The following is a 70,567-nucleotide window of genomic DNA, read 5'->3' on the forward strand; positions in this document are numbered from 1 at the left end:
TTTATTAACCATGAATAGCGAGGTGATTTCGAGGTAAGAAGTGCTTCCGTTACCCAATAGGCTGCTGGAATAGGCTACTGAGGATGGGTCGTAATTTCAATCACTGAATCAAATATTAATAACATGGATACAGTGGTGTACTTAAGTAAAAATACTTTAAAGTACTACTTAAGTCGTTTTTGGGGAGGATCTGTACTTTACTATTTATATTTTTGACAACTTTTACTTTGCTACATTCCTGAAGAAAATAATGTACTTTTTACTCCATAAATTTTCCCTGACACCCTAAAGTACTCGTTACATTTTGAATGCTTAGCAGAACAGGAACATGGTCCAATTCACGCACTAAGCACTAATCAAGAGAACATCCCTGGTCATCCCTATTGCCTCTGAGCTGGCGGACTCACTAAACACAAATGCTTTGTTTATAAGTGATGTGTCAGTGATGGAGTGTGCCCCTGGCTATCCATAAATACATTTTTAAAAAGTAAGTAGTGCTGTGTGATTTCCTTAATATCAGGAATTTGAAATTATTTATGCTTTTACGTTTGATACTAAGTATAAGGGCACCAAGCGAGACCCAAATACAGACACAGGAGGCAGATGGTTGAGCGCCGATATTTATTATGACAAAAGGGGTAGACAAAAGGCAGGTCGGGTACAGGCGAGAGTTCATAAACCAGGTCCGAGTCCAAACAGTACCAGGCGATAGGCAGGCTCGAAGTCAGGACAGGCAGGGGTTCAGAAAACCAGGTCAGAGTCCAAACGGTACAAGACGATAGGCAGATTTGAGGTCAGGGGCAGGCAGAGTGGTCAGGCAGGCGGGCTCAGAGTCAGAACAGGCAAGGGTCAAAACCAGGAAGGCGAGAAAAGAGAGACTGGGAAAGCAGGAGCTGAGAAACAAAATGCTGGTTGACTTGAACAAACAAGACAAACTGGCACAGAGAGACACAGTGATAAATAAACAAGGGAAAATAAGCGACACCTGGAGAGGGTGGAGACAAGCACAAGGACAGGTGAGACAGATCAGGGCGTGACACTTAAGTATATTTTAGCAATTACATTTACTTTTGACACTTAAGTATATTTATGATTTATGATTTAGGGCTCCCGAGTAGCGCAGTGGTTTAAGGCACTGCAAGAGGTGTCACTACAGTCCCTGGTTCGAATCCAGGCTGTATCACATCAGGTTGTGATTGGGAGTCCCATAGGGCGGTGTACAATTGGCCCAGCGTCGTCCGAGCTTTTCCGGGGTATGCCGTCATTGTAAAAGATAATTTGTTCTTATTAACTGACTTGCCTAGTTAAATAAAGAAAACTTTTAAATCAAATACTTTCAGACTTTTACTGAAGTAGTATTTTATTGGATGACTTTTACTTGAGTCGTTTTCTATTGCATCTTTACTTTTACTCTATTATGACAATTGGGGGACCTACTTTTTCCACCAAATGTCAGCTCCAGGTAGGCTTCACAAGTGGCACAAATTGATTTGCAGTGACTCCAGTGATATCGTCATTTCAACATATTTATTTTATAACATGGTAGGCTCCAGTAGCCTCCAGATGCAAATGTATCATTCTCTACATTTAATGTCAGTTTCATTGTGGACTTTTTCCTATAATGGATGCATGCTAGGGAGTTCCATAACTTAGTTTTCACTCGTGCTGTGCTCGAGACCCAAGACCTGAGCACAAGTAAGACCCTTTTTTCTATAAGTAGTCCACATTAGAATGCAGTTTAAACCACCTCCGCGCTAATTTATCTAATGCACTCTAGAGCGCCTAAAGTAGTTTTCCTGTTGTCTCCGGTTATTTCTCGATGCTCATCAGTTCTAGCGTGTTAGCCTATGTTTTATGGAAAAAGAGTTGGAAATATGTGTCTCCATAATGACAATTTAAATAGCCTACCAACAACTGGTAAAACGTGGTCACAACGTGCAAGCATGCTGTTCTGTCTCCTCTCACTCAAGTGACTCCGCTGCCTGCTTCAGTGCTCAGTCGCAACACCCCCCCCCCAATAAAAAAGTGATCTTATTTCGATAAAACTATACTAAATATATTCACGTCACCAAATAATTGATTAAAACACATTGTTTTGCAATGAAGGTCTACAGTAGCCTCAACAGCACTCTGTGCGGTAGCACCATGGTGTAGCCAGAGGAAATCTAGCTTCCGTCCTCCTCTGGGTACACTGACTTCAATACAAAACCTGGCAGGCTCATGGTTCTCACCACTTCCATAGAATTACACAGTAATTATGACAACTTCCGAAAGACGTCCTCTAACTGCCACCACAACATCTATATTCTGTGATTGATAGCCATGGCAATAAATGCTAAGAAGCCAATCTTACTGAAGCACAAATTCATTGGCCTAGGCCTACTACTCACCCTTGACCAATCATCCTGTCCTCTCTTTACTGCCTCAGCATAAGACATCTTCTATTCTACTCAATCCCTGGCAATCTCAACCTGTCTCTCTCACACTGGACACTTCACCGGACACAATTGACACACAGTTTAACTCCACCGATACTACACATTCCTTTGTCCCATGCCCTCCTGCACACTTCTCACATCTTGTAATCTCCCTCCTACACACTGCTGCAACATGACCATAACTTGGTATCTGAAACACTGTAACAGGTTTGGCACAAAAGCTCTCACTGGATAACTGACATATCCCAACATGACTTCATCAGGTAAAGACTCTGCTTTAAAACTCAAAAGGACAGACAATGTCTTCTCGGTTTCACCATGCTCGCCACCGGGTCTGTGTCGCACCAAACGTCGGGCATAACAGACACATGGAATTTACAATTTCAGTTGCTCCAAAGCAAGTCACAGATCTTGTCCCTAGTCGCGTGACACGAAGCACCCAATCCCTCTAGACAGAAGAAATACAGAAAATCATCCCAAGTCCACTTCGAGCGACCTTCACCAATATCACAGTACACAACTTCTTTTCTACCCAGCCTGAGACTACTTCTATTGTGTTATTGACTGTACATTTGTTTATCCCATGTGTAACTCTGTGTTGTTGTTTTTGTCACACTGCTTTGCTTTATCTTGGCCAGGCCGCAGTTGTAAATGAGAACTTGTTCTCAACTGGCCTACCTGGTTAAATAAAGGTGAAATAATTTTTTCAAAATAAAAACATATGGATCAGCCAAAAGGCAGGGATCCACTTTCTCCAAAAATGTCACTCCCACTGGGCCAGATTCTTTGCATGACCATCGGTGCGAGGCTCGGACTCGGAGGTCTTCACCACACCTGCCACCACAGGTAATTCATTCTCACTCTTGTCAGGTTCCATTTCTGAGCCAGCAGAGACAGCAGAATATGGTTTATACTTGGCGCAATTCTTCCTCAACACACATCTTTCCACTACACTCAGCTCTTCTCCTTCTTCCTTGCTGTCCATAACCACATCTATCCATTCACCACACTCTTGCTGCGCCTTCATCTGCTGTATTACTTTGATTTGATTAGATGTATTGCAGAGCACGCACCGATGGCATTTCTCCAAAACCCATCTTCTGTTCCTTAGCCCAATTTACAAGTCTGGCTGTCTCTGTCCTCTCCATGCTTCACCTCACACACCTCCCTGCCATCAATACTTTCGAGTCTGTCACACCCTGATCTGTTTCACCTGTCTTGTGCTTGTCGCCACCCCCCACCAGGTGTCTCCCATTTGTTCCCATTATCCCCTGTTTATTTATACCAATGTCTTCTGTCTGCCTGTTGCCAGTTTGTCTTGTCTTGTCAAGCCGACCAGCGTGTTATTCCATACTCCTGTTTTTTCTAGTCCCTGTTTTCTAGTCCTCCCGGTTCCAACCTTTTCTGCCTGCCCTGACACTAAGCCCGCCTGCCATCCCATTCAGCCTGCCCTGACCTCGAGCCTGCCTGCCGCCCTGTACCTTTCAGACTCTGACCTGGTTTACGGACTTCTCCCTGTCCTCCACCTGCCTCTTGCCTGCCCCTTGTATTTTAATAAACATCAGATACTCAAACCATCTGCCTCCCGTGTTTGCATCTGGGTCTCATCCTGTGTCGTTATAGTACGAACTCCCATGACTGACTCAGCGGACATGGACCAGCTCCACAACACTGTCTCCATGCATGGAGCCACCATTGGAAAACAAGAAGAGCTACTCTAGAACCTTATGGAAGGACTCCATATGCTGGTGGGACGCCATGACCAGGGTTTCAAAACCTTACTGGAGCAATCCCGTGGACTATCTATCAGGCAGCATGCCCCAACGGAGACCTCACGGATGCTCAGTGGTGATTGTGTACAGCCTAGGGAGCAACAATCCACCATTTGCCTACGTCTGGAGGACGTAGGCTACTTAGGCTATCAAAGGCTATCAAAGCTACTTTGATTGCGTCAAGACCCCAGTGGTGTGGCAGACTACGCGGTAGACTTTCTCACGTTGGCCGCCGAGAGTGTCTGGAACCCGGAGTCCCTGTTCGATACCTTTCTTCGTGGATTATCGGAGGAGATTAAAGATGAGCTCGCAGCTCGGGAGTTTCCCCTGGACCTCGAGTCGCTCATAGCCTTAACCATGAGGATCGATGGACGCCTACGGGAATGCAGGAGGGAGAGGAGGTCTGTTCTTGGCCCCACTCGTTCATCCACGGCTGCTTGCTCACCCTCGAAGAACCCCGGAAGTCCCGACTCCTAAATTTCCGAGTGGATCCGAAGTCACACAAGTCCCCTCGGGAATCATCGGGAACGGGCGACTCGCTTACTCCAGAGCCTATGCAACTGGGCAGAGCTCGATTGTCGCCTCAGGAACGATTATGCAGGCTTAACTCCAACAGTTGCCTGTATTGTGGTGCTACAGGACATTACAAATCCACCTGTCCAGTTAAAGACCAGACTCATCAGTTAGGTACTCTAAAGTTTCTAAAACTGTTTGAATTAAGACTGTGAGATTAACTCATATGGCAGGCAAAAACCTGAGAAGTTCCACTTCCTGTTTGTATTTTTTCTGGGGGTGCCATATTTTCAACCAAGCTCTTATTCAAAATACAGAGACATATGGATGAGTTTTCACTTCCTACAGCTTCCACTAGTTGTCAGCAGTCAATAGAACTAAGTCTGATGACTCTAATGTGAAGGGGGGTCGAAGGAGACAGAATTTAGTATGAGGTGCCATGAGGTGACCATGCATTCAACAGGCGCGTTCACGTGAGAGGCAGCTCTGTTCCATCTCTCAATTGAAGTCGATGTAGTTCTCCGGTTGGAACGTTATTCAAGATGTATGTTAAAAACATCCTAATGATTGATTATGTACTTAGTTTGAAATGTTTCTTCGACCGGTAATATCACTTTTTGAAGTTTGAAAGCGTTTGGATATGTAAACCAGACGCGCTAACAAAAGAAGGTATTTGGACATAAATAACGGATTTTTTCGAACAAAACAAACATTTATTGTGGACCTGGGATTCCTAGTGTGCTTTCTGATGTAGATCATCAAAGGTAAGGGAATATTTATCATATATTTTCTTGTTTATGTTGACGCCATCTTTGCGGCGGTGGTGTTTTACTTTTGAGCGCCGTCTCAGATTATAGCATGGGTTTCTTTTTCCGTAAAGTTTTTTTGAAATATGACACAGCGGTTGCATTAAGGAGAGGTATATCTATAATTCCATGTGTATAACTTGTATTATCATCTATATTTATGATGAGTGTTTCTGTTGAAACGATGTGGCTATGCAAAGTCTTGATGTTTTTGCAACTAGTGAATCTAGTCGCCTCAATGTAAACTCAGATTTTTTAATATAAATATGAATTTAATCAAACAAAACATGCATGTATTGTGTAACATGAAGTCCTATGAGTGTCATCTGATGAAAATAATCGAAGGTTAGTGATTAATTTTATTTCTATTCTGGTTTTTGTGAAGCTATCTTTAGCTGGAATTATTGTGGTGACCTAACATAATCGTTTGTAGTGCTTTCGCTGAAAAGCCTATTTGAAATCGGACACTTTGGTGGGATTAACAACAAGATTACCTTTAAAATGATATAAGACACATGAATGTCTGAGGAATTTTAATTATGAGATTTCTGTTTTTTGAATTTGGCGCCCTGCACTTCGACTGGCTGTTGTCATATTGATCCCGTTAACGGGACTTCAGCCATAAGAAGTTTTAAGGCGGCACAGCCTGCCATGGGACATCCTCCTGCGGGCTCTGGTAGAGCCTCGGATTTCTCTGCCGTTCCCACGGAGTACCAGGACTTCCTGGACGTTTTCATCAAGGCTCGCGCCACCTCCCTTCCTCCGCATCGTCTCTACGATTGCACTATTGACCTCCTCCCGGGCACCAAGACCCTGTGTCCATGTATCATCTACCGGGGGCCTCAATGACATCACGGTTAAGAATCATTACCCTCTACCACTCCTCTCCTCGGCTTTCAGACTTCTCCAGGGGGCAACCATCTTTTCCAAGCTCAACCTTCGGAACGCCTACCACCTAGTTCGGATACACGAAGGAGACGAGTGGAAGACAGCCTTCAACACAGCTAACGGAGGCCCTGGTCAACAATGTGCTCTGTGACATGTTGAATCGGTTTGTGTTTGTCTACCTCGACGACGTCCTTGTTTTCTCCCATTCTGCTCAAGAACATGTCCTCCATGTTCGACAAGTCCTCCAGCGCCTCCTGGAGAACCAGTTGTTTGTGAAAGCAGAGATATGTGAATTCCATCACTCCACTATCTCTTTTCTGGGATACGTCATTGCCGAAGGGAATGTTCAGATGGATCCTGAAAAGGTGCGAGAGCAGTAGTGGATTGGTCACAACCCACATCCAGAGTGCAGCTGCAACGTTTCCTGGGATTTGCTAATTTCTACCGCCGCTTCATTTGGGGCTACATCACCCTGGCTTCTCCCCTCTCTGCACTCACTTCTCCCAAGGTGCCGTTCACATGGTCCTCAGCTGTTTACAGGGTGTTTTTGGACCTTAAGCATCGGTTTACTACAGCCCCCATCCTCATCCATCCGGACCCGTCCCGTCATTTTGTGGTTGAGGCTGACGCTTCTGATGTTGGAATGGGGGCCGTCCTGTCCCAGCTGTCTGCCCAGAATCAAAAGCTGCATCCCTGTGCCTTTCTGTCCCATCCCGCTGAGAGAAACTATGACGTAGGAAATCGGGAACTTCTGGCGGTCAAGATGGCTTTGGAAGAGTGGAGACACTGGTTTCAAGGGGCAGAACATCCATTTTGGTGTGAACGGACCATAAGAATTTAGATTATCTCCACACCGCCAAGCGCCTTAACTCTAGGCAGGCCCATTGGGCTCTGTTATTCACTAGTTTCAACTTTACCATCTCCTACCGCCCAGGGTTCAAGAATGTGAAGCCTGACACTCTCTCTCGTCTGTATAGTTCCGGTTGCCACACCGTCGGACTCTGAGACCATCCCTGAGACCATCCTCCCTTACGTCTCAGCATTCGTCTCTGCATGCACGGTATGTGCTCAGAATAAGACCCTGCGGCAACCTCCGGCTGGCCTCCTTCAACCACTCCCAGTCCAAAGGCCAGTCGGAGCGTGCCAATCATTACCTGGAGACTACTCTTCGGTGCCTCATCTCTTCCAACCCCACCACCTGGAGTCGGCAACTCGTGTGGAGGCAGTATGCCCGGGAACACTCTTCCCTGCTCGGCCACTGGGCTCTCGCCTTTCGACTGCTCTGTGGGTTATCAGCCCCAGCTCTTCCCTGAGCAAGAAGAGGAGGTCAACATACCCTCGGCCCAGATGTTCATCCGCCACTGTCAGTGTACCTGGAAGAGAGCTCTGTCCACTCTTCTCAAGAGCGCTTCCAGTTATCGTCAACAAACAGACCACCACCGGACTCCTATTCCCCACTATCATCCCAGGCAGAGGGTATGGCCGTCTACATGGGACCTGCCCCTCCGGGTGGAGTCTCGTAAGCTTTCCCCCATTTTATTGGTCCTTTCCCCATCTCTAAAGTACATACATACAAGTCTCCTTCCGTGGCCTCCAATTGCTCTTAAATACATGTAAAACTAAATGCATGCTCTTCAACCGATCGCTGCCTGCACCTGCCTGCCTGTCCAACATCACTACTCTGGACGGCTCTGACTTAGAATATGTGGACAACTACAAATACCTAGGTGTCTGGTTAGACTGTAAACTCTCCTACCAGACTCACATCAAACATCTCCAATCGAAAGTTAAATCTGGAATTGGCTTCCTATTCCGCAACAAAGCATCCTTCACTCATGCTGCCAAACATACCCTTGTAAAACTGACCATTCTACCAATCCTTGACTTCGGTGATGTCATTTACAAAATAGCCTCCAATACCCTACTCAATAAATTGGATGCAGTCTATCACAGTGCCATCCGTTTTGTCACCAAAGCCCCATATACTACCCACCACTGCGACCTGTACACTCTCGTTGGCTGGCCCTCGCTTCATACTCGTCGCCAAACCCCCTGGCTCCAGGTCATCTACAAGACCCTGCTAGGTAAAGTCCCCCCTTATCTCAGCTCGCTGGTCACCATAGCAGCACCCACCTGTAGCACGCGCTCCAGCAGGTATATCTCTCTGGTCACCCCCAAAACCAATTCTTCCTTTGGCCGCCTCCTTCCAGTTCTCTGCTGCCAATGACTGGAACGAACTACAAAAATCTCTGAAACTGGAAACACTTATCTCCCTCACTAGCTTTAAGCACCAGCTGTCAGAGCAGCTCATAGATTACTGCACCTGTACATAGCCCATCTATAATTTAGCCCAAACAACTACCTCTTTCCCTACTGTATTTATTTATTTATTTTTCTCCTTTGCACCCCATTATTTCTATCTCTACTTTGCACATTCTTCCACTGCAAATCAACCATTCCAGTGTTTTACTTTGCTATATTGTATTTACTTCGCCACCATGGCCTTTTTTTTGCCTTCACCTCCCTTATCTCACCTCACTTGCTCACATTGTATATATACTTATTTTTCTACTGTATTATTGACTGTATGTTTGTTTTACTCCATGTGTAACTCTGTGTTGTTGTATGTGTCGAACTGCTTTGCTTTATCTTGGCCAGGTCGCAATTGTAAATGAGAACGTGTTCTCAACTTGCCTACCTGGTTAAATAAAGGTTAAATAAATAAATAAATAAAATGTCCGTAGCCCCTCTGCTGTTCATCTTCTGTTGACCCATACCCTCCACATGTGTCTAGGATATTTTTTATTTAACCTTTATTTAACTAGGCAAGTCAGTTAAGAACTAATTCTTATTTATCTTATCTCCAAAACTCTTGAACGTGCCGTCCTTGGCCAGCTCTCCTGCTATCTCTCTCAGAATGACCTTCTTGATCCAAATCAGTCAGGTTTCAAGACTAGTCATTCAACTGAGACTGCTCTTCTCTGTGTCACGGAGGCGCTCCGCACTGCTAAAGCTAACTCTCTCTCCTCTGCTCTCATCCTTCTAGACCTATCGGCTGCCTTTGATACTGTGAACCATCAGATCCTCCTCTCCACCCTCTCCGAGCTGGGCATCTCCGGCACGGCCCACGCTTGGATTGCGTCCTACCTGACAGGTCGCTCCTACCAGGTGGCGTGGCGAGAATCTGTCTCCGCACCACGTGCTCTCACCACTGGTGTCCCCCAGGGCTCTGTTCTAGGCCCTCTCCTATTCTCGCTATACACCAAGTCACTTGGCTCTGTCATATCCTCACATGGTCTCTCCTATCATTGCTATGCAGACGACACACAATTAATCTTCTCCTTTCCCCCCTCTGATAACCAGGTGGTGAATCGCATCTCTGCATGTCTGGCAGACATATCAGTGTGGATGACGGATCACCACCTCAAGCTGAACCTCGGCAAGACGGAGCTGCTCTTCCTCCCGGGGAAGGACTGCCCGTTCCATGATCTCGCCATCACGGTTGACAACTCCATTGTGTCCTCCTCCCAGAGTGCTAAGAACCTTGGCGTGATCCTGGACAACACCCTGTCGTTCTCAACTAACATCAAGGCGGTGACCCGTTCCTGTAGGTTCATGCTCTACAACATTCGCAGAGTACGACCCTGCCTCACGCAGGAAGCGGCGCAGGTCCTAATCCAGGCACTTGTCATCTCCCGTCTGGATTACTGCAACTCGCTGTTGGCTGGGCTCCCTGCCTGTGCCATTAAACCCCTACAACTCATCCAGAACGCCGCAGCCCGTCTGGTGTTCAACTTTCCCAAGTTCTCTCACGTCACCCCGCTCCTCCGCTCTCTCCACTGGCTTCCAGTTGAAGCTCGCATCCGCTACAAGACCATGGTGCTTGCCTACGGAGCTGTGAGGGGAACGGCACCTCCGTACCTTCAGGCTCTGATCAGGCCCTACACCCAAACAAGGGCACTGCGTTCATCCACCTCTGGCCTGCTCGCCTCCCTACCTCTGAGGAAGTACAGTTCCCGCTCAGCCCAGTCAAAACTGTTCGCTGCTCTGGCACCCCAATGGTGGAACAAACTCCCTCACGACGCCAGGTCAGCGGAGTCAATCACCACCTTCCGGAGACACCTGAAACCCCACCTCTTTAAGGAATACCTAGGATAGGATAAAGTAATCCTTCTAACCCCCCCCCCCCTTAAAAGAGTTAGATGCACTATTGTAAAGTGGTTGTTCCACTGGATATCATAAGGTGAATGCACCAATTTGTAAGTCGCTCTGGATAAGAGCGTCTGCTAAATGACTTAAATGTAAATGTAAATGTAAATTTACAATGACGGCCTAGGAACAAGCCATCTTGCCTTGTTCAGGGGCATAATGACAGATTTTTACCTTGTCAGCTCAGGGACTTGATCTAGCAACCTCTGGCCCAACGCTCTAACCACTAGGCTACCTGCCGCCCCTTTGTTTACCTGCCGCCCCTTAAGCCTTTGTCTCACAGCCCTTTGTCTCCTGTTTCCAATAAATTACATTATATTAAAGTTCAAAGTGACATTCTATTATGTATCATTAACGTGTTGTGGAAAAGGCTGAATCATAGGTCAGATAGCATTGGTAAATTATTTTTATGAAACAATAAGAAAGCATTAAATTATTCAATTATCTGATTAACACCACAACACCAAACACCATTTTATTCAGTAGATAGGCTGTGTGCTAATGGCTATTTGCTCCATGTGTCACACTTTATGTGTCATATCATAAATGTCATGTTAACACCAGGGGTGAAAGTAAGTTGGTACGGTCTGGTACGGTGTCCCCACAAAATAAATAGTGAGGGTTTTCTGTACCGGTAAAATAGATTATATCACAATAATTGAAATTAAAATGTAAAAAAAACTGTAGGCTATTACACCACTTTTTATTATTACCGCTTGTCAGAGGCATGAACATTTTGCAAATGGACATGAAAACAGGTGGTAAGCTCCAAAATGTAATGTAAAAACACTGAAATTATGCCACGGCAGAGATGAGTGGCAGACAGCAGTGGACGCATATATTCTGGCCTAAATACAAACGCCAAATGTCCTGACACTTTTTGGTGTTTTGTGTAACAGCTGCCTCTTTCCATTCACCATTGTTTGGGGGCTGGAAATATGTTGTGAGTGGATAAATGTGCTCGGGTAGCCTAGTAAAGGAGCCCTTGTTCGACAAGCTGATGATAACATCATGACTGGTTTTGGTTATGCCATAATAAAAGGTCATACATTTTAAAAGTTACATGTCAAATCTTTACCACTAGGCCCAGAGAAATGCTATTGAATTGATAGGGATTTTATATGCAATTCTATATTTAGGCCCATACATTTATTTTCGGTATAAGAGGTCTGTACCAGGAAGAAATTAATTATACTTTCCCCCCTGTTTTATACTCAGGACTTGGTCTGCAAACACTATTAAAAGGTATGCTGGAAGTCCCACAGTATCAGTTGAAGTTTGTCTCCATCATCTTTTGACTGGAAGAGTCTTTCACAGAGGAGTGCTCTGGGCGGCCCTTACGTGAAAGGGCAAGAAACCACAGGAACAAGAAGACACCTGTAGTAGGAATAATTTTGGAGGGATTGAAAAGCAACAAATCACTCAGATTTAAATCAATCAATCATATATCTTTCCTTAGAGAGGTTGTGTGTGATAGGATACTGACCCTGGAAGCAGTTGAATATACTGAAGAGGTACAGTCCAGGGAGAGAAAGGGGGCCGTAGGTGCAGAATGCCAACCCCCATGGTACTCCTAGCACACAGCTTAGCCCCAGGACCGTGGCCCAGTCCTTCCACATCCTACCCTTCCCTCTCTGCCCCCACAGCTTCACCACCACCACACCTAGAATGGCTGTGTTGAAGAGGAAGACCAGGCCCAGGTATCCACTCACTGTGATGTAGCTGACCACCACTCCAGAGCTGTCTGTAGCACTGCTTATCCAACATCTGCAGTTAGACAAGAGTCCATTTGAACCTTTGCTTGTTTTCATGGCTACATATATATTTAAATATTAGCTTCCTATGACAAAATACTGTGAATTGAACCTCACATGTCTGTTGATGAGCCATTATTGGCCCCCGTCATGTAGAAGCTATGTATGCCGTAGACTCCTGAGAAACAACAGGCCATCACAGTTGCAGTGGGTATGCCTGGAATCAAGGACTGCATTTAGACTATACATTGTATGGTGTAGAATATCGCTCAACTGTCAAAGAAAACAAAAAAGACTTATGAGTGGAACTTGTGATCTCACCCCATCCAACCAGGCTCAGTTTGAGCAGGTATTTCCTGACATAGATGTTGAAGACGCGGACTAACAGCATGTAGAGATGGAAGCCTTCAATGGCCAACCAGGTGAAGGTGGACAGGAGAGCCCAGTGCAGTATCAACCCAAAGGCCAGACAGACATGTCCCTCAGCCCCATCAGCCTTATGCCACACCCACCACTCGCTCAAGAGGTAGGAGAGGTGCAGAAACAGGAGCGCTCCTGTCAGCTGCACATGAATAGATATTGACTGTTCAAAATGCCCCTTCCTATGGGGACAGAAAACAAGAGGCTCAGGCCCACAGAGATGTTTATATATGTATACCATTTATGCTCTATTTCTGTGATCAGGCCTTTGTCTGTGTACAGATTAAAAGGGCTGAAGTGAGGTCTCTTGCTTACCTCTACTTTGAATTTTAGCGCTCAATATTTTTGACACATACATTTGTGAATGTGTACTATTGTGTAGCTGCATTGTGAATGGTTTACCTACTCTGTTTATTTTCAATGAAGAGAGAATACTTACCTAAGACAAGTGTACATGACAAGGGTTACTGTGGTGAAAACCACAGAGAATGATGAACCAATGTAGGAGATGTAGCCGAGGTTGGCGGCATTCACAGGGTCTAACGACAACTGTGAGTTCTGTCAGTGAGAAAATAGGATAAGGAATCAAGAGTATGTTACCAGCTAGGACCTACCATACACAACAAAATTATGTAATTATTAAAGTGATAGTTAACGTTTTAGCATTGGTGGTACACATCCAATGCAAGTTAATGGTACCTATTAGCATTTTTTTGCACTTCATGTCCAAATTATCCTAAAGTATCTACAATTGATTGTGTAGCGCAATTAAGTTACTTGTAGATGATTTGGACATGAAGCGCAAAATATGCTAATATCTGTATCGTTGCCTTGCATTAGATTTGTGCCAAAACATTAGCATTTGGTAACAATGGCCAGGTAAACAAACCAAAGCATGGATTTCTGTCATACCTTGTCGATTGACTGCTTATAGAGTAAGGAAACCAACATGACATTTTGTCATTTCAGTGAACTATCCCTTTAAAGTGAGTGTTTTGAAGACTTCTATATCAGTCTTTGCATGTATTACACAGTTATGATTTGTATAGAGTTATTCAAATAACTGAAGTAAGGACATATATAACAACTGTAGCACGTATTTACCACGAGCACTGCAAAGAAGCTGAGATGGTTACAGCTGCACACAAACTCTCCGTGAATGAGAGCGGTAATACAACCCTCTGAGCTCCAGTCCCCTGCAGACAGAAAAGCCACAAAGGTCACAGACACACGTTTAGCGAAGGTAGAGTAGTTCAACACCCAGCCACACACACATACAAGCACCCACAAATGCCCACACACACAGGAAAATAACATAGTAATCCACAGCAGCGGTTCAACCACTAAAAGACGAGTCAAGACATAGCCCCCACCTTCGCCATTCTTATTTTCCGAGTCCTTCCAGAAAACACAAGTCCCTCTCTCAGTCTGAAACAAAGGCAATGTAAAACACACACACTGTTCATTGAAGTATAGACTAGACTAACATTTGTCTCAGAGATACAGTAGGTGCACAGTCACTGTCTTATTCCGCCAGTGAGTGTCGAAAGTTCAAGTGGACTCCATTCACCCACCACATTTGTGTTTCTGAAGGCGATTCTGACAGGCTGGTCAAGGTCCCTCACATCGTGGTCCCCCACCCTCACAGCCAGCACAGACTGCCCCAGGACTTCCCCTGATCTAGAGCCTCGAACTGGACCAAGCTGTTGGTAACATTGGAGGGAAGTGCAACAGAAAGCAGCAGCAGAGGAGCAAACGTCATTCAGAGAGGTCTTATGTGCCTTTCACTTTCATAAAATCCTTCCTCAATAAATGACTTCATGATACTAAATAATATATTCATTGTTTTACTGTAGTGCTAAATTGTATACCGGATATGGCAGCAGTGACACTATTTTGTCCATTTCCATTGGTTGGTTTCAGCTATAACTAAGAAAAGCCTACTGTTTGAGTCAGTTACCAACCTTGAATAGAGAGCTGTTGAGTACAGCCATTGTAATGTGCACATAGCCAGTGCTATTAGAGTCGTTCCTCTTGCTTCTCTGGAGGGCATGTGCAGGAATGTGCACTCTGTGTCCAGAATTCGTGCTTTCTTCTGCCTATGGTGGAATTAATGGACATAACAGTTTTAAGTGCAACACATCCATCGGAAATATCAAAAATTGCAATATGCAACAGTAAATTTAAAAAACAAGAGATTAGGCTGTGTCTGAAGTCTTTGTTGCTGCACGCCGGTATATATGGCTGAACCAGAAGGTTGTGAGATCAACAGCAATGAATTCATGATCTCACCTGATTGGATGAGTTGACAGACCATCTGTAGAAGTTTGGGATGGGCATTCTGGCCCTTGGAATGCATATTGTAATTCTATCCTCATAACACCTACCAAAAAAACAAAGCATCTTACATGATTTGAACCCTTGACTTATATTCAACTTAATCAATGTAATGAATGGATATCAAATGGTTATCAAATCCCATATAGCCCAGTTGGTAGCGCATGGTGCTTGCAACGTCAGGATTGTGGGTTTGTTTCCCACAGGGAACAAGTATGTAAAAGTACAAATATGTATACACTCACTACTATAAGGTGCTCTGGATGAGAGTGCTAAATGACTAAAATGTCAACTTAATGGACATTCCCATATGGACTAGCTAGATGTTTAACTGTGTAGTTACAAGGATAAACAGGTACTGGCTTTTTTGTAATATCCGTGGCACGTTAAAATCCCATTACAATAGGGGATAAGGACTTTTATTGGAGTACCTGGTCCATACCACTTGGTTAACACAATCTCGGAGAGCATCTTTACAGTTTGGAAGATTGTCTGGAAACGTTATTGACAAGGTTAGCCATGATATCACTCTGAAAACGACAAAAATCCATACAAGGTACCAATGCTTCATCTCAAGACAAACACATTCAAAACAACCAGATGAAAAATTACTGTAGGCACTAAAGCCAATGATGGTGACAAAAACTCAGTGGGGACCACGTCAATCCGGGTTGGCAAACCCTGGTCCTCGAGAGCTGCAGTGAGTGCAAGCTTTTTTTCAGCCCTGTTGAGACACACCTGGTTGAACTAATCATGTATATTTTTTTACTGACCTTGATTAATTATCTTATTTGAAAATGACAGCTCTCCAGGCCAGGGTTGGCCACCCCAGATATACAATTAACTGGTCCACCCCTTTTCACTGATGTCCATGTTTGTTCAAAAATGTTTACATAACCTCGACCTAGGCTCATCCACACGTGCCATCCATTTTAACACTTGCTCAACACAGAAACAAACAGGAGCTTACCATTGGTTCTTAGGGTTGCAGGGATGCATATAAATATGAGAATTAAATAACTGGTCTTCATCACTCCTTCCCTCTTTCAGTCTGTGACCGCTGATGGGTTAATGGTCTGTCTTGTTAGTTGATCTTTGCTCGTGTGTTGTTTCCTGGTTTCATATCATTACTATAGTTAGAGAGGGGGTTGGACATATTTGTATGTGTACTGTAGGTTATGGCATTACAAAACTGGGCGAATACAAGTAGGCTATTGTGAACACAGCATGTAATGAATACAACACTTATATTAGTGATTGATTCAATTTATTAGACAATAGAAATAAAAAAACATACTGTTCATAAGACGCCTCCACATACAATTTAAGAAAAATCATCAAGAATAACACAATAAAGCTTGAAAGCTTATGTCCTTTGTAGTCCTTTGGGTGGTGGTGGTGGTGGTGGTGGGGGGTGGGGGGGGGGGGGGGGGGTAATGTCAGGTAGATCAATATAATCAAAGCATTTCAGTGAGAATCATTTCTCAGCATCTCTAAGACTCATTCTGCCACTCACCAGAAAATTCCTAGAAAAGGGGATGTCTCTGTTTCACAATCATAAGGAAATGGTCAATCGTGCGCGCATTTGAGAGACCTACTGCTCCCAGTGAGACACTTTCTGCAGAAGTGATATTAGTTAGAAAACATTAGCAGATTGCAACACACTTTCCATAGTTGAGTTAGAAAATCAAGTGATAGATTGCGAAACCAATAATGATGAGGCCATGTGAAAATGTTTATCACATCAGAGTGGTTTGTCTCAATGTGTTGAGAATATGTGGGCTTTATCCCCAAAATTGTGAAAAACCTAGGTCACAGTTTACGTCTTGTTGCACTATGCCAACAAGATCTCACAAACTCACTTTGATGGTACATGGACTTTCTTCGTATAACACAGTATAGTAACTCATTTGAAACAGAATATTGACAGTATATATATATTTTTTTAAATATGTGTGCCCTATCAGTACACTTGAAAATCTCATTTCATTCTGCTTTACCACAGCAACCATAGAGAAACATCATAGTATGCAGGAAACTAAATCCTTTGGTGTGTATCTGACTAATTACGCAACAGTCAGTTCAGCAACTTGAGATCGGATATTTAATGAAGGTTGATAATCATAAACAACGTACACTTCAAGTAAAATTATTCCCTCAAAGCACTTTCCCAATAAATACATTGGAATGATACAGAAGAAAATGCATGTCACGATGGTATAAATGGATTCGGGTGACAGGCGCAGGAATGCGTAATCGTTTTTTTTATTCAGCCCCAAATTACCAAACAAACACGTAACAAAGACACAGGGTTGAAACCCAAACAAAAGAGCGAGGAGTACCTCGAATAAATAACACACGAGCACAATGATTAACACACGGGACGAGACCCGTAATCATCTGCGCAATCCACAAGGGCGCGAAAGCCCAAAACACACAGCACAGGTACTCACACGGACCAACGGACATTGTAACAATAATCAACCCCACCATGGTGAACAAAGTGCACATATATACAAATACAATCAGTGGGAATAGGGGCCAGGTGTGCGCAATGAAATTCCAGAGGGATCCGTGACAATACATCAACACAACCGGTGTAGAAACCATAACTCAATTTGAAAGAGAAAGAAAGAGACAATGCATATGCCATTAGACACAAAGCCAAAACTCCCCTTGCCATCTAAGAAGATATGGGTGATCTCCATTGTGGACAGACATTGTTTACTGGCAGGGGTTGTTGCTAGGGAACATGTCCTCCTTGGGTTTGGCTGTAGAGGTGTTCAGAGCTGCTGATGTGCTCTTGGTATTCGCCGCCAGCTCCCTGTCTTTCCTGGCAGTGCCACAGATCCATAGGAATATAAAGAATCCTTAGAGAGAGAAACACAGACAGATCATCACTCAGACTCCACCCACATAGGTGCTCAATAATAGGTGCTTTCAAACTATTCAAGATCATAGGGCCACATTTTCTCTACCTGACACTCCTCTCCCTTTGTACTTAATCTTATTTGATCTCCATTCTCTTCCCTTCCACCCCTCTACATCAGCTTTACTATCTCTTTCTGTCCCTGTCTTTCGTGATGTTCCCTGTGTCACCTTGGAGGGAGTTGAAAATGCTGAACAGGTAGAGGATGGGAAGGTTGACATAGCCGTAGCTGAGGAAGGCCAGGCCCCAGGTGATACCCAGCAGGCAGGTCAGACCCAGGACGGTGCCGATGTCCTTCCAGGCCAGGCTTGCCTTCCCAGGCTTGCCCTTACTGCCATAGCGCTGCAGCTGGCAGATCCGGGTGGTCACCGTTAACAGAATGCCAGAGTTAAGGACAAAGATGATGGTGAAGTAGGCCAGGTTCATACTGTAGAAGAAGGGGATGTCCATGATCCAGCAGCTGGGGTGGGGAGAGAGCGTTGGTTAAAATGCAGTGACGCAGTGATTAAACTGTGATTCTATTGGACAAACTGCATCTGGTCTTTACCAAACACATAGTCATATTCACCTTGTCCTCAACATTCACTTATTGATCTCCACATAGAACGTTCATTAGGAACATAAATATGCTGTACATTGGGCCACCCCTGAAATTGTACTGATAAAAAGTGAACATTCAAAAAGAGAAAGATAACATTTACTCACATTGTATTTGTCTGGTTAGTGTCTGCCATAGTCATTTCTGTAGGTCCATATAATGGTTTGATATCCTTGACTGCCAATGAAACTCCCACAATGATACCGGGGAGTCCTGAACAGTGCACACACAGCATGAGTGTTCCATGTCCGCAAACTCTTGTCCCACTGTATCTCTCACCTGAAAGAGCATGTTAATAACTGATTCACTTACCCCAGCCAATGGCAGACAGCTTGGCCATATAGTGTCGGTAGTAAGTGTTGAACACCTTGACCAGGAGGAGATACAGGTGGACAGCTTCAATGGCCATCCAGGTGAAACAGCTGAGGAGGCTGTAGTGAATGGCCGCCGCAATGAAGATACACACGCCCCTGATGCCCAGACTGGCCCCCCACTCGTTGAGCAGGAAAGAGGTGTTGAGCAGGAACAAAGCCCCGCTCAGTGACACGTGGATGCTGTTGGCGTTGTCCACCCTGGAGTTCCTAAAGGAAGGGTACAACCGTATCAGACAACTGATAAAACAGGGTGGATAGATGACTAGTACGGGCGCAGTCATCTATGCAGACGCAGGGAAGACTACACGGGCCATGCTGAAATAGACACGGGGTGAAACATGATCCAATTCAAAATTGAGAACGAAGGGGAAAAGTGGGCAGGCGGCATTTTGGTGAGGTGGGGGTCGCATACATGGTAATGACGTAGGTGAGGAAGGATACGGCGGTGAAGAAGGCAGACAAGCCACAGCCAATGTAGCTGATGTAAGACAAGACCCGCCAGTGCACACCGTCAATAGATAGGTCGGCGATCTGGAGGGGATAAGAATGGATAAGGCATGACGACTATCACCAGATGACATTTATGAGAGGATGATGTAGATGAATGGATGGATATAAATTGCTCACCAGCAGCACGGCAAACGGCGTGGCGTGGTTACAGATGCACTCCACCACGCTGTCGTTGATCTTAGTAGCGCATCCGTCCGTTTTCCAAAAGACAGTGTCTGGGAGGTTTATGTCCCCTGTTTGGAAGAGAGTGCCCTTTTTTAGTCACTCGCAAATGCAGTCAGTACAGCTTATATTGCCATATGAGGCAACAACAAAATGTTATGCAAAGCACTGTGGTATGCAATGGACTGTAGTTTTATGTAAACACAGTTACTGTAGGCCTACATACTGTAACAGAAATCAACCCACCATAGTCATTGAAATATTGACATGACAGGCTGTAATTCACCTGTAGAGAAGAAAAACACTGATACGGTAATGCATGAATTGAATCAACTGTAAACTACAGTGAGCTACAAAATGATTGGGCCAGTAACACATTTGTTGTTGTTTTGGCTCTATACTCCAGCATTTTGGATGTGATGACTATGAGGTTCAAATGCAGACTGTCCGCTTTCATTTGAGGGTATTTTGATCCATATCGGGTGAACCGTTTATAACACTAATAAGGACGAGTGAGAAAGTTACAGATGCACTAGTATCATACCCCCAAGACATGCTAAACTCTCACCATTACAATAACAGGGGAGGTTAGCATATTTGTGGGGGGAATGATACTTGTGCGTCTGTAACTTTCTCACTCAACATTATTCACGATTCATTCAGGACTATCCGTAATCATGGTAGCATCCACATTAATGTGTTAAAGTGTTAAGAAACATATTATATTGTTATTTACAATAAAAGTGACTCCAGAATGAAATAATACATTATTTACCATTAATTTATATTGGGCACAAAGTAATCTGAAACACAACCAAAACAAACAAGAAATGCAACCAACAAGTTTGTAGATTCACAAGCTTGATGTAATAATTGCGTGCTAGGAATATGGGACCAAATACTAAATATTTTTACTACTTTAATACACATATAAATGAATGAGTCCCAATACCTTTGGTACACTAAAATGGAGAGACTATATACAAAAAGGGCTGTAATTTCTAAACAGTTCACCCGATATGGATGAAAATACCTGAAAATGAAGGCTGACAGTATGAACTTTAACCTCATAGTCATTGGCTCTGTACTCATTTTCCTGGAGTACAGATCCAAAACAACCAAGAATGTGTCACTGTCCCAAAACATTTGAATGTCGCAATTACAGGAACATCCTAAATCTTATGACGACAATTTACAATTTACTGGTATTATAGGGTCAAACAATTTGAACTTCATCTTCAGTGGAGTGATCAAGTTCTCAAGTTGTCTGCCGCCATCCACCTCTATCCGTATGACCATGGTTCTCACGAGTTCCTCTTTAAACTGGATAGAAGAGGGTGATAATGACATGGAGGATTATGAGGGTTGCGATTTCATGAAAGCCCAGTCCATCAAATTACAAAATGTTTGATTTATTTTAATTTATTGAATTGGAAGAATGATTGAATTTAATTCTAGAATAGATGCACAATATGAGAAGTCCTACCAAGAACTGATTGGGTGATTTATAGGTGACCACGCCCACTCTCCTCTTTTCCTCTGGGATGTTCTGGAGTGCATCAATAGGGATCCATGTTTCCGGAATGTAAGAGTTGTTCTGAAAGAGGAGCTGAATGATTTCAGTGAGAAAGGAAAATACCTAGCTGACACACTATACTCATTATCATTACTGCTTCTTTAATCTTTAATCAGAACAACAGTTTTCAGCTGTGCTCACATAATTTCAAAAGGGTTTTCTAATGATCAATTAGCCTTTTAAAATAATAAACTTGGATTAGCTAGCACACCGTGCCATTGGAACACAGGAGAGATGGTTGCTGATAATGGTCCTCTGTACGCCTATGTAGATATTCCATTAAAAAGCAGCCGTTTCCACCTACAATAGTCATTTACAACATTAACAATGTCTACACTGTATTTCTGATCAATTTTATGTTATTTTAATGGACAAAAAATGAGCTTTTCTTTAAAAAACAAGGTCATTTCTAAGTGACCCCAAACTTTTGAAAGGTAGTGTATACATTTGGCATTTACACATGTTCTATAGGTTGGGTGCCTCTCTGACCTCAATCTGAGACAAGATGCCCAAACACAAACCCAGATAACAGCAGCCCTACCTCTGGTGCTTTTATTTTCACCATCTTGTCATCAGCACTGGTTAGGTTGGTCAGGTTGAACACAGTCAGAGCCAGATCACTGAGGTCGTAGTACAAAGGCTCTCCAGGGATTGAGATGTTTATCATGTTGTGTACCAGGCCCCGTTCAACGCTGCAAATACAGCACAGAGACAGGGCAGGTTATCAAAGTTACGTCTCTGTCAGAAGTCAATGGGAACAGGTTGGCGGGTTACTGACCCAATATACATCATCCTTATGGTCTGATTATTTTCAAACAGGTCTGCACACATATTTCGCATGTTCAGGACCCTTTTGAGATCCTTTGGACCCTCACTGGGATGGTCTTGTATCTCTCTCATCAGGGCAGTGATTTCTGTCCCAGTACACTTGGTGACCTCACACGTGGATGAAGCTGAGGGACAACAACAACAAAGAGCCGTGGTATTAGCGTTACAGTTCAGTAGGGGTTATTACTGTCATTTTGTTATGAATATATAACACCTCTGACATCACAGAGGAATCACAGCGCCAGTTTCACGTTTCATTCAGAATTTTCGAGATGACGAATAGACAAAAAAAATATAGGTTTATTTGCTCACTTATGTTGAAGATCAACTTGCTGGTTGAGTTCTCGACTACAGAAATCTTCACCGTCTGACACTCAGTGAGGTTAATTGAGGTCATATTCATTGGGGTGCACTCAACATAGCTTTCAATGAACCAAAAGCATTTCAGATTTTCCTCAGCTTTATCTTTGATGGTGATAGTCTCGTTTAGCATGTTTATTGTCATTGAAAACTCCCCAGTTGTGGTGTTTAAATAAAAGGTATCATCTATGAAAATGAAATAGCAATAGATAAACAACACTACCGTGCATAAAGTTATTATTATTTGGTTGATACCCCATAATTCAATTTATGAGTTACAACAACCATGAATGGGGTTATTTACAGCTTTTTGCCTAATAATTACAACAGCATAAAATAATGCGCCAATTGTACCAATATCAACTCAAATCAAGTGTACTTAAGTCCTCCATATCAATTGGGGAGGACGGGCTTGTGGTAATGGCTGGAGCGGAATGAGTGGAATGGTATCAAACACATCAAACACATGGAAACCATGTGTTTCCATGTGTTTGATGCCATTCCATTTGCTCTGTTCCACCCATTATTATGAGCCGTCCTCCCCACAGCAGCCTCCACTGATTTGGTCCCACAGTGCATTAAAATGAAACACAGTTTGAGCTCATTAATCAAATCAAATCAAATCGTATTTGTCACATGCGCCGAATACAACAGGTGTAAGACCTGTAAGACAGTGAAATGCTTACTTACAAGCCCTAACCAACAATGCAGTTTTAAAAAAAACTTTAAAAAAGACCTACAAAAATATAAGAATAAGAAATAAAAGTAACAAATAAGTAAAGGGCAGCAGTAAAATAACAATAGCGAGGCTATATACAGGGGGTACCGGTACAGAGTCAGTGTGCGGGGGGCACCGGTTAGTCGAGGTGTGCTAGTACCTGAATTTGAGCAATTCATAGCCAGTGTTCCAGATATCAGTAGGAGTAGATGCAGAGGAAACATTGTGGCTGTTTTAAGGGTAGAACAGTACAATATACGAATGACAAAAACATACATTACAAAGCAATCCTTATTTTCAACATTCTGTCATAGCCCTTACCACTCATTCAACATTACACTCAGTAAAGTGCACGATACAGCCTGAGAATTTCATTTCAGCTCGACACCTAGGCTAACACTACTTAATACCACAACGTATACCTAACACATTCTGTTTGTTTTCAACAATGTTTCAGCACTAACAAAACCTAGCCATGCGTTCTGGTTATCAACGCAGTGATGTCTGCTTATTCCCAGACATATCATTCTGCCATCACTCAGGTAAGATAATGACACAACATTATCAACACAATAGCTGAACTTTACAATGACAAAATAGGATTGAATCATATTCCTCACACACAAACACATACACTTACTTACATGCTAGGAGTTGATTTCACTCACATTTGATGTCCTTGTGGGGTGAGCAAATGATCTGTGAAACCGCTGTGTGCTTTGTAGACATAATTCGATCATTGAACACAGTAAACTCCCATCCAATTTGTATTTCCAACTGTGCCGTTAACAAACGTCTATTCTAATGTTTGGAGCTGTTTTTTTTCATGACTGTGCATAGTCAAATTTTATAACTGCAACATTTTAATATGTAACCTTTAGAGGAACCTGGTGGCATTGCATTTGTTTTATGCAAATCTAGTCTGAACTTCAGCTTGCTCGAGCGAAGCATCAATGAATAGGCTACAGTTCTGCTTAGGTTAAACTTATTTATCTTCTGTTGCAGGTTAATCAACTAATGAGGGATAGGATCTCACCACATTACATCAGATCCTGTTGGCTCACATGATTTATAATTGAACAAACCACATATGAAAAGAGTTCTGAAAACACCTTCCTTCATTCCATCACTAAACAATCGCAAAAATAAAAAATAACAATATGACATGCTATTGTATTGGTGAAAAACAAGTGGGTGGTTTGTAGACATTTTCGAAGGTCTAGAGTTTAGAGGAACCTGGTGTATTCTCAAAAGAAAAAATCTCAATAAAGTTTGAAATGAACATTGACAACAACAGTGCTGGATTGGTTGACAACAGACTTTTGTCCTCAGGTAGATCTGGTATTGGTAATGTGAGTGTCACTGCCAGGTTGGCTGTCCTCAGTCTTCCATTTGAACACACAAAACCAGAGGAAGATGAAAAAACCTACAAAAGAAGATGAGACATATTACCCTTCGAGACAGAACGTCATTACAGTATTCAGTCAACCTCTCACAACACACACAATATATTCCAAATGTCAATACTTATTCAAAGTTGGCATTTTCTGTAAGAAGCTGTTCAGCACTGGAAACAACTTCCAGAATGTTTAACATGTGTTGCTAGTGTTGGTGAGTTCACAAAAAAAGATACCCTGGAACAGCTGGGTATGAACCCTTTTTGTTGCTGTTTGTATAATGTGGTTGTTTGTATTTTATGCTAGTATTTTATACGATGTGATTTTTATTTTTCACAATTAGGCCTATTCTACTTTTTTATTCCTATTATTTTTTACTTCTTACTCCTATTATTTTAAAGAGCCACTGAACACGCCGATTGGCGCATGTGTTTTTCTGTTGCTCATTAAAAAAACTAGATTTCAGTCTTGGAGGTGTTTCCTGACTGATCCCACATTTGGTTAATGTTTGTCCACCACGAGTCACTGTAGATGCGGAAGCCTATTTCACTTCCTCAAAATCGCCAGAATGAATCTAAGATAAGTCAAGAAATCCGTAACTAATTTTGATGCTTTTGCAGAGGATGTTTTAGTTGTGCAATTTTATATCTAACTAAGGTGTTTGGTGCAGTATTTCTCAAGTAAAAACATGTCAGAGCTGCTGGGCAGGTCTGTCTCACTGTCTATGCTACTGGATCGAGCAATCACCACAGCTGTTCACCCCATGTTAGTGGGCAAATGGACATCATTAAACCAAAACTCAACCTTCATTTATCCGTCGTGACGCACAGATGTTCCAAACTCAGAATAAATGTTTTTGGCTCATATCGATGCCACTGTTTTCAAAGGAATTCATCGCTTTTTAAAGGCAGTCGCTCTTTAAGACACATCTAAGGACTGGATTTGAAATAAATAAGAAATATGTGGAATGTTGTGATGCTAAATGATTTTATCTATCTGCCCAGGGACTACAGATAAAAACTAGCCAGCTAAATTTGGCACATTTCCAAAAATGTTAATCGATGTGTATTGTTTCAGTTTGTTTTCTTGTTTTCAGCAAAAAATGCATAGAGTAAGTGAATGTGAAGATAGGCTCCCGAGTGGCGCAGCGGTCTAAGGCACTGCATCTCAGTGCTAGAGTTGTCACTACAGACACGCTGGTTTGACTCCAGGCTGTATCACAACCGGCTGTGATTGGGAGTACCATAGGGCGGCGCACAATTGGCCCAGCGTAGTCCGGGTTTGGCCGGTGAGGCTGTCATTGTAAATAAGAATTTGTTCTTAACTGACTTGCCTAGTTAAGTAAAGGATAAATAAAATAGAGGAGATTATCCTGTATGTTGACCTACTGGTCATCCTTGCATTACTGCACAGTTGTTATGCCGTTAATGTTCCTAAGACAAGGAAACAACATTATGTTTAACCCTTCACCTACATAGCACACTGGTTGCATACACACGATGGCAGTAAAGTTTGTTTTTTGCATCAAAATGAAGTACCATTAGGTTACTACTAAATAATGAACACAGTCAGTTTGACCTGCGTCCATAAATGAGAGTCATGATAATGACTCTTACCTTGTAGAGAGTTGAGGACACAGAAAAGGTAGAGGCCAGGCGTGGTAAGCTGGCCGAAGGAGAAGAAGATGATGCCCCAGGTGATGCCCAGCAGACAGGTGATGCCCAGCACAGTGCAGGTGTCCCTCCGGGCCCTACCCTTCTCCCTTGACGTCTGCTCAGTGCGCAGAGACCTGAGGCGCCTCATAGTCACAGCCAGCATACCGAGGTTAAACACAAACACCAGGCCAAACAGACCCACCGTGGTCACCAGCTTCATCACATCATTAGAGAGGTAACACCTAGTTAGGCGAGTTAGAGAAGGGGTAGGGAGAGGGAGAGTCAGATAGACAGAGAGAGAGAGAGAGAGAGTGAGTGAGAGAGAGAGGAGAACCTCTTAACCTCAATGGGTGGTCCTCATATTTCAATACAGACTCTAATAATAAAATGTGACAAGAGGTTTTGGGGTTTAAACATAGCAGCCACAAGGGTCAGTCATTTAAGAAGTACAACAGTCTTACATCTCCACAGCTGTGCCATTGGTCTTAGAGGGATGAAGAGTCACACGGCTGTATGTGTCTTTGTCAATGATCACAATCACGATGACAATGACAGCAGGGAATCCTGAAACAAAATGAGACATTAGGCTATCTATTATACTGTATGCCCGCTCGGATCAACAAAACTCACAGAGGACAGACAGAAGGTTGGCCCATCACCCATGCCTCTTTTAAAAGATCCATTTTGTTTTGTTTTTGTTTTGCTTACTGTTTACAGTCATACGACCAGTTTCAGGTTGTAAAGTGCAATCTCACCCCATCCTACCAGGCTCAGTTTGAGCAGGTATCTCCTGACATAGATGTTGAAGACACGGACCAGCAACAGGTAAAGGTGGAAGCCTTCGATTGCTGTCCATGTGAAGGTGGCCAGTAGAGAGTAATGCAGAAGGACAGCAACATAGATACATGGCCCCGAGGAGGATAATGCTGCTACCTGCTGGCTGGGCAGGAAGTGCAGGTTGAGGAGGATCAGGGCCACAGACAGGTTGATATGCACCTTCAAGGAGATGTCTGTGCCTTTACCTCTGAACAATGGAATAGAGAGAAAGCGTGTGGTGAAAACAAGGTCAGTTGCTATAAAATGTTACATCTTGATGTCACTTTCTGATGATGTCAAACTTATGACAAACCAGCGGTTCCTGTGAAGAGCTGACCATGATGCCCAGAGAGTGACATACCTTTGAGTGGCGTACAGAACGATTGTGACCACCAGGAAGAACAGAGACAGACTGCAGCCAATCAGAGTGATGTAGCTTAGGATCTTCTGATCGCTTTCAGAGATGGAGGGAGACACCTAAACGCAGGAAAACACAACTAATGCTAAAGTGTATTTTTGTAGATGGGTATACTTTACTGACTTTGTTTTTATTCTCTTCCATTTGACTTTAAATCGTTTTTAAAAGGTGTGCTTATGCTGTGATAAGGAAACGAAGGAAGCACTGTGGTAGTTGTAAAGTTGCCTACCATCAGCACAGCAAAGTATGTGAGGTGGTCACATGAGCACACCACACGGCCCTCGTCTCTCTTCCACTCTGTGGTGCAGCCACCCCGGTAGAACTCTAAACATTCATTTGTACAGAGAAAACGCAGTAATGCGACATCACATGAATTGATACCTCAAGGGTATTACAAGTTTCATAACAGTATTATAATCCGTATTGTAACATTTCATATTGGCACTTACTATTGGTTGAAAAATTGAAGAATTGACAAGATGGTTGTTTGTCAGCCTATGAAAAACCACACAAATGACGCATCTAAGTTTATATTCTTGCCCACTAGTCATAGAACTGGTGCAGGTAGCAGAGAGTTGATATTGCACTCACCTGACTTTCCAATGTGGGGCGCTGTAGAGGCACGGAGAAGTTGACCTTGTCCCTCAGACCTGACACTCTCTTCTTGCTTACAGCCAGACCTACTATTCGGCCATCAAGAATCCCCAATTGCTAGAGGAACATTTCAAAATATGGCTTAACTGAAATAATTAAGCAAGGTACTAAAAACCCACACAGGAACACACATGCACGCATGCATGCACGCACCACACACACACACACACACCTACCCCATATTTTTCTGGTGAGGTAATCATGCAGAAGACAATGGTATTGTTCTCGTTGGTTTTCAAGAGCTCTTTGGGCAGGTGGACCTTGACCGTAGTGTTGGCCACATGGTCACTGTCTGATGTTACCTAGGTAACAGTACCATCAGGGATAATGACACCAAGGATAATGATCAGGCAGAGTTCACTATTGCTGTAAAATGATGTCCTGATGTCATCCCCATCTCAAATCACCCTCCCACCCCAAATGTCATACCTCGAATATACCATTTGCATTTCCATTCAAATGATCTATTTGCATGTGATGCAGGTTGGATGCAGGTTGGGATGAATCTTGTCCTGGAGGCGGAGCTGAGCAGTTTCCACAAGATAGGCCCGCCGCAAAATCAAAATTGTCTGTATCGTAAAATGTTTCTTGATAACAAACAAAAGAAATTGGGCTTAAATTAAGGTTAGGGTTAGGCATAAGGTTAGCAGTGTGGTTAAGGTTAGGGTTAAGTTTAAAATCAGATGTTTTGACTTTGTGGCCAGTGACTACTCTGCAGAGCTGCCTCCAGGACAAGATTCATCCCATTCCCAATAAATGCCAAACTGTACGTAGTTTACAGAAGACTGTGTGTCAACTTCCTCAAGCATTTCATCGTAGGTCACTGTCATCTTACCCGTTCTTGGCTGGCAGATATATTAAGCCCAGTAAAGTTGCCCTCTGCCCTGAATATATGAGCCACAAGCCTCTCAACAACGATTGAAGTCGTCTTACTCAAAGCTGTATTTTCAAGAAACATTTCTAGTTTCTCCACAGATCTGCGAGGAAAGCACAGACAAACAGAATACATATTCCTTGAGGTTTGGCAAACATACAAATGTCAATACCAGATTTGGAGTGTATGAAATGTATATGATATATAATCTATATTATCTTGCAAAATAATTTGATGCATACTTAAAAATAGTGCTGAGGTTCTCCGTCTTAAACTGCTCATTGACAACTTCCATCCAGCATCTTGCACCATCCACATCGACTACAGGCGGAACGTAAGATAGAACTGTACAAACAAACAATACGATTCATGAAACATCTGAGTCCTTATATTTTGTTTCAAATAAAATGTACATTTGATGCAAACTCAGGAAATCAAAGTGCTAAAAGTAGGCAACAGAATATCAGTAAGATAATAATCAAGTTCATAACAATTTCACTTTTTAAGTCAGAAGGTTAACTCGTATTTTTTTATTTTTTTTATCTACCTTGAGTGTAGTTGGAGCACGAATATTTGTTTCCTTCGTTCATAGAGAGACCTCCTGTGAGCAGAACCATGATGTAAAACAACCTGGACTTCATCCTAATTGGGTAAAAGTCAAACACGAGGTGGAAAGACATCCCTTACTCCATTATTCTGACTGTTTATCTGATATCACATCATCGTTGAATCAATCATTCAGGTGCTGCAATCGCCAAATATTCTAACTCCACTTCACACTGTCTCTGTAGTGCACCAACAGAGTAGCCAATGTTTTAAGCACCTATGATCCAGTGTAAATGCTCAGTCACAAAATGTTTGTTTACCTTTAACATCAGAAACACTCATTTTAATAAAAACAAATTCAATCTCATTGCCTACGCATTTTTGATGTGACCTAGTAAAGAGGAAATGCTGCTATAATTTTGCAAAGAACCCACCCACATGAGCCTGTCACCACTGAATGCTGGTTGGATATGCTGAAATTGATAAAAAATGTATACAATTATGATTATTGTAGAAATACATATTTGGATGTAGTAATAACAATATGTCTCAAAGTCAAAGTAGAACTCACCTATCAACCTGGGAAGTCAAGGTTCAGGGTAAAATGTTTTCAATATTATTAGAACAGAACTTGGGTCCTAACGAAGGCACTCAAAGAAGTGCAGAGGATGTCAGAGCGGTTATATGCATTCTAAGGAAGTACGGTGTGTGCAAATAGAATTTACAGAGGAAGTACATGCAGTATATGACAGATACTGTGTTACACAGTTTGACTCTGTTGTTTCAACTTATACCCTTGCTGTACACTTACCTGTGCGTTGACATTGTGTCATCACTGTCATGTGTTCTACGAGGCACGGGAAACGCCAAACAAACTTAAACAAAGGGAAATTAGTTTGAGTGATTAGAGGACTAAACCACTGGAGAGATATTATGTTTTCTAAGAAAATGACCTGCCCTTTCACTTTATTGAGGCTCAATACAAAATCCTGTAATGCGTTTTGTCTCGCATTGGTCATTGCAAAAGGCTTTGGCTGACTTGTAAGTGTGAATGCTCACTTAGGAGCGGACGAAAAGAAATCCTTCTATGACAGTGAATTTGATCATCGCCATCATCACCATCACAGCCACAGAATCTACATTTTACGCTGCTAACCAACCAGCAAAAACCTCTCCAATGCATAACATGTCTACCTATGACACAAGACAGCCAACGCAGATGATGCCGACCCATCACTCATGGATACTACATTCCAATGGTTACATCTGACAGAAAACATATATTTAAAAAAGGTATATACATAACATCTGACTAAAATCTATGTCAGTAGAGGGCACCCAGAGATAAGAAAATCTCTCTCAACTCTACTGAAGCCGTTTTCAAGGTAGAGTTACATGGCCGCATTTACCAAGTGTCTCAGAGTAGGAGTACTGATCTAGCATCAGGTGGTCTCTGTCCATAATAATCAAATGAATGACGATCTAAAAGGCTAAGCTGAACATCTATCAGCACTCCTACTCTGAGAGGCTTGATTAATACAGGCCCTATCGTATCAGTGACAGAAACACGGTCCTAGTCCTACCCAGTAGCCATACATACCCAGGGCAAAGCTGTGCCCATTCATTCTAAATACATTCCAGCCACATCTTTGTTTTGTCACTTAGTCCACTCTGGACACTGCTTTATCAATCAGCCTGTTTAGCGGCTGGCTGGACACATGGTCGCAGTTGTAAATGAGAACTTGTTCTCAACTGGCCTACCTGGTTAAATAAAGGTGAAATAAAAAAGGAAATACAAAATAAAAAATAGAACAGGAGGCCCACATTCTCAGGTGGTGGTGGTGCATATGCAAACCAAAGACATAGAGGTCCTAGATTGCTTCCTACGATTCTACACATATTGCCATGGGGCAGAGAGTAAAATATGCCGTTTTATAGCTAATCTCGTGCTATTCTACACATTTTGCCATGAGGCTGAGAGAAAATGTTGCCGTTTTACAGCTGATGTCCTGTACTTCTAAGCTGCGGGGATGTGTGGTACGCCAGCGAGCTTCAAATGTGATGACACTTTGCCTGTGTACTCTGTGGTGAGGCTGAGGTAATATCCAATAAAGGTGAACTTCCTGTTATTAGGCAGTTGAGGATATAACCAGCCAGGCGCTGTAGAACAGATGATAGACACATAAGAAGGTCACAAGTCATTGATAGTACAGGGATTCAAAATCCCCCCCCCCTTTGATCTCACTTGATAACCAAATGCAAAAGCTGTTCACCTAATCAGATTGTGCCTCCTTTGTTGGAAAGCACCCTTACTCGTGGAGAGGAGGTATTGGGCTGCGTACTGAGGTATGTCTCCCCTTCCTTTGGAGGGGACTGCTCCATTGACCCTACAGATATGTCTGTCCCCAGGTTAGACATTGGAGTTGGCTGAATGTGACAGAACTAATGAGAGGGCTGATATACACTCACCTGTCTCTTTCCAGCTGTTGGCACACATTTCCTCTCCTACTGGCTTGTTGTTGACAAACATGAGTGCTCTGCCTGGCTGCTGCTAGTCCTTTCCTGAGGCATTCTATTGAGGAATAGACTATCAATAAATAAGATATTTAATGAGAGAGGGACAAAAAAAATAATTAAGTAGGCCTACTAAGGTGTTATCTTGTTCACCAAGATCCTTCTGTCAATGGCAATTAGCCTAGGGAGGTGAATTGAAGTTTTTGAGCTACCAGGCAGTAGACCTACAATATAATCATTTTCAGGGCTAGGCTATTTGTTATTTCCAACTATGAAGTAGAATGAATTCAGCCAATAACAATATTAATAGGATGTTTTGTGAAACCTCTGAAAACGTAAATGACATCTAAATACTCATTCGTAGCCTATACGAGCTCGATAGCATCCAAAGGGGTGGGGGGCTACATCCGCTAATGGGGTGGGGGGGGCTACATCCGCTCTCCTTACTGATTTGATAGCTGGAGGAACGACTTTGACGGCGACGCACAAGGTACAGAGTTACTGATGAAGCAGCCAGTCCAGCTTCGAGTTGCCCCGCTACATAAACCGCACTTAAATCGACCCGGGAGAGGAACAGAACAGAGTGGACAGAGTCCAGGGAAACTGGAAGAAGAATCTGGATTTTAACGGAAAGAGAACCATCATATTAAATAATCACAAGAGGCTCCGCGATTCAAAACAGGCTTCGGGGACACCCGTTCTAGATTTGCGCGAGTGTTGGACAGCTGCAGCCGACTTCAACTTCTTTGTCGGGTTCTGTAAATAATTGTCAACAAACTTGGACCCGTTATTTAACAACCGTTTTCCGTTTCTCTGGGCTTTATTCTGTCAATTTTAAGCCTGTTACACAAAGCAGTTCAGTAAATGACTGACATATTACGGTTAAAGTCACTATGCGTGCTTTGTGAGCTGGCTTTCTGTGCAGTGACACCAACATGCCACTTCCATAAAGCTGGCTGTTAGGAAATTACTTTTTATCGGCTAATCCTGATACGGAATTGTGAGTAAAATTGGGACACGCCCGCAAGTAATAATAGGCAACCTAAGCGTTTTAGAAATCTTGGCAACAGTGCCAGACTTCTCTGATCCCCCTCCTGGGACTGTGGTCAATTCAAACAGAACTGTGGAGAAGACTTGTAGTTTGGCAGTCAAAAGGACAACCTTTCGAACAGCTGCAACACCTCTGGCTACTCGAGTGAACCTTTGTTTCTGGAAGCGATACTGACGGAGTTGATGAATGTCATTGTCTGTATTGATGTCCTCGCCATAGCAAATGTAAAATTAGTTCCTCTTAACATTTATAGTATTTCTGAGGAACTCCTTGGAAGGTGACCAACATAAACTATTCTTAACAACTTGAAGCACGTCTTTGTACCCAGTGGCACAGTGGACAATTGGACAAGGTATCCATTTCCTTGTCCGGGGTTTTGGCAAGCCAAGAGTAGGCTATGGCATCCTCATGGGAAAACTGGATTTGCTTACTCTGGAGACGGACGTTAGTTCCCTCTCTCCTCGTGCTTTGGGTCACCTGTCTCGGGACACACGGAGGAGAAGATGACGCTTTTAATGCAGAGGTAATTGGATCATCGTCACTGAAACTGTCAATGTTCAGAAAGTTCCATGTGGGACAACAATGCTGTAGTGTTTATAGAAGAACACGTTTTAATGTATCATAATATCCTGCAAAACACATACATTTTTTTTTTTAACTCTCACCAAATCTCCAGTTAATTTTTGCTGACATTGCTATTTGACGGCCCATATTTCAATAGAGATGGTCGCGTATAACATTGACAACCTTGCGCTCAAAATAACAATTGCCCAAAATAACAATTATGTGTGCTGGGGACAGGTCTTCCTAATCATTTTGCATACCCTGCAAGAAAACCAAAATATTTGTTAGGTCAAGTCTGTTCCAGTCTTGAAACAAAAAATCTGATCATTATTATACATGTTGCTTATTCATAAGGCAAATGGGGCACTTTTACACACATTTTGAACTTAATGACCCAGCTCATTCGGTCTGAGGAACTCGATCCAGCACACCAAGCTGCATATCCTGCTCATAACTAGCTGTTCCAATATTAACAGGACTATCCCCTGTGTGCCGCCAGCAGGGTCCTCCTGGGCTGGAACTTCTCCCCAAAAAGGCCATGCTGCTAGCCAAACTACACAAATCTTACTCAATTCACTGACACACTGACACACTCTTGCAGGCAGCACCATATGTGGAAAGCTGCTGTTCCTAGAGGAGATCTGGGTCAGGTTAAGTAATCCCACTGTTATAACCACATTCTGTAAGCGCATATCCATAGTATTGGTCCACCACTTTACCTTCCTACAGGTAGGGTTGTTTTGCTTTCTTGAAATACTACAACAGTACCTGAAAAGATATATGCGTCACTGACCGAGTCATGCTCATCTCACTAGTTACCCCTGCATTGGACGTACAGTGTGAATCAACTGAATTATTAAATGTGGGGGGGAATAGGCAAATGCTTTCGCAGTTCATTTCCAGACCATCACGCTTTCTGTCTTCAGCAGCAGGCAGTGCTGATTTCCGACCTGCCCCAGATAGGAGAGAGTGAGCTGAGATGTAGGCTAATGTTTGGGGCGAGATAGGTGAGAGGGAGCGAGATGTAGGCTAATGTTTGTGGCGAGATAGGTGAGAGGGAGCGAGATGTAGGCTAATGTTTGGGGCGAGATAGATGAGAGGGAGCTGAGATGTAGGCTAATGTTTGGGGCGAGATAGATGAGAGGGAGCTGAGATGTAGGCTAATGTTTGGGGCGAGATAGATGAGAGGGAGCTGAGATGTAGGCTAATGTTTGGGGCGAGATAGGTGAGAGGGAGCTGAGATGTAGGCTAATGTTTGGGGCGGCGAGCTTAGCAATAAACATGTGTGCCAGAGGGAATCAAATGTCCCAACAAATGTGTAGAGACGAATATACCCCTCTAGTTTATCTTTACAACACACCAACTGAATGTGGAGGGCCAGTTTCAATCCAGCAGAGCAGTATTGAATGTTTGTAATGCCCTTTCTCCTTTGTTATTGTATCGGCCTGTGTTTTTGTGGACTTTGTCCCAGCTGCACCCACTTTACCATGCTGTGTTGACTCTAGTGCTTAGCCTCTCCCGTCAGGTCAAGGCTTAATGAAGGGGTCAGTTATGCACACGTTGTTTCTTTCTGTCTCACGGGGCCGCTGCATTTGAGGTCGGTTGCTGTGTTGTGACTATCCAAAAATTGTTAAGCCACTTTGAAGTCAGAGGAGTAACACGTAGCCACGCGAGTCAGTCTGAACCACCACAATCTGCCTGGATCCTTTGCCAACCCATGTGTTTACACATTTCTCCCACCTGTGGGGCCTGTGGCAGATTTAACGTCTATACCGTAGCACCTTTGTGCTAGCTGGAAGGTTCCGGTGCCGTGAGAGATCGGGAGTTGTTCTCCTGCATCGTCATGGATGGGAAACACCGTTTTTCTTTTTTTTCAGACGGCCAGATGTGGTCTACTTTTTATCGTCCCAACTTTCACCCTGGATTTACCACTGCCAAATAGATATATATATATATATTAATGTGATTTTATGTGGCACTAGACTCTCAAAGCCCTAGTGACCATGACGATGGTGTTCGGCCTATGGGACTCCCAAGGTATATTACCAATATTATAACTTAATAATATAATTAGAATACTATAATATGGCATATTTAGGAGAGACAATGTAAATGTAAGACAAACCCACAAAGGAGTATAAAACATCCTTGGGTCATAATAAATCATCCACTAATGAATGTAGTACAGACTCTTAGATTGAAACACTGTGCTGAGGAAAATCAATATTGTCATCATTCAGTTAGTCAATACTGATCACATCAGTGATGGGTCGGCCAATGCGTGCCCATGCATTCTTACCGGAGTTGTGTTTATGTTTGTGTTTTGGTTGAGTGCACTCTGACTGAGGCAGATTTGTGACTGGCTAGACTGAAGGATTACGATGAGGACTGAGGCTCACACACAAGTAGTTACTGCTGAACCCGGCAGCCATTGTTTACCAGACAAAAAGACCGGGGGGCCTTTCTTGTCCCGACGTGCCACATCCTGGCAGAGTATTAGCATTGTAGTGTTTAGGTGGTAATGGGGTCTTTAAGTGTGGTCAGGGAGACCTGTTGACCGAGGGAATGTTTAAAAAAAATATGGGGCGGGGTGGAGACTGACGAGAATAGACAGCCTGTTAGTTAACGCCTATCTACCAACATCTGTCCTCAAGGTGCGGGTTGGTGTTTACTTGAGAATTTCACGCTTTGTGTGTGTCTTCACTAAACTGTTACACTTAGCCCATAGCTGATATTCTCTCTCCATTCAATTCAATATAAAGTGATTCATCGGCATGCAGGAGTAATATGCATATGAGCTCAGCTGAGATCTGTCTTGAATGGATTCTCCCTTTTGCGTTTTTACTGAACTTTCTCACCGACGCTATGGACATCAGCTCCCTCCCTGAGCCTACAGCTTAACCTATCACAGGAGACTGGACTCCTACACTGTCCGATGAACAGAGATGGAGTGGGAGTGATAGGGAGCGGTAAATGATAGAGAGAGGGAGAGAAAGAAAGAGTGAACTAGGCGGCTTGCTCAGCTGTGCCGCATGTGATGGGTAAGTGTGACAGCTTTTTCTCTCTCCAAATGGGACACAAACAGTGGGGAGACATTTAGGCCTGCAGGACTCCCAGGCAGCTGAGGAGCAACAATGAGAGCTCTTGTCTGGAGAGGACTGTTTCAGAGTGAAACGAGGGAGCAAGAGAGACCAGCATAGAGAAGAGGTGGAGAAGGGGGAGGGGCTAGGGTTGATTAAGTCTGCAGGGACACAGGAGGCCGACTGTTTGCTTCCTGAAGCCTTATCTTTATCCCCAGTTTAACCCTTAACGTTGGCAGAGCCAGCCTCCCTCTATTTCTGCTTATCCATGGAATCTGCAGCATGCCTACTGCATGTATTCCAACCAGTTCCTTTGTGTTCCCCTGAGGTTGCCCGTCGCCATGGGCACAGCGAGGTTTCATCGCCATGGCGAGAGGTAATGGGTAGTGATGAGAACGGGAAATGCCATTAACCTCTAATGGTGTCTGTCTTCCCTCCGGATCTCTCTCTTTTTCTCATTTTTTTTTATCTCTCTGGATCCATGTTTCTCGCTCTCTCGCTCTTCTCTCTCTCTCTTTCTCTCTGTCTCTAGCGCTCTCTCTGTCTGTGTCCATCTCTCTCTCTCTCTCTCTCTCTCTCTCTCTCTCTCTCTCTCTCTCTCTCTCTCACACAAGACACTCCCTTTACAGAGTAGGACAGTGCTTGTGTGTGTTTTTTTATTTCCTCCCCCTGTCTCTCTCTCCTTCGTTTTTATTCTCTCTCTGCTGGAGGTTAGGACCAAAAGATGGCAGGCTACCAAGTCTAGGGAATAAAAGCATTCTCCATTTGTTAGTGTCTTGGCTGACATTGTGCGGGACGCAGACACACACGCACGCATGCACACACACACAAGCACACACACCGAGTGAGGCTCGTTTTACAATTCTTCGTGAATTGCTGGATCCAGGAGGCCTTCGTTTTGGCAGGTAGGCTCAAGGTCTTATTGAAGGAGCTGCTGACAGGGTGGCTGATTGGACTAAAATACGTCCTGCGCTTCACTCCCCCCTGGAACTATAGCCTTGCTTTGTATTCAGTACAGAGGATTCTGGGAGGCTAGGGTACAGACTGAAGCACTTTACTTTTTAAAAGGGTGCTTTCATATATCTATAACGTGGTGCAGCCTATTTCTCTTGTTCCAACGCCCTTCAATAAATACCATCCCGAACGATGCCAGAGAGAAAAGAAACCTGGTTGTTGTGTATTTTACAGGCTGGGATCATATATTTTCCATCTTGTATGAACACTCCCCTTCATCTCCTATACCCTCCAGAACCCCGGACTCAGATTGTGTGATCGGGCTCTTATCTGGAAGATAAGGTGGGTCCCACCTAAACCAGCTATAAACCAGCCATTCTCCGCTTCCACCCATATCCAATGAAAATATAGGGAAGGTATCTGCCTGAATATGTATGAAAGGGAGAGAGAAAAATGTAGAATGAGGGAAGCAAAAAGAGGTAGCCAGCCAGCAGGGGGTTGAGAATGTGACAGGAAAGAGAGAGGAAGTTGATATCAGAGCGAGAGAGGGAAGGGGAAGAGAGTAAGAGAGGCTGGAGAGAGTGCCGGCGGAGAAAGAGCAGAGAGAGAGACAGAGCAGTGTTTCAGCTCTCTGTAAGGCTCTCTCGTCAGCCGTGTTTCCAGAAGCAGCAGCATGGGATCTGGGGGCCCCAGTTGGTGCCCTGGAGAAAGAGGGGTTTACATTCAGCCTGTGCCCAGAAACAGGGCCGGCTATTCAGTCCTGCATAACAGCAGAGGGAGGGGACCACAAAGGCCTGTGTCTTCTGTGAGCAGGGGGGTTGGAAGGGGGAGATCATGCCAGCCAGAAACCAGAGGGAGCCCCTTGCAACTAGGAACAGCTACCCAGGCCTGGTCCTTAGCTAGAAGTGAAGTGGCCATTATAGCACTCCTCTCTGCTCAGTCCGGTGCTTGTATGGTAGGGATAGGTCCACTTCTAATCACCCACCCCCCCTGGTAATTCACTAATTTACTGCTCTGGGAGGAGGTGTGTCTTTAAGAGTTTCTCAAGATGTCCATGGTTGCTTGTGTTACAGGGTCAGAGGTTGTTACTATTCTTGTGTAAATCATGTGGCCGCTTCGCACACTCAGTCACACGGGGCAGTCTTACAAATATCAGAGGAGTGGCATCAACAAAAGTGTGGCCATTCACGTCTCCCTCCACGAGGCTTCTGAAGATTTTCTAACAGTTGGAAGTGGTTGAGAATGATTCAAGGCAGAGAGGTAAAACATCTCACTGGATGTTAAATGGCTCTTCGGAAGATGAGGAAATGTATGCCACGTGTTTCCCGTGTCTTTTTGTCTTCTGTGAAAATATTGCTTTTGCCTCACTGGTTCATACGCTGTGATTTATCATCTCTCGGACACAAACTGCTGTCAACAAAATGGTGTCTCACCGCAGCTGTGTGTAATCAAACTCAGAGATGCATAAAGTTAACCCGCTGTGTTAACCCTGCTCTCAATCATTAGCCCTGTTATTGCCTCCACGTTGGTTACAGCAGGCAGGGCGATGATTCGGCAACCACAGTATAGGGTTAGTTGTGTTTTTTACAGTACATGTGTGTGGGACGTCTTATTTAATTAGCGCCAATGACGTAATTAAAGATCAGTAGCCTCCTATACAGTAGCATGGGCTTCAGAGAAAAGCCAACACTACCTCTCCTTATCCTCCGCCTCCCAGACATTACCCATCAGCTGAGGGGTGGTCATTTTGGTGCGGCTGGTTAGATCCTGATCTCTCTCTTTCACGATGGTTTAGCTGATAGAGTTCCTTGGCCACCCTGTTGAGTGTCTCCATCTGTAGATCTATCTGCCGTGACGCTCTGGCACAGCCTGTGGTGGTATTAAATATCCCTTTAACAGGTGGAACGGTCAATCTGAAGTCTGTGATTGTATCAGGTTTCTCCCATCATGCCTTCCTCCCCCACACGGCAGTTTTTTAAAATTTATTTTTTACATTATTTAAAATTTAACCTTTATTTAACTTGGCAAGTCAGTTAAGAGCAAATTCTTATTTACAATGACGGCCTACCAAAAGGCAAAAGGCCTCCTGCGGGGACGGGGGCCTGGGATAAAAAAAATAAAAATAAAATATAAATATAGGACAAAACACACATCACAACAAGAGAGACACAACACTAAAGAGAGACCTAAGACAACAACATAACAAGGCAGCAACACATGACAACACAGCATGGTAGCAACACAACATGACAACAACATAGTAGCAACACAACATGGTAGCAGCACAAAAACATGGTACAAACATTATTGGGCAAAGTCAACAGCACAAAGGTCAAACAGGTAGAGACAACAATACATCATACAAAGCAGCCACAACTGGCAGTAAGAGTGTCCATGATTGAGTGTTTGAATGAAGAGATGGAGATAAAACTGTCCAGTTTGAGTGTTTGTTGCAGCTCGTTCCAGTCGCTAGCTGCAGCGAACTGAAAAGAGGAGCGACTCAGGGAGGTGTGTGCTTTGGGGACCTTTAACAGAATGTGACTGGCAGAACGGGTGTTGTATGTGGAGGATGAGGGCAGCAGTATATATCTCAGATAGGGAGGAGTGAGGCCTAAGAGGGTTTTATAAATAAGCATCAACCGTCTTGCGACGGGTATACAGAGATGACCAGTTACAGAGGAGTATAGAGTGCAGTGATGTGTCCTATAAGGAGCCGATTAGTTACGCTGTTCTGTATGCCTATTAAGCTGCGTTTACACAGGCAGCCCAATTCTGATCTTTTTTTCACTAATTGGCCTTTTGACTAATCAGATCAGATTAGATCTGATGTGAAAAGAGCTGATGTGATTGCCCCCCCCCAAAAAAATCAGAATTGCAGCCTTAGAAGTGTACACTCTGTATGGTGTTAAGTTTCTCTCTGTCCCTCTCTCTCTCAGTCATGGCTGCGGATGTATGGCTACCTACCTCAGGCCAGCAGACAGATGTCCACCATGCGGTCAGCTCACATCCTTTCCAATGCCGTCAGCGACATGCAGCGTTTCTACGGCCTGGCGGTCACCGGCGCCATGGACCACGGCACGGTGACGTATGTCACACTTCCTTCCCTGTTGTGCTCTGTCATTACTGCCATCCTAATGCTATTCTCCTGAACCAGACCTCTCTCTCTCTCTCTCTCGGATGCCTAGGGGTCCAATCATGTCAATGGATTCATTTCCTAGTTTGTAGTGGATTTGTACAGTGTGAGGGAGACGGAAGGATTTGAGCCTTGGAGTGATGGGAGTGTGAGGCGGTCTGGGGTGTAGATATCAAATCCCCAACAGGGAGCAATCTTTCTTTTTTATTTTGAACCTTTATTTAACTAGGCAAGTCAGTTGAGAACAAATTCTTATTTACAATGACAGCCTAGGAACATTGGGTTAACTGCCTTGTTCAGGGGCAGAAGGACAGATTTTTACGTTGTCAGCTCAGGGATTCGATCTAGCAACACTTTCGGTTACTGGCCCAACGCTCTAACCGCTAGGCTACCCCGCCGCCACGTTAGAAACCCAAAGATCAGTTACTGCACATACAACGCATGAACCCTTTCTATGGTACGGCACCACATAAAACCCCAGTGTGACACTGTGTAGAGGAGTGGGGAGTGTAACCCTGATGTCCTCCCCTAGAGCCATGCGGAGGCCGCGCTGTGGAGTCCCAGACAAGTTTGGGGGTCAGATCAAGACCAACGTTCGGCGCAAACGTTATGCACTCACTGGCCACAAATGGAACAAGAGCCACCTCACCTACAGGTAAATAACAGGATTTACTTCATCTTGGTCAATCTTCGTCCATCACCAAATTCCAAATGAGTTTTCATTTGGATTCCCCCTCTTCCCTTGCAGTATACAGAACTACACACCAAAGATCGGGGAGTACAACTCGTATGAGGCCATCCGTAGGGCCTTCAAGGTGTGGCAGAAGGTGACCCCGCTGACCTTCGATGAGATCCCCTACCAGGAGATCAAATATGGCCGCAGGAAGGAGCCTGACATCATGATCTTCTTTGCCTCGGGTTTCCATGGAGACAGCTCACCCTTCGATGGCGAGGGCGGGTTCCTGGCCCACGCCTACTTCCCTGGTCCTGGTATGGGTGGTGATACTCACTTTGACTCTGATGAGCCGTGGACCATCGGCAATGGGAACTTGCAAGGTAGGTGATGGATGTGGATGGACACCGGTCTCTTTAGCGCTACACCAGAACCGTTACTTCTTGTACATTCTTATGAATTAAATGCAACGTCCCTGCTTTCCTCTCTCCTCACCTACTTCAGCTCCCGTCGTCACTCATCGTCACTCATTTTGTTGAGAATCTGTCGAGTTTCACTCCTCCATTAAACTTCAAAGTTAGATGGATGACGTCATACTGCTCTTGCAACTCCCACCGGCTCTCAAAGCCGTGTTTTAAGGACTGGTCGAATTCTTTCGTTCTAAATCCCCCCCCCTTTTCCTCCTTTCAATCATTAACCAAACTGGTGTTGCCCAGAGTGGTCTTGGTGAGGGACTGAGGGTTTTCCCTGCCTTGTGGAGGTGAACGTTGTCATTTCCTGAGCCAGTCAGAGCAGAGGCAGGTGGCTGGCTCTGCTTGGTGAGGTCAAGAGAGTAGGACGTGTTACTGGACAGATCGGAGAGAAGTCTAAATGCCACAGCGAGGGTGTTGAGGTAATTCCACAGTGGGAGACCGGTTTTTGAGTTGACCCCGTCTTTAACACTGTTGTTTCCTCGTGTAGCCTGGGTCTTTAAAATTCTCTTGACACATGACTTTTAACGGTCTTTTAAACCACGGAAATTCTTAAAGCAAAGGTCAACTAAGTTTTCGTGGCACATTAACGACATTGTTGGCAAAGAGTCAACACGCTTGACAAGTGCTGTGGTTATTACACACTGATATCCAACAAAGCTGCGAGTCTATTCATTAGGCTCGTAGATGGGGATATGTGCTGCTGTGTTCATTTTAGTGAGGGGGAAGAGAGATAAGTTGGCTCTTCTCCTGAGACGTTTGAAGTCTGTGAGCCGCACGGTTGTCAGGGTTACCTTACAGAGACTTCTTTCTTCCCCTCCCTCTCTCTCTCTCCCTTTCTTTCTCTGTATCCTGTGGTATATTTTTTTAGAGTAACTTAGTTGTGCTGATAGCTTGCTAAGTCACAGGTTGTGGTTGGAGGAGAAGTTGGAAGGGGAGGGGATGAGAGCATGGAGCTGGCAAAAGGAGGAATCCTGCACATCTCAACTTCCTCAGATGACAGAAGCCATATGACATAATGCTGTCAGTCGGTATAATAGAGTGATCCCTACAGACATCTCACCAACCACCCTCAGCCTTCATTTCAGACAGGATGGCCCACAGATCAGGTTAAATGTCAACTAATACTGGAATGGAATAATGTGTCATTTGCTGGGAAAGTACCATGCCATAACTTGGAAACAACTTAAAAGGCGAATGGATGTTCTTTGTGGAAGGCGGTTGAAGTGGCGGTCACTGTGTCACAGATGTGTTCTCTGTTGCGGTGACAATGCATCACTGTCCGTCTGTCTGGGACAACGGCAGGCTTTGATTAGGGTACGAGGAGTGCGTGTCTTGATGCTTATCAGAAGACATTAGACCGACCGCTTTAGCTACTGAGAGCACCATTAACACCATTAAAAACCCTGAACAAGCACATTTTTCTGCTTTGACTTCATAACCCCAATGGGAGGAGCTTATTGTCTGAACGCGTAGACTACTGCCCCACCGCCATGTAGTCTCAGTTAGAATGACGTAACTGTGTTCCTCACTTGGCCAGCTCTGGGGAACAATAACCAGGGTCAAAATGGGAAAACCCCTTGACTTCCCCCCCAACCCCCACCTCTACCTCCAACCCAACCCCCAACTAAAACCCAAATCCCCAGCTCCAACCCCAGGTCAACCCCAGCTCCAACCCCAGCCCCAGGTTCAACCCTAGCCCCATCTCCAACCACAGCTCCAGCCCCAACCCAAGCCCCGAGCTCTCCAAGTCAACTCTATTTGCTAAACTTGCCAAATATAGCTGTCCTTCATTTCACACCAACCATTTTAGAACCATTCGTTTGGAAGCGACGTACAGTACATTTCTGTCTTTCATTCCGGTTCCTAAGGCTACACTACTAGATTGTCGTGGTTTCAGTGCCTTTTTGCTTTACATGTCTGTAGCACGAATGAATGAAGTGTTCTGGCTCCTGAATCAACATACGGTCAGTTAGCGTGTGGAGAGAGAGGATGAATAAAGACACGTCGCGTGAGATGCTGCCTGAATGGCCCGTATCGCTCGTTGTCTGCCATTCCCTCCTGGGTGATCCCAGTAACTCTGTTAACACTTCCTGCTTGTGGCCACAGCTCAGGTCATTGCGCTTCTGACTTTCCTCACTCGCTGTCTATTTTAGGTTTAGTCGTGACGTGGTGTATACTTCTTAAGTGCCTTGAGTATGATAATGACTATCCTCCTTTCTCTCTCGCTCTCGCTCTCGCTCTCTCTGTCTCTCTCTCTATATATATCTGTCTCTTCTCTCTCTCCAGGTAATGATTTGTTCCTTGTTGCGGTACATGAGCTGGGCCATGCCCTGGGCCTGGAACACTCCAACAACCCAATGGCCATCATGGCTCCTTTCTACCAGTGGATGGAAACGGACGACTTTCAACTGCCTGAGGATGACCTCAGAGGAATACAACAGATCTATGGTGAGTTGGACCTCTGCGACAAAACTACTGGTATATGGACCTGATAATGCTGGCTGTAAGAGCTTTGGTTTTCAGTGTTTTACTCTGATTTGGGCACTGCAGTATAGTCTGATTTGCAGTATAGTCTGATTTGGGCACTGATTTGGCCACTGTATAAGAGTGGGGAGTTCCAGCCCTGGGCACCCCTGTGTTTGGAACCCTGATTGAAGTTGGAATAGTATGAGGTCTGTGTTTCCACTCTACATGCCTCCTTCCCACAGCTCTAAGTGGGAGATCAGCCTGCTGACTCACATATCCACTTATCTAGCTTGGGCAAAACCAGGACACAGCTACCAATTATGAGATCAGTTGGAGGACAAATCTCCGAGCCCTTGATTTCCTTTTAGGATTTTGGAGTGGAGAGTAGCCTCTAACTGCTTTTCTTTCGTGCGTTTGTCACTTTATCTTCTGCAGGTCAGCCAGGCGGTACACCCACCCAGGCTCTTCCCACTGTCACTCCTCGCCGGCCAGCCCAGCCAGACCCCAAACCCCCCAACGCTCCACCCAACTCTCCCCCCAACTCTCCCCCCAAGTCACCCCCCAACTCTCCTCCCAACACTCCTCCCAGATCTCCCCCTAACTCTCCCCCCAACGCCCCACCCCGGAGGCCAGACAAGCCCCGCACGACTGACCGCCCAGACCACTACGGCCCAAACATCTGTGAAGGAAACTTCGACACGGTCACCATGCTCAGGGGAGAGATGTTTGTGTTCAAGGTGAGGACCTCAGACTGCCCCCTACACATATGAATTGAGTTGATTCAGTCTCAGCGCGGCTGCAAGGAACAGACGCTCTTGGATGGCTGCATGACCTACATACAGTACTGTCACTAGCTGGCTACCACCTGGTTACTCTACCGTGCACCTTAGAGGCTGCTGCCCTATGTACATAGTCATGGAATACGGGTCACTTTAATAATGATTACATACTGTTTCACCCACTTCATATGTATATACTATATTCTAGTCAAGACCATCCTATTTAACTAGTGCTGTACATATACTATTCTTCAGATATACTACATATTCTATCCATATACTGTCTATGGTCTATACATCCCGTCACATATATACATATGTATTTATATTTATACTCCAGACTCCGACATTGCTCGTCCTAATATTTCTCTATTTCTTAATTCCATAATTTAACTTTTTAGATTTGTGTGTATTGTTGTGTATTGTTGGATATTACTGCACTGTTGGAGCTAGGAACACAAGAATTTCGCTACAGACGCAATAGCATCTGCCAGACATGTGACCAATACAATTTGATTTGATCTAGCAGGTCATTTGATCAAAGGCTGGTCTTATTGCAGCCAGTGGGCGTGATAACCATGACGCTGTCTGTCTGTGTCTCTCAGTAGTGCAGTAAAATCTGCTATCCCCAGGTTAGGATCATCTGGAGAGCCTTATGGGTAGTTGGTTCAGGGCCTGGGTTCAATTGGTTCCTAAGCAGGCTGTAAAACCTCAGAGCCGTTCTATTTTATGACATGGAGCCCCGTAAAGAGGTGAGGAGCAGCACTCTCTAGGTCTCAGGTGTGCCTTAACAACTGCAGGACCAACCAGGCCAGGGCTGCGTCGATGGCTCTCATTTGAACCATTTGTTAGGCCATTTGCCGACAGCTGGAGAGAATTTCACTGTTTACGCTTCAGTTGATGTGGTCAACTCTTCTCTTTTGTATGAAAAGAGCCAGTGCTTGACTTGGGCAGGAACTCGTTGGAGCTGAGTACCGGCACCTAAAATGTTTTACTGCTTAAGCTCCTGCACTTCATTTAGAATATTAGCTCAAAGATATCTTGCACCTAAATATAAATATAAGCAGGGCAGGCACCTATTTCAGTCCAAGTCAAACACTGAAAAGAGCCACGTTCCCTCTACTGCACTCCTCTTACTTTCGGCTGTATCTACATAAGTTGTATGTCTCTTTTTCCCAAGAACTGCCATTTGCCTTGACTTCAGTTATCTGTCTCTCTGTCCAACTGTCTCCGTGGGAGAGGGCAGAGGAGGTGTACACGACAGACACCATAGAGTTGGAGGGGTGTGAAGATATGAGAGCAGGGGGAAAAGATTCCTCTTTGACTGTGCTGTGCTCTTTCGTCGTCGCGCTTTATTTGAAGTGGTATACATCAGCTTACGACAGACTGTAGCTTCACAAAGCCGTCTCCTGCTAATGCCCTCAGCCTGTTTTAGGAAAGGTACCATCGAGCCCAGACTGTCTCTGACATTGAGTAGTGTTCACAGAAAGTCATATCTGGTCAGTTCTCTTTTCTCTCGTGTGCCTGTGAGGCTCCACAGTCAGTACATTTGACCAGTGCGGGTGGGTTTTTTCAGAATCGTAATTACACTTCTGTCATCCCTCTTCTCTTCCTGCCTCTCTGTGTTGGAGTAGATTGGATGCAGGGCAGGCCTGCTTTAAATTATGTTCTGTTCACTAACAGGCTGCGCTTCCCCGCTTGAAGGACAAAGACAAGAGCTGCTGCCAGGAAGATGCAACTCTTAGCTTTTACCATTAATGCTGACAGCCAATGCTATTAACTTACCGCTAATGAATGAGATTGCAGATCTGTGAGGTCGTTTTTGGAAAGCACTCCTAGTCCTACACTGAGAGGGCGATTTCCCTCTTGTACCGTTTCAGGCATGTTTTGTGCTGACGTAAAACAAACAGAACAGTTCAACCAGTTGAACTACTTAATTTAAGTCCAACTCGTAAAATGCTCCTCGTGCAACATGCAGCAAGCCCAGACCAGTTCCTACAGTAATTGGACACGCGATATGCTCAGTGCTGTGGTCGTGGGTATTAATAGCCTTCTAGCATTGCCTTTAGTTATTTCATTGTCCGTTCTGGCAGGCTTGTCATGGAGTGCAGGCCTTCGGATGCGCTTGGGAGCCCGACCACCCGGCAGCAGGCTTCCCCTGAACCCCAAACGCTGAACAGAGCCTGTGTTAAAGTCAGGTGACAGAGAAAGTACGGGCTAACAGCTGTTTCCCTCACCTTTTAAATGGAACTCAACGTGCCCTCTCTTTCTCTTTCTATAGACGGGACCCTGCCCTCTCTTTTAGACGCTGCAGAGTGTGCCATGGTGGTGAAATGAAAGGGGGGGAGTGTGTGGCGTGGAGAGGGGTGGGGTGGGGGGGTTAGTGGATGTAGAGGAGGAGGAGGGGGTGGTGGGTGTTAGAACAGACGGTTTTAATTTAGAGGCCCTTGGCTGCGTTCCTGGGTCTGGTTTCTATATTCGACAGATCTGAAGTAATCTCAAGCTCTGGGCCTGAGCCAACGAGATGGAGGGAATGTGAAGGTCAAGCTCGGACGCCCACCGCACCATGTGACTTGGGACTTACTGAGGACACACTGGCAGAGAGAGAGAGAGAGAGAGAGAGAGCATGTGTGCGCAGATGTGTATGTAGTGTATGTAGTGTATGTAGTGTATGCGTACGTTATTGAAGTATTTCTCCTATTGATTGATCCAAACTGTTGAACGTGGCTGTGAAGACTTCCTCCTCCAGGCAATGTGCTGAACAGGCTCTGATAGAGAGGAGAGGTTCAGGAACTATCGGGCACATGGCCCATCATGTTTGGCACTCTCTGTTCCTCTCTCCCATATGTTTCTGCAGTTTAATGATTGCGTGATGGTACTAAACTGCTGATACGCAGTGTTGCGTCCATATCTGGTGTGCAGGCAGCAGCTCCGAGCTAGGTCTGGAGCTCCAGAGAGCCATGTCACAGGCAGGCAGGGTCAGAGTTTAGAGGTCAGGCTGAGCAGTAGAGCTCCAGTGGACGTGCCCTCTAACGTCTCTCGCCGCTCTTTTCTGACAGGGTCGCTGGTTCTGGAGGGTGCGGAGGAACAGGGTCCTGGACAACTACCCAATGCCCATTGGTCACTTCTGGAGGGGACTGCCTGGGGACATCGATGCAGCCTACGAGAGACACGATGGGAAATTTGTCTTCTTTAAAGGTATTTGTACTCTCGTAATCGTTGTACCGCACGTGCACGCACAGACTACAAGCAGGCGCCGAGGCATACATACGAACGCACACACACACGCGCGCACACACACACAGTCAGTCATTGTTTTTTGTTTTTTATTAGGGTTAAACAGAGGAGAAATAGTCCAACTCAGAGGACTGGAATAGTGGTTGCTAATGTGTTGAAGTAGCAGCAATGACAAAACAACTGAAAGCTTTGGTTACATTATAATGAAGCATTGTTGCTGATACTAAAATAGATTCACAAACATTGTTTCAGTCCTCTGTGTGTGTAGTGTGTGCATTTTCTTTTTACGCTAGTGTGCCTTGGAGATTAAACCTAAAGCTGTTAGTGTTTTCCACATGACAATTTAATTACAGTTGAGCAGTGAGTAAACAATGCTAATTCCACATTAACACTTGTTTTTGCAGATAGTAAGTGTTCCTTGATCTCCACATTCACTTTAGCATGGATCCCCAAATGTATTGTAACCTCGAGTAGTATATTACGGACAAACAGTCTTTGGATTGATCGAAGAGATTATGTTTCTGTCTAAATGGAAAAGATAATGACATCGTCAAAGTTGAAATGGGAGGACTGGAGATCCCTAGAGTTTTGCGCTGAAATGCAATTCGGATTGGGCTAGACGTGAGATCTCCTTGGTGGCAGTGAATGCCCATTGGCTCGAGCTGTAATCCTCCCCAGACTCCTCATTCGGTCACAGCTACCTCGTTCCTCCCTGCACCGTTGCCATAGAAACCGTCCCATGCCCCCAAACACTTTAGGTTTTTAACTTTCATTTAGATCATTTTCCCTCATTAGGTTGACATAACAAGTGCTTTTGCTGCTATACGATTTTTTCGCCCAGACTTCATTGCGGTTTTCTATTGATTTCCCCCCCACCTCCTCCTCAATTGTTAAACCACAAATGTAATAATATCCTTAGGAGAACCTACTCAATATGATTTTGTCTGTAGAGGATATTATAGATCCCGCTGGCATCACTTTGTTCCATGAGTTTTGTAACCAGAAACAGTGAAAGACAGATGGAGATAGCGAAAACGGCTTCTGGGGAGACATTTGAGCTGTAGCTTTTTAAGACAGCTGGCTCGCCCTAAAGAAAGTCTTCAGGGCAAATGATGTCATTGGCAAGGCCTTCTGAAATTTGGATGACAGCCATAGCGTCGAAACTAAGGGACCAAAAGTTGGCCTGCAACATCTGGCAGATGTGAGTGAGAGAGTTGCATCAGCCGTTGGTTTCCAGATGCTGACTGCGAAGGTTTTGTTTTCAATGTAGAACTGGGCCAGGAGAATAGAAAGCAGGGCACGCGGATGGTGCCTCTGTGTCTAACATACTGTAAAACAATTTTTTTTAAACGACTCGCCATGTCCTCGACATATCCACTCTAACCACTTCAAATGCATTATATCTAACCAAAGCTGTGCATAAACACAATTTCACTCTCTACAATGTCCATTATTGGTGCACGCTAGCCAGCAAATAAACAAGACTGTAATGTAATGGCGGGTTAACAGTTTCCATAGCGATCTCCAGGTTCATGAGTGGTAGTTGTTGGAAATGGAAAGTCCCTATGCTCCACAAAGGACCATTAACCATGAATGCCTTTCTCCCTCCCTCTTTCTCTCCATCCCTCCCTCCTGAATTATTATGTCCCACCCAATATCTCTCTTCCCTTTTCTGCCATCTCCTTGACGTATCTGTTCCCCCACCCCTCCTATACCACTGTACTTCTCCTCTCCTCCACCTGTAGGGAATAAGTACTGGTTGTTCCGGGAGGCAAACCTGGAGCCTGGTTACCCCCAGGAGCTGACAGACTACGGCAGGGACATCCCCTATGACAAGATAGAGACAGCCATCTGGTGGGAACCATCAGGTTTCACATACTTCTTCAAAGGAGACTGGTAAGGAAGGGACTCTCCTAGCTATCTGTGAATTGTTGCCCTTTTCCATGTTGACAGAAGGAGTTTCCATCATGTGTTCACTACTGTAAATTGTCTTCTATTTTTTGGGCTACGGAATATGTTTTTGCACACTTACGATCACGTAATCTCTTGGCGTGTGCTGACTGCTTTTTTTTGGCTTAGAAGACAAATACACCCTGAGTTCTACATTAATGCCTGATTTAACATACGTGCTGTATAGTGGTTTAACATACTGTTATTCTCTCCCTCTCGTCTCTAGGTACTGGCGCTTTAACGAACAGTCCCGTGCGGTAGACAAGGACTACCCCAAGCCAATCAGTGTGTGGGGCTCTGCGGTCCCGTCCTCTCCCAAGGGGGCTTTCCTCAGCGATGATGGAGGTGAGAGAGGCGAGAGTGGGGCCAAGAGAATGCCAGTAATGAACACTGAACAAAGGAGAAGGGTGGGTCTGGTCAATCAGAGAGAGAGAGAGAGCGAGAGGGGGAGAGAGGGATGGAGAGAAAGAGAGGGCTTAGTGTAGGGAATATGAGCAGAGTAGGGAAAAAAGTGACATTATCTTGACAGGATGAAGAAAAATAAAAGTTTTTTTTTGCTGCCGTTCTTTTCCCCAGAACCGTACTGCGTTTACTGTCTCAATCAATGCCGTGGATAAGTATTTGATTATCATAAGAGTGTATTTAGTACTTAACATCCTGCCCCTGTCTTCCCCTCCCAGCTTATACGTATTTCTACAAGGGATCCAAGTACTGGAAGTTTGACAACCACCGGATGAAGAGTGAGCCGGGCTACCCTAAGTCCATCCTGAGGGACTTCATGGGCTGCAGTGTGGACCTGGACCCAGACAGAGACAGGGACACCGACGCGGGCCGCAAGGTCCCCGACGTGGATCGCCCGCCCTTCAACCCTGACGCAGGCCGGGACAAGGAGAAGGACAAGGAGCGGGACAAGGATCAGGACCGTACCAACGATGTAGACTATAAGGACGAGAGAGAAGAGGAGACCAACGAGGTGGACGTGGTGCTGAAGATCGACGAGAGCGAGACGCGCACTATGAACATCATCATGGTGACAGTACCTCTGGTCCTGGTGCTGTGCATCCTGGGACTGATCTACGCCATCATCAACACACTGAAGAGGAAAGGAACTCCCAAACTTCTGGTCCACTGCAAACGCTCCATGCAGGACTGGGTGTGACCTCTGACCCACTTAATAACCCCCCCCCCACAACCTGAACCCTACCCTCATTCCTCTATCTTCTCATCCAAAACATGGTAGTAGAGACATATGTGCAAATACATACACGCACACGCGCGCACACACACACACACACACACACACACACACACACACACACACACACACACACACACACACACACACACACACACACACACACACACACACACACACACACACACACACAGCAAACATAAACACATACACCTAACTCGTTCCCCTCCCATGGTGCTCTACCCAATGAGTTGACAGTAGTCTATTTATATCAGAACGTTTGCACATTGTTTTTTGTTTTTGTTTGGTTCATGTTGTGTGTGAGTCTTTTTTTCTAAACCAGGAAGTGTCTGCATTATTCTCTCTCTCTCTCTCTCTGCCCGTTACAGCGGGTTTCTCTGAGATAACTTCCATCTGGTCCTTGGATTAGCCTTTGAAAGGCAAACAGAGACAAAACAGAGCGATAGAGAGAGAGACTGCAGCACAGAATGAAGGGAGTGAAGGATGGTTTGATTCTGTGAAAAGCAGAGAGCCCCCCCCTCCCTCCCTCCCTCTCCCACCCCTCCCTCCCACCTCCTCCCTCACTCAGGACTCCTTCAGCTGAAGCAGTGCCTTTTTAATTTCTAACCTTGTTTCGGTCCTATTAACCATGGCAATGAGAATTTGATTTGTTATGATAGGGAAGGGTTGGAAAAGAAAGGTGCTTGTTTCCTTTTTTTAGTTTTTTTAAGACAAAGGCAATTCACTGTGAAATGACTCTGTGTGGGACTTGGAGGAGCAGTTGAGGTACCGAGGTAGAAGAGAGACAGGTGGTATTGAACGAATATCCACTGGGCAAAAACGAATTGAATCAATGTTGTTTTCACATCATTTCAATGTGAGGATGTTGAAAAATGTGAGGATGTTGAATCAATGTGGAAAACTGATTGGATTTGCAAAAAGTCACCAACGTAAGGGAATCAAATTTTCCCACCAAACTTTTAACCTAAATCCAACCCAGCTAGCACATTTGGTTCCTTGGAAGTTGTGGGAACAGAAGTTTTTGGTTATCCATTGGTTCTGGGAAAGAAGCCATACATTTCCTGAATAGTAAAACGGAATGTCTTTTAAACGTTCTGAGAATGGAAATGAACATTTTGCCTGTTCTGGGAACGTTCATTTGTAGGTTGCAGGGAGGTTGTGAGAACTTTTTACTATGGTTCCCTGAAAGTTTTCCTGTGAGGTTTTATTAATGTTCTGAGGTGGAAATTATAGGTTATTTGAAGGTAATTAAATAAAGTTCTGGGAATAAGACTTTTAATACTACTGCTAGCTTAGGTTAACTGTTATGAACTCCAAGCACAGATAGGACACATGGAAATTCACCTTCTTAGGAACTTATGATATTCTGCTCTCTCTCCATGGACTTAGTTCATTGATGCTGAGAACAGAATGTATGTTTTTAAATAACATTCTTAGAACGTTCTTTAAATGTTACTAATGTTTTATTGTGGGATTTTATGGAACATTTTATGAATGTTTCTGAGAAAATGACTTTCAATAGAACCATGAGGAAACCTGCAGAAAACTTTATGCTGAAGTACTGAAATTCCCACGGAAGAACGTTGTTTCTTAACGTTCTCTGGACGTTCTGAGAACATAACTTTAAATAGAACCATGAGAAAACCTGTAGAAAAAGTTATTCTGAAGTACCGAAATTCCCACAGAAGAACTTTGTTTCTTAACGTTCTCTGAACAATTGGAGAACATGACTTTAAATAGAACCACAAGGAAACCTATAGGAAACAGTACTGACATTCCAACCTAAGAAATATATGGTTCTCAGAACTTTATGTGCTAGCTGGGTACCCTGCACCATTCCCAGAACATTGTGGGAAGGTTTTATGCAAAATAACCATAGGACAACCACGCTCTCACCAAGCTCAAAGAAATGTGATTCTCAGAACATTATGCGCTAGCTGGGAATGACATGCTGAAATGTTTTGTTGATTTCATGTTGAATTGAAGTTAGTTGACAACTCAACCAAAATTAAATCAAACTAGAGTTTGAAATAACATCTGTGCCCAGTGGGTAAGAGATTGACTAACACTTTTCATCTGAGAAATACTTGGAACAAGCGATACTTCAGCCTCCTGAAATGTTTTAATAAATATAATTCAAGTAATGCACCACACAATGAGCCCTCTCTCTGTAATACCCTACTCCCCTAGATTTAAATAGATTGGAGGGCTTCTCTCTCTCTCTCTCTCTCTCTGTAACTCTAACTCTCTCGCTGAGCTTGTTATAGAGAAGTATTCCTCGGAACATACTCAGAAAATGTCAGCACATCCTCTCGTTTAAAAATAGCAGGTGTTTTAAAATATTGTTAACCCCCAGCCCCGAATCTTAGGCCTTCTCTGTACCAAAGCAGGCTTGTTTTCATTATCTGAGAGGTCCAAACGGAGAGACAGACTTTACCAGAGAGGGAGAAGGGGAACAAGAGAGGGCGTGAGAGGCTAGATAGGCTAGAGATCTACATAAGGGAGTTCAAAGACAGAAACCTTATCTGTTAAGTGTTTGGGAAGGCTTACGGTCTGTTCCTGGATTGTTTTACCCAGATGTTGGTGATTTTTGGAGGGGGTTGGGAAGGCTGCAAGGCAGGCTGAGTGAGAGACCAGAGGTCCCTTCCTACAGCTGAGTAAGGCAGTAGGGGGAGTGAGGGAGAGAAGCTCACTGCGGGGCTCTTCCTGTAAGGATTATTATTGGCACTGTATCCCATGACCCACATTCACTAGCTCCAGAGAAGGAACTGTGGAGTCTATTCTCTGATACCAAAGGGAAATAGTAGCACGCAGTGTATGTGACTTCTTTATTTCTCACATTGTTATGTATTCCCTATGCTCTTGTCTCCGACCACAAAGGCCCATGTACAGTATGCATACGTCTGGTAGATTTACTAGCAGCCCAAAAGATACTGAGAAAGGATTTGCTGTAAGGTAGAGATAAGTCATTTTATACTCAGATACCTGACAGCGTTCACTGTTTACCATCCGTCAAACAGTAGTTGTGATGAACATGTCTGTCTGAGGCATCGACGGGGGTGGGGTAGGTGCACAGAGGATGATGCGTGAGATGCTTCCATAATACCACTGAGATGGGGGAAGGCCAGTTAAAAGGGCTATTATAAATATTATTGACAGCGGAGAGGAATCACTGTCATGAGAGGTCCTGCGTGTGTCAGTGCTGGATCCCGCTCGATGGGGTTGCTAGGAGACCGCCTCCGCCCATTGCCCTCTCATTGTGCTGCGAGGTTGAGAGGGGAGTTAATCAGAGGTAAAAGCCTTCCCTCTCTCTTCTCCCCCCTGACTCCCCCACCCGTCCCCATCCACCCACCCATCCTGTACAAATCAATGGAGAAATCACCATCAGCAGGCCTAGAAGGTATCTGGACAAACTCAAAAAATGCTCACTCATTGTCTGAGACACAGTCCATGCCTTACTCGCTCTCTCTTTATCTGGGATAGCTAGTATCTTTGTGCCTGTATGGAGTAGACTATCACTGCGAGTCCCAGACCTTTGTGGCCTGTGTGGCTGTTTGTGTTACTAGTACATATACAGTGGGGAGAACAAGTATTTGATACACTGCCGATTTTGCAGGTTTTCCTACTTACAAAGCATGTAGAGGTCTGTAATTTTTATCATAGGTACACTTCAACTATGAGAGACGGAATCTAAAACGAAAATCCAGAAAATCACATTGTATGATTTTTAAGTAATTAATTTGCATTTTATTGCATGACATAAGTATTTGATACATCAGAAAAGCAGAACTTAATATTTGGTACAGAAACCTTTGTTTGCAATTACAGAGATCATACGTTTCCTGTAGTTCTTGACTAGGTTTGCACACACTGCAGCAGGGATTTTGGCCCACTCCTCCCTACAGATCTTCTCCAGATCCTTCAGGTTTCGGGGCTGTCGCTGGGCAATACGGACTTTCAGCTCCCTCCAAAGATTTTCTATTGGGTTCAGGTCTGGAGACTGGCTAGGCCACTCCAGGACCTTGAGATGCTTCTTACGGAGCCACTCCTTAGTTGCCATGGCTGTGTGCTTCGTGTCGTTGTCATGCTGGAAGACCCAGCCCCGACCCATCTTCAATGCTCTTACTGAGGGAAGGAGGTTGTTGCCCAAGATCTCGCGATACATGGCCCCATCCATCCTCCCCTCAATACGGTGCAGTCGTCCTGTCCCCTTTGCAGAAAAGCATCCCCAAAGAATGATGTTTCCACCTCCATGCTTCACGTTTGGGATGGTGTTCTTGGGGTTGTACTCATACTTCTTCTTCCTCCAAACACGGCGAGTGGAGTTAGACCAAAAAGCTCTATTTTTGTCTCATCAGACCACATGACCTTCTCCCATTCCTCCTCTGGATCATCCAGATGGTCATTGGCAAACTTCAGACAGGCCTGGACATGCACTGGCTTAAGCAGGGGGACCTTGCGTGCGCTGCAGGATTTTAATCCATGACGGCGTAGTGTGTTACTAATGGTTTTCTTTGAGACTGTGGTCCCAGCTCTCTTCAGGTCATTGACCAGGTCCTGCCGTGTAGTTCTGGGCTGATCCCTCACCTTCCTCATGATCATTGATGCCCCACGAGGTGAAATCTTGCATGGAGCCCCAGACCGAGGGTGATTGACCGTCATCTTGAACTTCTTCCATTTTCTAATAATTGCGCCAACAGTTGTTTCCTTCTCACCAAGCTGCTTGCCTATTGTCCTGTAGCCCATCCCAGCCTTGTGCAGGTCTACAATTTTATCCCTGATGTCCTTACACAGCTCTCTGGTCTTGGCCATTGTGGAGAGGTTGGAATCTGTTTGATTGTGTGTGGACAGGTGTCTTTTATACAGGTAACGAGTTCAAACAGGTGCAGTTAATACAGGTAATGAGTGGAGAACAGGAGGGCTTCTTAACGAAAAACTAACAGGTCTGTGAGAGCCGGAATTCTTACTGGTTGGTAGGTGATCAAATACTTATGTCATGCAATAAAATGCAAATTAATTACTTAAAAATCATACAATGTGATTTTCTGGATTTTTGTTTTAGATTCCGTCTCTCACAGTTGAAGTGTACCTATGATAAAAATTACAGACCTCTACATGCTTTGTAAGTAGGAAAACCTGCAAAATCGGCAGTGTATCAAATACTTGTTCTCCCCACTGTATCTCTTAGTGTGGATTTATTTTCCAACTGTTTCTCGGTGTGCCTGAGACGTCTACCCAATAAGACTGTAGTCCCCAACGATGCCTGCCTAAGAACTAGCTCAAGCAGATGCAACGGAAATGTGGGAAATTTCACAAAGGAACTGCCTGCTTGAAGTCAACTAGAGCCTTTATAAGAGCACTCTGGGATTGAGTCCAAGACTGCTTTGTTTGTTTTCCTTTTTTCTTTTGTTTTTCATGAGAATTGTTTGGAACACTACAGCAATGACTAATACAGCAATGAAAAATACAGCAATGAAAAATACAGTTATGAAAAATACAGTTAAGAAAAATACAGTTATGAAATATTATGTCAGGGATTGATTGAGGTATCAACACCCTGTGTGTATGTGTTTTGAGTGAGTTTTTCGAGTGCTATTACTCTGTAGTCGCCTGTAATAACTTGACTCTAGTCTTACAGTATCACTACTTCCTCGCTCTCTCTCTCTGTTGAACACCACTCTACTCTTCTGCGCTCGTCTAGTCTTCTCTGCAGCCCGTCTAGGCCCTGCCTTGGCCCCAGGGGGACTGTAACAATGGGCTCTCTCACAAAGTGCAGCATTGTCCTCCATGCTGTCATTGCTCCGGCCCAGCAGGAAGGCAGGCTGAGCCCTAGGCCAGGATCCGGAAGCTTCTTTCCTCCCACAATGCCACTCTGTCCCTCCCCGCAGCTCTGTCATGGCCAGGGAGGGAGCAGAGCAGCCAAGGCGGTCTGATGTTTTATAATCAAGATAGAGAGGAACCCAGCAGACTATGTTCATTCTATATATTCCCGTTAGTTGTTGTTTGTGGCCAGTGCATTTCACAGGCATCCTGTACAGTTGCTTCATATCATGTCTCGCGGTTAACCACTAGCTTGATAAAATGGTTTTTGTTATTCATTGCGATCAACAACCACACAGGATGCCAGACTGCTCTTCGTGGAGAAAACGAGAGATCTGTTAGAAAGATGACACGGAAGACATGTCAAGAGAAAGGGGTTCATTTTGATCCCTGCGTTCGATGTCTCAATCCTCTGTTTGATGTCTGTCAGATCCAGGGGTTGGCGGGGGGGAAATGATCGATGCACTTCAGTTGAGTCTCGATGTCTCAGCTCCAGACACACTCGGTGGGTGTGCATCCCTATCCCAGAGTGCATCTCACCTTACTCACTCAGCTGAGCTTGAACAACTGACACCACATGCTATTAACTCTCGATTGACTTAGTAGACTGCTCCTCCCAGGTCCTTGGGAAACCAGGCAACTAAAAGCCTACCAGGCTATGGCAGCGCAGCGTTACATCTCACAAATGTTTTAAAAACTTTACAGCAATGTTGTGTGAAAGTTAGTACCCGGGTAATGCTTCAGTGAGTTGTTTTTTTTCAAACCTCACCACGCCTATTAACATTGATGGGATGAAGATAAAAAGTTCATTTGTCTGTATGTTTATCATGATTATTTTTAATATTCATTTAGTTTGTTGAATTATGTGTCGTTTTTCTCCGAAATTGTCTTTGAACTTCGTAGGATTTATTTTTTGTACTTTCAATAACATTCCGTATGTGTTTTCGTTTTATTTTGCTGTAGAAAGTGAAGATTTTATACATTTGTGGTGTGTGTGTTCACCTCCTGTTGAGTGTGTTAACGATCCATGCTGGACATGTACACAATAAAATGCTCTTAAAAACAAAGAAGTCTAGTAGTCCAAAGTGATACTGCATTTTTATGAACTATCTCAATTGCCTATTCATGATGCGATGTTGGGTTTTGACGCTTGGCACTCCACCAATACAGAAGCTGTGGGATCGTGATTTATTGTGTCCACCATAATGTCAAATTCCCAATTGAGGACTTCAGTAAACAAACAAACTATATTCTGACAATGGTCCCACCCCTTCTTCAAACTGTCCCTGAGCTAAGATCGCAGTCCGTGACCAGGGCCCAGGAAACATGGACCATGGGAAAATGGGAGGGAGATTTGACAGCAACAGCCCAAATACTACAGCGATGAGAGGAAGTAAGTACAGTTGTTTGGTCAGAGCAGGTGCCCTTCTATACAGTAGTAACCTATATCCAAATCATGACAGAGAATATACTGTAGATTCACAATCCTATTCACTTGGATATCTATATTCAAATATTTACAGCGCCTTCAGAAAGTTTTCACAACCGTTGTGTTTTTCCACATTTTGTTGTGTTATAGCCTGATTTTAAAATTGATCAAATTTAGATTTTTTTTTGTCACTGGTCTACACACAATACCCCAAAATGTCGAAGTGGAATGATGTTTAGAGAAATGTTTCCAAATAAATAAAAGATAAAAAGCTGAAATGTCAAAAAGTATTCAACCCCTTTGTTATGGCAATCCTAAAGGTTCAGTAGTACAAATGTGCTTAACAAGTCACATAATAAGTGTCATGGACACACGGTGTGCAATATTAGTGTTTAACATGATTTTTGAATAGCTACCTCATCTCTGTACCCGACACATACAATTATCTGTAAGGTCCCTCAGTCGAGCAGTGAATTTAAAACACAGATTCAACCACAAAGACCAGGTCCAATGCCTTTCAAAAAAGGGCACATACAGGTTTGGTAGAAGGTCAAATGAAAATGAAAAAAAACAGATTGAATATCAGGTGTCCTTCCTAACTCAGTTGCCAGAAACTGCTCAGAGATTTCACAATGCGGTCAATGATGACTTTACAACAGTTTAATGGCTGTGATAGGAGAAAACTGAGGATGGATCAACAACATTGTAGTTACTCCACAATACTAACCTAATTTACAGAGTGAAAAGAAGGAAGCCTGTAAAGAATACAATAAATATTCCAAAACATGCATCCTGTTTGCAACAAGGCTCTAAAGTAATACTCCAAAAAATGTGGCAAAGCAATTCACTTTTTGTCCTGAATACAAAGTGTTATGTTTGAGGCAAATCCAATACAACACATTACTGAGTATCACTCTCCATATTTTCAAGCAAAGTGGAGGCTGCATCATGTTATGGGTATGCTTGTAATTGTCAAGGACTGGAGAGTTTTTCAGGATAAAAAATTAACAATGGAGCTAAGCATAGGCAAAATCCTAGAGGAAAACCTGATTCAGTCTGCTTTCCACCAAACACTGTGTCACGCCCTGGCCATAGAGAGGTTTTTATTCTCTATTTTGGTTAAGGTCAGGGTGTGACTAGGGTGGGAATTCTAGTTTCCTTATTTCTATGTTGGTGTGGTTGATCCCCAATCAGGGGCAGCTGTCTATCGTTGTCCCTGATTGGGGATTATATATAAGTTGTCATTTTCCTTTTGGGTTTTGTGGGGTCTTGTTTTCTGTTTAGTGTCTGTACCTGACAGAACTGTTCGCTTTCGTTTCGCTTTGTTATTTTGTTTGAGTGTTTTTGATAATAATAATCATGAACACTTTCCACGCTGCGCTTTGGTCCACTCCTTTCGACGAGCGTTACACACTGGGAGATTAATTCACCTTTCAGCAGGACAATGACCTAAAACACAAGCCAAATCTACACTGAAATTGTTCACCAAGAAGACAGTAAATGTTCCTGAATGGCCGAGTTGCAGTTTTGACATATATCGGCATGAAAATCTATGGCAAGACTTGAAAATGGTTGTCTAGCAATGATCAACAACCAACTCTGCCTGCAGAGCTTGAAGAATTTTGAAAAGAAAACGGGGCAAATATTGTACAATCCAGGTGTGCATAGCTCTTAGAGACTAACCCAGAACAACTCACAGCTGTAATCGCTGCCAAAGGGGATTCTAACATGTATCGATGCGGGGTGTGAATACTTATGTAAAAGAGATATTTCTGTATTTCATTTTCAATAAATTGGCAACAAAAACTATTTAACATGTTTTCACTTTGTCATTACGGGGTATTGTGTGTAATATGGGTGAGATTTTTATTTATTAATCCATTTTGAGTTCAGGCTGTGGAAGAAAATGTAGAATAAGTCAGAGGTATGACTACTTTTTGCAGGCACTGTAAATACAACCTCGCATCGGAACATGAATAAATAGGCAGTTTTAATTACATGTGACAGCGCAAGATAACAAACCATAGGTCTATAAGGAATGCATTAGTGGTACCGTCGCAAAATGGCTACATAATTTTTTTAATTTTTTAATTTCACCTTTATTTAACCAGGTAGGCTAGTTGAGAACAAGTTCTCATTTGCAACTGCGACCTGGCCAAGATAAAGCACAGCAATTCGACACATACAACAACACAGAGTTACACATGGAATAAACATAAACATGTACATATTGTGGCCTAATGCGACAGACCTCTTTGTAGCTCCGCTAATGCATTCCTCGTAAGCCTTGTCAGGGCTTTGATCCTGCTGAGCTCTAATCATTTCCCGACCTCTACCTAGAATTGAGACCTGGCCTTGGCGTTGTTAAATTAGCTTACTTATACTGGCTGCTCCCCTGAGCAGTGGACTAATTATTACCAGCAATACCTAACCACAGCTAGAAACAAACCCTGTCATTAACCTCACGTACACACCTGTTAGGCCTACATACTACACATACCACCTGTTACTGTACTACTGTACCCACGATATATACAAGCAGTAAGTTCATACCTAATATTCTGAAAAACGTTGCAAATGGTATATCCTTGCCCTGTCCCCTTAATCACACTTTATATCTCTTCATGTCTGTCTTTGTCAAACCGTATAGAAGCCCGTATCCTGCCACCAAGAAAATCAAATCTGACTACGAGTTATGAGATAGTAAGTCATAATTATGAGATAGTAAGTCATAATAATGAGATACTAAGTCGTAATTATTAGATAGTAAGTCGTTGTCACATAAGTCACACATTATGTGTGTGTGTGTGAGAGAGAGAGAGAGAGAGAGAGAGAGAGAGAGAGAGAGAGAGAGAGAGAGAGAGAGAGAGAGAGAGAGAGAGAGAGAGAGAGAGAGAGAGAGAGAGAGAGAGAGAGTTTGTGGTGATATTCATCCATATGAATGGATTGGAGAGTTTTGTTGATGTGAGTTGGTGCCCGTTTGATGACTGGTTGACATTCGATTTAATTAATTGATGAATTAAATTAAATTCATTAAAGGGGCAATCTGGGATTGGTACATTCATTTTGTTTTTACTTTTAAATTATTCATATATAGCCATTGATTCTTTAAGAATACAACTTAGAAATTCCCCATGAGCAACGGCCTTAACCCATCAGAACCCAAAATATATGCTTTTTACTCCATTGTTCGCAAACAATGTAATTTTAGACAAACATTGTATAGCTTCAAAACATGGTAAAACTGTCATTTTGATGTCATGGATGGTCAGTCCTTGCATCCAGTTCTTGCGTCTATGAATTTGAGAGTGGTTACATTTCTTCTGTCCCATTCTTCAGCTATTTACCAAACTAAGTGGCGTTGAGAATCCCAGATTACCCCTTTAAATAGTGTCGACCTGCAGGCCTATTCAATATCCATGATCCAGACTTACTATCCCATAATAAAGACTTACTATCCCATAACTCCTAGTCAGAATTTGGAGTGTGACGGGAATGGACCGACCCTCTTAGTGTTAAAAAGTGAGGTAATGGTGTAATGTGCAGAACATCTGCTATAGCATAATATGTTTGGGCACTTGGCAAAAACAAAGTAAAGGGAGAAATGTCTCAATTCATAGCAGGACCCACCCATTACTCATAAACTACACATGCATATGGAGTGTATGTTAGACTTTGAGCAAACAGACTGCACATATGGAATGGGAACATTAGATGGGTTTCTATCAGATTGTGGCCTAAATGACAGCTCAATACACTTTCTTTGTAGTCCTATTTGCTTATGTCTAGATTGCTTGATGAAATGGGTAAATCGAGGGAAATTCACTTTGTTTAATGTACTGAAATTTGTGTGCCTCTTGGCTTTTTAGGCATCGTGGCTTTGCAAGCTGTGACATCTGCCCCATGCTTGCTCATGATTAGACTCCACCTGCTTTAGAGCAGCGAGGTGATTGTTACCTTGTAAACAGTCTGCGTCTCAATGGGGCACCAGCTCTGTTTCTGCTGGCATGGCCCGCAGTAAAAACACCAACCTCAGTGCGACGCTTACACAAGTCCCCCTGGCTCAACATGCAGGCATGCATGAAGGTCTGCACGCACAGGGGAGAAACAAGACTAGAAGGGTTCAAGGGAGGATGATGAATGTTGATTTTAGTCATGGTGGTCACCAGTGATCCTCAGTACATCCGTAGCGTTTTCCTCATCAGAGAATTATTGTTCCCCACGCTTGTGTGTTCGTATACAGTCCAGGGTCAGAGGAAGTGGCTTCGTTACGGTCACATGATCCATCCGGGTCACTCTTTTTCCCGAGAGAAAGTTCTGCCCTTGTTGCCTGAGTTCTAACTCTAGTTCCAACAACCCCCCCCCCCCCCCCCCCAGCTGTTGTGACATTTGAGTGTGGAGGACTCAAGAGAGACACGGACCTCACAACTGCATTGGAAGTTCACAGATAGAGACTGTAGCATGTTTCATATTACACAGATTGTGTTTCCCTAATATTATCACGACATACCACATTTTTTATGAAGTCCCAGATTAACTGGAAGGCCGCACGAACGTTGTAATCTGTCACAGTAATTTAGTGTTTACACCGTTTAAAGTACAAAGGGCTCCAGATGAGGAAATACGTGGTACACCTGATGTGTGGGTTTTATGATGTAGGCTCCTTCTCCTCTGTGTAGTAAAACCTTATACAACCCTGTTTAATCTGAGGTCTATGTTTAGGAGAGAGGAGGTAAGTCTTCCCCCTCAGAACCCCATGTCACGTTAAACACAAGCCTCACAACCCTACCTCAGGGATCAGCCTGGAACACGAAGGGCAACAGACCAAGCGTCTATTAAACACACATCCTCTGATAGTGGAACCTGTAACACTGTGTGTGTGTGTGTGTGTGTGTGTGTGTGTGTGTGTGTGTGTGTGTGTGTGTGTGTGTGTGTGTGTGTGTGTGTGTGTGTGTGTGTGTGTGTGTGTGTGTGTGTGTGTGTGTGTGTGTGTGTGTGTGTGTGTGTGTGTGTGTGTGTGAGTGAGTGAGTGAGTGAGTGAGTGAGTGAGTGAGTGAGTGAGTGATGTGAGTGCGTGAGTGAGTGAGTGTGTGTGTGTGTGTGTGTGTGTGTGTGTGTGTGTGTGTGTGTGTGTGTGTGTGTGTGTGTGTGTGTGTGTGTGTGTGTGTGTGTGTGTGTGTGTGTGTGTGTGTGTGTGTGTGTGTGTGTGTGTGGTTATGTGCATGCTTGTGTAGTTATGTGGGTTGCTGTGTATGTTTAGTTATTGTGCAAGGGCCTGTGTGTGATACACTTAGTAAGCCTGTATATAGAACAGGTGTGTGTTGGACCCCTGGGTGATTGAGTGAGCAGAACCAGACCGTGGTCTGACTGATGCCAAACCTGTAACGGTAATAAGGAGGAAAGGCTATACAATGACATGGTGTGATTGAGTTAAAGAGGAGAGCACCATGAGGGAATCTTACTGCTCACGTCATAAGGTGGCAAACACACGGCCTCTCCGTAAAGAAGCTATCACAATGTGCATGCGACTGGGCCAGGGAAGTAATGGTGCATTTAGTGTTGTGAAGATTGCTTGGTGACCCGTCAAAACAATGGCCGAGCCACAAAATACCATTGGGTTTAGTAAAATGGGCATTTGTGGTGAAAATAATCAATTTGTTTTGTAGTTCATCTAGGCAACTGATGTTGTTTAATGTCTTAGTATAGGGGACCATGGCAACAGATTCCACACTTGCTCACATGCCATTCACCATGTCCATGACAAACGTCTTTACTGCTCCAACCGCTCCCTCTATCTGTCTTTGTTTATCTCGCTCTCTGTCTCTTTGTCTATCTGTTTCTGTCTCTCTCTCTCTCTCTCTCCGGGGTGAAGCAGAAAACAACAGACAACATCCTAAGCAGATAACTTCGATAGGTGTGCGCTCGCTTCTCTCCGTGTGTGTGTGAGGGTTAGCACTAGACCTGTGTGTTTACAGAGAGTCACTCCACAGACTCAGCAGCAGCTCACTGTCTGTTCGGTGCCCTGGAGAGGAGATTAGTCAGACATTCCCTGTCCGTGATGTCTGGTGATCCTGCTGCAGCTGCTTGGGCACCAGCCCCGGGGACCCCGAGCGGGGAAGCCAGGCAGCATCTGGAGCGCACACTGCCCAGAGAGAGGCTATATTTGTGGGTCACCCAGGAAGGGGGAGCCCTGAGAAGGTGGTGCTCTGTAGATGGAGTCATTTTTTCCCCCCACCCAGATGAGGTAGGGTGCAGAGGGCCTCGTATAAAGTACAGAGAGAGACAGAAATGCACATGCCAAACAGAGACTCACGTCCCGGGCTTTGTTTACAATGGCTGCACGCTCAAAGCAATGAAGGCAATTGTGGTTTCAGCCCTGTCAGCGGCTTTTCAAAGCCTGCCACGGTCTCATTTCATGTCAGCATCTACTTCTCTCTTCATCTCCTCAGTGTTCCTCCCTATCTCTCCCCGTCGTTTGTCATTCTGTCATGCTCCTCCACTCCCTCCCTCTACATTGCATCTCATCTGTTCCTTTAGAGCCCCTCATCTGATACCTGATACTTCTGTGACCCCCAGGACAGCATTGGGCACGCATGTCCCTGCCTTCACCCAGCTGGCTCTTTTAAATGGTGCCATTGAAGTCAGCAGTAAGGTAGTAAAGGTCTGCAGCGGAGAGCCACCGCGCACCCTCAGAAGAATCCAGTCCCCTCAGATCGGATCCAGACGGGACACTGTCAAATGTATTGTGGAGGAGACGTACCACAGATGGAGAGAAGGAGGTAGAGTAATATAGAGACTGTCCCTCTTTACCTCAAAAGTCATTTCATTTATGCCGTGCAGATGCTGGCATTGTCACTCTTCCCCTCCCTTCCTCTCCTTGGTTTTAATTAGAAGTCATCCTCTTTTCCCCCACATGGCCGCTCCAGAATAAAGGAGCCTTTGCAGGGTGAGAGAGTCTGGTCCAGTTCTCGCCTCAACGTGCATTCCTGCCCCCGTTCCATTCCAGGGCACTTGATGACTGAGTAGTTGCACTGTGCTCCGACTGTGCCATGAGATATGTATCTAGAAGGTAGGACAGTTACTTTGTCTGAGTGAGCGGGGATTCCATCTGCGGAACGTGTAATACGGACAGAACGTAGATAAACTAAGGCAATGTATAATTACTATTGACTGGCCGTAATCTCTATTGACTGGCATCGAAGAGAATTAGAAGGATGGATTAGCTGTGTATAAACAAGTACCCAAGTCTGCTCCCCACAAGAAAAGAGGAGTCCGAGTATCTTTCCTTAGCAGCACTCCTCAAAAAGCACTATATCAGCAGAGAGACGGAGGGGATTAGAGGGAGAGAGAGAGAGGTCGGACGAAAGGACTTTGGAAGGCCAGACAAGCCAGACAAATGACAGAGTTGCACCATGTCTCCCCTGTAGACTGGAATTGGAAGGGAGGAGAGAAGAGTGGAAGACTGATTGAGATCATAGAACTGCTGTGTCTACTTCAGCACGGCGGTACGGAGAACCTCATGGGGGAATGGTGGTGGAAGTGAGAGCAACACTGAGTGAATCTGTGAGTGAGTGAGGGAATCTGCACGATAATGTGTCACACATGGTGTTGTGGCTAGGACGGAAATGATAGACCAACAGGGCAGAAGATGGAGAGAGAGAGAGAGAGAGAGAGAGAGAGAGAGAGAGAGAGAGAGAGAGAGAGAGAGAGAGAGAGAGAGAGAGAGAGAGAGAGAGAGAGAGAGAGAGAGAGAGAGAGAGAGAGAGAGAGAGAGAGAGAGAGAGAGAGAGAGAGAATGCGTGCTTGAGGACAGTTAAACGACATTCCTCTGGGAGAGCACGGTGCCATCTTTGGCACCTCTCTGCCCGTCACACTCCCGTCTGATTCCCCTGCCTTGCGGGCTGTCTTGGTATGTGTTGATTGTGTTGTTGTGTGACACTATGGAATGCAAACAGATAGCAACCTCCCCCCGTCCCTCCCCCCTCCCCGCCACAGGAGACAGCCAGGGCAGATTTATAGACCTATTTATTCTATCCACTCTGCTTAATCCACTCTTGTCATGCACCCTTTGAGCTAGGTGGAGATAGAAACCCACTCAAGGATACAACACACCGTGCACTGCATTCTCTGCTAATTACAGGTTAGTTTGGGCCAGGCATGTTTCCTTGAAATATCAGGGACACGTAAACCTGTTCTGGCTGTGTGTACTGGACATGCCCTGTTGGGGGGGGGGGGGGGGGGGTGACTCTCTGAGGCTACGCTGAGTCTCTATCTGTAGGACTATCTAACCTATCTGTCACCATGACAGTGAGAGCAGACCTGTAGATAGGCGCTCTACTTTGGCAGGATGACTGGTGCCCTGTTCAGTGTCAGATAGGACAGAAGCCCTGGTACTGACCTCTGACAACCTAAAGGTGTTAGGCGCTCTGGCCCCATGGAATGGACCACACAGAGACCCCCCCCCCACCCACATCCCTTATATCTGTGTGTTGGTGGACCTTCCCTCTCACTGGAACAGGGATATGGATCATGCCTTTGGAATGGGCACTCCCAGGCACCCCTCTGTCTCTCCGCTCTATGTCATAGTCCAGGAGACGTGCCATGGATTCCTCACTAAGGCTTTCTATGACAAGTTCTGGGAAACGCTCGGGAGATCCCGTCAGGAGACTGTCTCTTAGTTCAAAGGCTAATCTGTAGTTCAAACAACGACCAAGCAGACACCCAGCCAGCTTTTTTTTGGTAAGCAGCTGAGGAATGGGGCTGGAGAAATGTAATCACTCTCCAATTCATAAACAGAGCTATGGATACGAGGACTGACCATTCACGGGATCAAAATGATCGTTTTAACCATGTTTCCAGGGTATATAGTGTTTGTTTACATTTACATTGTTTCCAAACGTCGGAGTAAAATAAACGTATATTTTGAGTTCCGACAGAGTAGAACAGTTGATCTTAGCTCATGAGACATATTCTTCAAGAATCAATGGGTAAATTCAAAATGGCTCTAGCAATCATAGATTTCCCCTTTAAAGGACTGACATACAAGCTGGGCATGCACAGGTCCAAATGGACTCTGAATAAACTGTGTGTAAACTCTCAACCACATGTAAACAACATGTAAGGTCAGAGTTTGTAGTAATAGAGTTTGCGTTTGTATGTACTGCCTTGTTTTCCCCTTGTTTGTCTCATCTGATAGTTCTACATTACAGCTGTCACACAATGATACATGGATATGCTAAACTGAGTACGGTCACATGCACACAATAATATGAAAATTGTGAATAGTCAGATGAATATAATAGTTTGATTTAAACGTTTACATGCTTTGCAAGAAGAACGATTTTGCTAATAATCCTGTTTACATGGACCATCTGACTGGACTTTGATACATGCAGAAAATAGCCAATCAAAATAAACGTTCCACCGCAGCGGCCATGTTATTTTTCTGAAGCCTATTTGAGTTCGGACATATAAAGTTTGGATGTGAAAACTATTTCTAAGACTTCCCTGAGTGTGTGCCGCTTCGCATCAAGACCAAGGAGATCTTGCAGGAGGAGGAGGATTTGGCTGAGATTGTACAGCTTGTAGGCAAGGCATCTCCCGCTGAGACCGACAAGATCACATTGGAGGTTGCTAAACTACTCAAGGATGACTTCCTGCAGCAGAATGGCTATACTCCGTATGACAGGTTCTGCCCTTTCTACAAAACGAGGGCGTCCTTTCCAACACAATTGCGTTCTACAATGTTTTTCTGCACTCACTTCACTTGCGCAAAATAATGAAGCGTGCGCTGCTCGTGCTAGCACATTCGCAGATCAAATACACCTCTATAACTCCGACTAAGGCGTTTACAAGTCCTAATAATTCATAAGATTGCTCAGAAAACCAGTTGTTTTAATCGGCGTATACATACTTTATGACTGTACGCCGTGTGCCGGTTAAGATAAGCAGAGTAAGGTGTTTGAATGAGTAATGCCATACTCGGCCTAATGCCATAATCAGCTGAATGTCAAATGATTCGTGTGCATGTAAATGTACTCACTGAGCACGCAACTTGCTATTATGAGCTCATGAAATCATACCTCCAGCTGGAAGTTGACTCTGACTATGTGTCTCCAAGTCATCTGGCGCATTAAAAACGTGTAACTGCCACCCACAGTCCCAGACTGCCACCTGACCACCCAACTGACCTGGAGCCCCCCCCCCCTCCACACACGCACACACACACACACACACACACACACACACACACACACACACACACACACACACACACACACACACACACACACACACACACACACACACACACACACACACACACACACACACACACACACACACACACACACACACACATTTACCAGACCTGGTCTTCATCACTGTGCCTCTCCCAGGATGACCACACACCCATTTTAAGACCAGGGTCAGGTTGCAAGACAGACAGAGATACCCCTTTACCCCCTTTTTTTCTGAATGTCTGGTCAGTCGTTCGTCCCAGAGATATGTCAACAGGTGCTCACATCAAAAAGCTCTTCATAATAGCCTCCGTCCATCATGTTGGATGTAAAAATTTAACCCGTATCTGCTGGCTCTAACAATTGTTCCCCTCTCGTATATGTTCTGTTATCTGTGTCGTTGGTCCAGAGTTAAGATACGGTGGGAGTGAGGCTGATAATCTGTCAGAGGCCCTGGTCCGTCTACGTGTCTTCTAAACCCGCCTAACCTCCAGGCCACTGTCTGCCTGTCGCTTCGTATTCACAGGGATGTAGACGCAGCACTCTCACAGCCGCCGTGACTCTATAATCAGCCCCCCCCCCCCCCTACTTCCAGCAGATCTGCCTCTCTGAGCCAAAGGAATTGGCCACATCTGCCATAACCTCAACCTGCAGCAGTAGGCATAGAGCTTTTAATAAAGACGCACTATCCCCCCCCCCCCCCCCCCCCCCCGCGCGCTAACCCCCCGCCCCTCGCCCCCCCGCATCTCAGCCAGCCGGCATCTCTCTAATGCTTCGCAGATACACCGAGCGGTGATCAGACACACACACGTTCCTCATATCCGCCTGTCTAAAGCCAGACAATCAGACAGACACCACCTCTCCACCCCACCCTGCCGCCAGCATCCCTGTCTGCACTGTGTTCTCCTATAAAACTGTCAAGCGGGCGCTGAACCAGCAGAGCCAGACAATGCGATACTCCCAGCGCAGGAGACTTTCAAAAACCTTGGGGAGACAGTGAGGACAGGCGGGCACAAACAAGTACACACGCATAGGTATACGGATAAACACACACACACACACACACGGTAGAGACACATGGAGGAGGACTAGACTACAGTAACCCCTCCATTAGATGCCTTGTTAACCCCGGGTAATTTGGTATAATTTAGCACTGGGTGGGGGAGGGCTTCAGTCCCGCTGACTGCTGGCTCCATCAAGTTCAAACTCCCACTTAATGTGAGTCCACCAGAAGGTCAGCCAACACGACTGGCACAGTGCATTGTGGGAGCTGGGCCATAATGTCTAATTCTCTCAGTCCTATTATCACATGGTCTGTTAAACTAATTCAGTTAATAGGAACACATGCGTGGTTACTGTATATAAATACATACACCAACGCAGTATCACGTGTAAACATTTGCTGCATGGGAAAACTTCTTCTTTACAGAACCTATTC

The 70,567-nt window shown here is 44.5% G+C and overlaps 4 protein-coding genes across 11 annotated transcripts; 1 reads left to right on the plus strand and 3 right to left on the minus strand.

Moving 5' to 3' along the window:
* Nucleotides 1-11,312: 11,312 nt before the first annotated feature.
* Nucleotides 11,313-16,242, minus strand: LOC139576235 (adhesion G-protein coupled receptor G5-like). Its single transcript, XM_071402054.1, has 12 exons — nt 16,108-16,242; nt 15,569-15,629; nt 15,093-15,183; nt 14,765-14,899; nt 14,375-14,503; nt 14,174-14,228; nt 13,905-13,996; nt 13,240-13,358; nt 12,702-12,982; nt 12,498-12,597; nt 12,113-12,393; nt 11,313-12,003 (listed from the first exon to the last, which is right to left on the minus strand). Exons 1-12 carry the CDS (start codon nt 16,166-16,168, stop codon nt 11,894-11,896), a joined length of 1,515 nt encoding a protein of 504 aa, XP_071258155.1. The 5' UTR covers nt 16,169-16,242; the 3' UTR covers nt 11,313-11,893.
* Nucleotides 16,243-17,384: 1,142 nt separating this feature from the next.
* On the minus strand, nt 17,385-23,968 carry LOC139576237 (adhesion G-protein coupled receptor G2). 6 transcript variants are annotated; one of them, XM_071402058.1, is made up of 14 exons: nt 23,837-23,968; nt 23,353-23,421; nt 22,427-22,660; nt 22,065-22,239; nt 21,828-21,978; nt 21,197-21,319; nt 20,914-21,033; nt 19,957-19,996; nt 19,666-19,781; nt 19,451-19,569; nt 18,977-19,245; nt 18,772-18,877; nt 18,237-18,526; nt 17,385-18,007 (listed from the first exon to the last, which is right to left on the minus strand). In XM_071402058.1, the coding sequence occupies exons 2-14, from the start codon at nt 23,414-23,416 to the stop codon at nt 17,862-17,864; spliced, it is 1,953 nt and encodes a 650-aa protein (XP_071258159.1). In that variant the 5' UTR covers nt 23,417-23,421; nt 23,837-23,968; the 3' UTR covers nt 17,385-17,861. The 6 variants fall into 6 exon arrangements, with proteins under 6 accessions (XP_071258159.1, XP_071258163.1, XP_071258158.1 ...); XM_071402062.1 differs by lacking the exon at nt 22,427-22,660; XM_071402057.1 differs by lacking the exon at nt 23,837-23,968 and having other exon boundaries at nt 21,197-21,307; nt 23,353-23,472.
* LOC139576238 (adhesion G-protein coupled receptor G5-like) lies at nt 22,395-32,368 on the minus strand. Of its 3 annotated transcripts, none has more exons than XM_071402065.1 (15): nt 32,022-32,368; nt 30,124-30,427; nt 29,987-30,025; nt 29,554-29,607; nt 29,249-29,351; nt 28,968-29,109; nt 28,309-28,434; nt 28,070-28,189; nt 27,928-27,973; nt 27,708-27,802; nt 27,422-27,537; nt 27,000-27,268; nt 26,706-26,808; nt 26,206-26,486; nt 24,167-24,618 (listed from the first exon to the last, which is right to left on the minus strand). In XM_071402065.1, exons 4-15 carry the CDS (start codon nt 29,594-29,596, stop codon nt 24,521-24,523), a joined length of 1,542 nt encoding a protein of 513 aa, XP_071258166.1. In that variant the 5' UTR covers nt 29,597-29,607; nt 29,987-30,025; nt 30,124-30,427; nt 32,022-32,368; the 3' UTR covers nt 24,167-24,520. The 3 variants fall into 3 exon arrangements, with proteins under 3 accessions (XP_071258164.1, XP_071258166.1, XP_071258165.1); XM_071402064.1 differs by having other exon boundaries at nt 29,554-29,648; nt 32,022-32,307; XM_071402063.1 differs by lacking the exons at nt 29,987-30,025; nt 30,124-30,427; nt 32,022-32,368 and having other exon boundaries at nt 22,395-24,618; nt 29,554-29,931.
* A 146-nt stretch (nt 32,369-32,514) lies between these two features.
* Nucleotides 32,515-58,529, plus strand: LOC139576236 (matrix metalloproteinase-15-like). The gene is made up of 10 exons (XM_071402055.1): nt 32,515-33,640; nt 40,652-40,800; nt 41,381-41,503; nt 41,597-41,904; nt 44,281-44,442; nt 44,896-45,197; nt 48,299-48,437; nt 50,222-50,372; nt 50,653-50,771; nt 51,107-58,529. The coding sequence occupies exons 1-10, from the start codon at nt 33,515-33,517 to the stop codon at nt 51,583-51,585; spliced, it is 2,058 nt and encodes a 685-aa protein (XP_071258156.1). The 5' UTR covers nt 32,515-33,514; the 3' UTR covers nt 51,586-58,529.
* The last annotated feature ends 12,038 nt before the right edge of the window (nt 58,530-70,567 follow it).

The sequence above is a fragment of the Salvelinus alpinus genome, chromosome 5, assembly GCF_045679555.1.
Source record: "Salvelinus alpinus chromosome 5, SLU_Salpinus.1, whole genome shotgun sequence".
NCBI classification, from domain to species: domain Eukaryota; kingdom Metazoa; phylum Chordata; class Actinopteri; order Salmoniformes; family Salmonidae; genus Salvelinus; species Salvelinus alpinus.

Excerpts from the sequence above, each read along its gene's own strand:
- LOC139576235 (XM_071402054.1), bottom strand. The coding sequence starts at position 16,168 with ATGAAGACCAGTTATTTAATTCTCATATTTATATGCATCCCTGCAACC. Across the intron at positions 14,900-15,092 it reads CTGTCAACTCATCCAATCAG|GCAGAAGAAAGCACGAATTC; the intron begins GTGAGATCATGA and ends ATTCCACCATAG. Across the intron at positions 14,229-14,374 it reads CCTTCAGAAACACAAATGTG|ACTGAGAGAGGGACTTGTGT; the intron begins GTGGGTGAATGG and ends CCTTTGTTTCAG.
- LOC139576237 (XM_071402056.1), bottom strand. The coding sequence starts at position 23,470 with ATGTATGTTTTTGTCATTCGTATATTGTACTGTTCTACCCTTAAAACA. Across the intron at positions 19,782-19,956 it reads TCAATATTTCAATGACTATG|GGGACATAAACCTCCCAGAC; the intron begins GTGGGTTGATTT and ends TCTTCCAAACAG. Across the intron at positions 19,246-19,450 it reads CTCACCTACGTCATTACCAT|GAACTCCAGGGTGGACAACG; the intron begins GTATGCGACCCC and ends CCCTTCCTTTAG.
- LOC139576238 (XM_071402063.1), bottom strand. The coding sequence starts at position 29,686 with ATGTCTTTCCACCTCGTGTTTGACTTTTACCCAATTAGGATGAAGTCC. Across the intron at positions 28,190-28,308 it reads CCTCACCAGAAAAATATGGG|CAATTGGGGATTCTTGATGG; the intron begins GTAGGTGTGTGT and ends ATGTTCCTCTAG. Across the intron at positions 27,974-28,069 it reads GCCCCACATTGGAAAGTCAG|GCTGACAAACAACCATCTTG; the intron begins GTGAGTGCAATA and ends GGTTTTTCATAG.
- LOC139576236 (XM_071402055.1), top strand. The coding sequence starts at position 33,515 with ATGGCATCCTCATGGGAAAACTGGATTTGCTTACTCTGGAGACGGACG. Across the intron at positions 33,641-40,651 it reads ATGACGCTTTTAATGCAGAG|TCATGGCTGCGGATGTATGG; the intron begins GTAATTGGATCA and ends TCTCTCTCTCAG. Across the intron at positions 50,373-50,652 it reads TACTTCTTCAAAGGAGACTG|GTACTGGCGCTTTAACGAAC; the intron begins GTAAGGAAGGGA and ends TCTCGTCTCTAG.